Source organism: Notolepis coatsorum (genome assembly GCF_963971535.1).
Source record: "Notolepis coatsorum genome assembly, chromosome: 12".
Lineage (NCBI taxonomy): Eukaryota > Metazoa > Chordata > Actinopteri > Aulopiformes > Paralepididae > Notolepis > Notolepis coatsorum.
Genome location: NC_140176.1, coordinates 8,800,023 through 8,869,755, shown reverse-complemented (window position 1 = coordinate 8,869,755; position 69,733 = coordinate 8,800,023). Strand labels below are relative to the sequence as shown.

The window sequence follows — 69,733 nt, the reverse complement described above, 5'->3', positions numbered from 1 at the left end:
CTGTAACACGCGCTAGGAGAGAGGACGCGGAAGATAGGTGGAAATGTGGTTCATTTGTGTTGAGCGCTGCCCCCCCCACCCACCCGAGCAGAGTGGTGAAGTTGCAGCCACATTCGCCGGCATGATCACCGCCACCTGGCTGCTTATGTGCCGGCAAAGTTAGCTGTAGAGTAAGTGCGCCACCGTGTGTTCGACATCGTGAACAGCACATTTTAAAATTTGTCCTGGGATTGCATTAGACATTAGACATAGCATTTGGTAATTCTATCTAGAATTGAACGAATGAGAGCAGATTAAAAATGCCTTTTAACATGGGAGCGGTGCAGATGAAAACTGATGCCAGGCCCATGGTGGGTACCCTATGCTAATAACTTTTGTTTTAGAGCGTTTCAAATCATAAGCTTTTGACATAATAAAAATATATGTAAAATTAAGATATTTTCCCAATTTCATGAAATAATAATAAATACAGACACCGCTGTGATCACACACACACAAAAATTCTAAAAAGTAGAAAACGGTACCAAGAAGTGACAAGGATTTGATGACGTCACATCAGGTGCAGGGCAGCAGGGGGCTCTGAGAGTCACAGGCAGGTAGTGGCAGGAAGCAGCTACTACTAGCCGAGGAGCTAGTCTCTGTTTCAGCTAACACTATTGCTCTGTGATCATAGCCATTCATCTCTAAAGCTAACCACTATTTGTAAAAGCCACAACCACGTTACCATATTTGTAATAATGTAAATCATTGTGTCGTTGTACATATTGTGTGTATATAATGTTAGTAGCTAAGTTAGCTAGCTTGGTACACAGCATTCTCGAAACTCTTAACATGGCCCGATTTAAAATGGTTCTCTCCTCTTTGTATACCTTTGTCCTCACAAGTATTCTGCCAGGGAACTTATGGACACGACAATAGTAGTAGTTATAATGTGTTTGAGCTTGTAACGTTAGTTAGCTAATAGCTATCGTGGTAGCCCCTTTCGTGACTGTGATGCACCGAGTGCTATCCGAGGGGGCTACTATCGTATCAACATGCCGTGACGTGTAGCTTGCTAGCCGGCATGATGCGTGTGCAGTGCTTTGCCCCACAGGTCTGAGAAGAGGACCGGCACATTTTACTCGTTCCCGAAACTCTTTTACATGCACAACAGTAGACATAATGCTAACGTTAACGGGGTAACGTTAGCCAGAGCCATATAGCCAGCTTGATACTATGACCCGGGGATAAGGCGACAGCCCACAGACCAGTAGCGCTGCTGTACTGAACAACAGGCTGCCTAGTGGTACATGTAGTTCTTTTTTTACGACATTAAAAACCTTATAACTACCTTGTTTCAACCAGTTGTAGCTGGTCCATCAAAGTCTCCGACGATTAAACCCATTTGCGTTACTGTAAACATTTTGAATTTCCTAAGGGTAGACTTGATTATTAGTCAATTAGATAGAAATGTTGAACCTTTTTTGACATTTCAGGAGTAATGTTTAAAATTGTAAATGGTAGGTAAATAATGCCATGTGATCTAAATATGTATAATAAATACTCAATCTCACCTATTTTCTCTTCCAGTAACGCTCCATTTCCTAAGGATTTGGAATAAACATTATTCAAATGTTATAGATAGATAGATAGATACTTTATTCATCCCCTAGGGGAAATTCTCATAGCTCACACAATAGACATACAGACAATGACAGTTGACAATAAAAACAGGTGTATAAAACAGGTGTATAAAAACAGGTGTATAAAAGCAGGTGTATAAAAACAGGTGTATAAAACAGGTGTATAAAAGCAGGTGTATAAAACAGGTGTATTAAAACAGGTGTATAAAAACATGTGTATAAAAACAGGTGTATAAAAGCAGGTGTATAAAAGCAGGTGTATAAAACGGGTGTATTAAAACAGGTGTATAAAAACATGTGTATAAAAACAGGTGTATAAAAGCAGGTGTATAAAAGCAGGTGTATAAAACAGGTGTATAAAAACAGGTGTATAAAAGCAGGTGTATAAAAACAGGTGTGGGGAACAGGAAACAAACCACCAACAGCCACAGGTCAAAGGTCAAGGTCCCCCGCACTAGACTGAGCTGTGGAACAGTCTGATGGCTGTGGGGACAAAGGACCGCCTGTGCCGCTCAGTCCGCGAGCGCAGGGAGATGAGCCGTCCGCTGCGACTGCTGCTCTGCCCCACCAGGGTGCGGTGGTGGAGAGGGTGGTTGGCATTGTCCATGATGGCCAGCAGCTTGCTCTGCGTGCGACTCTCCACCACGGTCCCCAGTGGGTCCAGTCTCCTCCCCACCACTGAGCCAGCCTTCTGGACCAGCTTATCCAGCCGCCTGGCATCCCGTGGCCGTGGTATTGCCATTTGCCACCCCAGCAGACAGCGGCATAGGCACACTTGCCACCACTGCCTGATGAAACATATATAACATTTCCCCACACACATTAAAATACCTGAGACTCCTATAAAGCGCTTCCGCGTTTGCAGACCAGGCCAGCTTGTCGTCCAGGTGCACACCTAAGTACTTATATGTCTGCACCGTCGCAATGGTGTTTCCCCGGATGCTGACTGGTTGCAGAGGTGGTTTCGACCTGCGGAAGTCCAGTACCATCTCCTTGGTCTTGGTTGCGTTCAGGAGAAGGCCGTTCTGTTCGCTCCAGTCGCTGAAGGCTCCCACCAGGTCCCTGTACTCTCCCTCCTGTCCCTTCCTCACACACGCCACAATCGCTGTGTCATCCGAATATTTCTGGACGTGGCAGGACTCCGTGTTGTAAGTGAAGTGTGCCGTGTAGAGGGTGAACAGGTACGGAGCAAGAACAGTCCCCTGTGGAGCCCCAGTTCTGCTGACCACCGTCTCCGAGACACAGTTGCCCATTCTGACAAACTGTGGTCAGTCTGACAGGTAGTCCGTTATCCAGGCCTTGTAGGGGTCCGCCCCCCTCCTTCCTAGCTTCTCCCTGAGTAGCAGAGGCTGTACGGTGTTAAAAGCACTAGAAAAAAAAAAGAAGTTATAGTACAATACCATAATAAGGACATTACATTTATCTGGAATCATACTTAAGGAAAGATGCATTTACAGACAATGACACAGACAATACATTAATAACTTATTATTATTATCTTAGTATACTTATTATATTATATTTGTATACTGTACAAATAAGTCATCATACTGGTTTCTGTGGTATTTCTAATTAACATGGCTGCAAGTGTAATTTTAACAAATGACATTAATGATATGCTATAACTGTATAGTACTGTACAAATAAATAACTATTTAAATTTGTATACGATTTAAACAACTATAAATAAATAAATAATGCACAGGTTCTAGAGTGTCAGAAATATTCTAATTCAAATCTAAATCCCAGTCTACATACCATGTTCTTCTATCATTTTATTTAAATAAAAAAAATTACAAGCATTTTATTATAATGTAAATTTTTTCTCAAATGTAATAATATATGATATTTTAATTTCTACTTACCCCTTCAGAAAAGCCATGCATGTTGATGAAGTATAGCAGCAGTCCTCTGCGCCTGGTCGGGAATGCTGGTCATAGCAAAAAGGAGGTGAGTCCATGTGTCCAAGAACATAATACAAGACTCAAATTACCCCTGAAACATGAGTGCAAGGCAGCTGCATACTGGCCCTTGACTGGGGTTGGTATATTGAGGCCTATAATCTAATTAGAGACACTCAAGGTTAGATAAGCCATGAGCTATGTGCTTCCGAGAGTCAAAAGAGCTCATGCTGAACTATGAATGAATGATTTTATTTCGGTCTTCTTTTACATGTACAGTAGTAGGACATTTATAAGAAAAGAAAGAAAACTACCAAAAAGGTGTAGGCTTATAATGCCTACCCTTTTTACTGTATTAATAATAAAAAACTAAAACATAATTCAGTACATAATTTAGCAAAAACAAAAACAAAAGGTTATGAAAGTTTCATATTTTGTGTACATACAGTAATATACAAAACGTATACAACATTTTAAAGTTGTCACGATTTAATAGTTATGTTATAATAAATATAATTAGGATTATAATAAGGTTTTATATTTATGTATCACCATTCACCTTATATTTGAATAATTTCTTAAATGTATGTATCGAACTACATTTTTTTATTCGTTGTCCATAGTTTTACCCCTTTAACAGATATACATCTGCTTTTTATATTTGTCCTTGCCTTTGTGATATTGAAGACACAAGTTCCCCTGAGTTTATACTGTGGCTCTAGCTGATCCACCTTAGAAGAAAGCCTGGCAGTCTTATTGGAGGGGGCGCCTGCCGTCACTTCAGCTTGACGCTTGGAACAGCGAGGTTGAGCTGGAGTCAGCTGACCCGATGATGGGAGACCAATATTATACAGCAGGAGCTCCACCTTGGCCAAACTAGTAGCTCTCAATGCCAGAAGCATATAGCTGCAATTCATGCGTGGGTCCTCTGGGAGGCTCTCCCTCAGGTGCTCTAGACTGAGACAAGAGCTACTTCACTTACCTGCTGAATCCTCCCCACTGACTGACCTTTCAATCACTGTGGAGAACATAGCTGTGGCTCCATACGCGACTGCAAATAACCTAGGTGTAGTCCTTGATGACCGGCTGGACTTCTCTGCTCACATAGCCTCAACAACCAGAACCTGCAGATTCTTCCTGAGCAACGTGAGAAGGAGCCGCCCCTTCCTAACAAAACAAGCCACCCAACTCCTCCTGCAATCAACAGTCATGTCTTGCCTCGACTATTGCAATGCATTGCTTGCGCCATCAAGGCACTTCAACTAAAAAATACAGAACGCAGCCCACCTGATCTCCAACCTACCAAAGTCAGCCCACGTCACCCCACTGGTTTCCTGCATCATGGTTGTTTACCTGGCATTCTATCTCCGGTCTCTAAAGTTCTACACACTCAAGATCACTAAGCTTTGATTGATTGAAAACTTTATTAACAGATTGCAAAATGGGTACAATACAGTACAGCTCAATACACACAATTGTTAAGGGGATGCAGACCAGAGAAAGACTTTCGTCTAGTTTACATCAGGGTCCCCCATTTTCAATTCATCAGGACATATATGACATACATGACATACAGATAGACAGTACTGCTACATCTATACATTTATGACATACCAGATTTGCAAATACAGTACTGTTTGTGATACAAAAAGAGTCCAGAAAAGGGAGTATATACATTTGACGTAAAAAACTGTACATTGGAGGGGGTTGGGTGGGGGGGGGGGGGGTTGGGTAGGAGGGGTTGGGGGGGGGGAAACACTGTACAAGCAAAACTGTACATTGGAATATTGACGACCATACTAGGTAATTTACTGTACATTGGAGGGGGTTGGGGGGGGAACACTGTACAAACAAGCAAAACTGTACATTGGAATATTGACAACCATACTAGGTAATTTACTGTACATTGGAGGGGGTTGGGTTAGGACATTTACAGGGGCCAGTTTTGAATTGCAGTCTCCCGTAGGTGTTCTTTGAGAGTGGTTTTGAAAGTGGGTAGTGATTCACATTCCTTTACAGCTTTAGGTAGGGCGTTCCACATTGATGTGGCATAATTGCGAAACGTGTTTAGTCCCTTGTTTGAGCCGAATCTGGGTTTAACATGATTTGTGGAGCTCCCTCTGGTGTTGTGATCGTGGTATTCACTGACCTTTGGGAAGTATTTTGACATGTACATGGGTACCTTGGTCGTGTAGTGTATCTTGTAGACCAGGCCCATTGCAAGTTGCTGTACTCTGTCGTCTACTCTAAGCCATCCTAGTTTGTCAAAGTGGGCAGGGGTGAGGTGGGTTCTAGGAGTAAGGTCAAGCAGTAGTCTGACCAGTTTGTTTTGAGATGTTTGTAATTTTGTTTTTAGCGCCGTCGGTCTTGCTGAGTTTGTTATTTGAACCGAAGAGAATGGACTCTGTTTTGCCCATGTGTAATGACAGTTTGTTATCAGCGAGCCATATGCAGATTTTGCCTAGTTCCGAGCTGAGGGTTTTTTCAACCTGTAACTTGTTCTTGTCAGAGACAAGCAGGGCTGAGTCGTCCACAAACAGGAACAAGTTGCAGTCACAAGCTGACGACATGTCATTTGCATAAATTAGGAACAGTAGCGGTCCTAGTATGCTTCCTTGTGGAACACCACTGCATCTTCCTGCCACCTGAGACAAATCAGGCTATTCTCTGTCCTGGCTCCACAATGTTGGAACAATGCACCATTCAGGACAGCTGAAACCTGCCCAGTTTCCTGCCGTCAACTAAAAGCCCACTTTTTCAATCAATATCTGAATAAATTTATAAATAAAAAAATTATTATGTACTACTGTATGCTACTATGTCAATACTACTATCTACTATGCCTATACTACTACCTACTATACTACTATGCACTTGGAGTGCTGCACTCAAGTCTGACACTGCTACCACTAGTTTACTCGTAGCTGCCAGAGGTGTATTCCTCCTGTTGACTTGTTGTACACAATTTGTAATAGTGTCTACACACTATACAACTTTTAAATTGGCTGAGAAAGCAAGGTTTCTCTTTTTCTCTGAGCTGGCATTCTTCCCTTGTCTGGGTCTCATTTTTCCCATGGGCTGTATAGTAGGCTACTTCCCAGATCTTCGCCCATCCCCTTTTTAAAACCTCTTAACCTGCATCCCCAAAAGTGGCCATTTTATTTTTATTTTTTTTGAGGACTGCATACTTTTTTTGAAAACCAAAATACTATACTTTATACTTATAGCATGTATGCATGAGCCTTGTCTCTTTTGAACGATGACATTCTGAAGTTTATGATACAATAAAGATAATTAAGTAACATAGGTCTGAACTTGAGTTGTAGAAAAACTTGTTACTCATGTATTTCTGTAGTAGTTGCAATATCAGAAGTAGTGTATCCAAAAAAATTGGTATGGCTGAGAAAAACACCCTGGGTCCATAGCCTGAAGTCTTTTATTTTTTTTATTTTTATTTTTTATCCTCTTTTTCTCCGCCTGATTTTCTATGCTTTTCTCCCCATCCCAATTTAGTCGTTATGCCAATTCCCCCCCGCCCATACCTGGTCGTTGTGCACATGCTCCCCCTACTGGTCGGTACAAGGGAACCCTGAAGTCTACCACATACTTCCTCCGACACATGCAGAGACAGCCAGCGGCTCTCTTTTCACCTGACAGCGCGGACTCTCATTGGTGAAGTGTAACGCGTGGGAGGACACGCTGCCTTCACCACTTCCTGCCTTTCGCTGAGCAGGTGCCCAGACCTGACCTGTAGCCGTCGCTGTCCACAACGCCAGATTACCACCCACGACTTCCCTCCCGCTAACTCAGCCAAACGAGTTAGTATGACGATCGGCCCAAGCCGCAGGCAATGCTGACTCCGGGAGTCAAGACCGCAGCCTCTTGCATTGGTGACGAGCGCAATCTCCGCTACGCCACCCGACCGCCCCTAGCCTGAAGTCTTTTGTAGTATTTGTCCATATTTCATAAAAAATCTTGGTAAAAAGTGAGAGAGCTCAGAAAATTATTTTCTCATAGACTTCAATGCATTCGACAGAGAATTCTCTTCCTGGTTTGGCTCGTGACTTTTCACCTAGATCCCTGATTAGCTAATTCCCACGTGGGGTACTAATTCGTTACAACCCTCTCCAATCATTTTCGAGATCGCCAAATGATTGACAGAGGTAGAGGCTCGGACGTCAGTAGGGGTGTTTGAAAAAATAGAAAGTCGGCTGTGTGCTTCCGCGCACGCCGAACATATCGGCATGTAACTCGAGAACCGCTGAACGGATTTTTTATTTTATTTGTATCCACGTTTTCTCCTTATTTTTCCATTTTTCTCCCATCCCAATTTCGTATCGCCAATTCTCCCCTTCAATTCTCCCCTCCCCTGTCTTGAACGTTGCTAGACTATGCCTCCCACTGGTCGGCTGTAGTGAGGATAGAAGCCTTGCATCACGTGTCCCCTCCGGTACACGAGGAGGCAGCCTGTCGCATCTTTTCACCGCAGCAGCTCGAACTCTCAGTGGCGAGGAGTAACGCGTGGGAGGCTCACGCTGCCCCCGATACTTCCTGTCTCTGCTGTACAGGCGTCACCCAACCGACCTGTAGGAGTCGCTGTCCACAACGTCCAATCCCCCACCCATCGACTTTCCACCCGCTACCTCTGCCAATTGAGATAGTATGACGACTGGACCAAACCGCAGGCAACGCTGACTCGGGGAGTCGAGACTGGAGTCTCTTGCATTGGTGACGAGCGCAATCTCCGCTACGCCACCCAGTCGCCCATCGCTCAGGCACGTTGGAACTTTAAATCGGCAAGGGGTGCTGCCTTTGAGATTTTCATTTTTTTCAGAACGCCGTGAGGGGAAATTTTTTTGTGCATACATTCCCTAAATAAAATATAGGCTTCAGAAAACGAATTTCCCGCAAACCAACACACATTTCAAAACATGAGTGCGCATAAGAGATAAGACAGTCTCTCTCTCTCTCTTTCTCTCTCTCACGTCACAAACATACTCGCGTCTCGCGCACACACACACAAATTAAACAGTATGAAATAGCCAGAGGCTGGGCTTAAATTCATTAACAAGTGAAAGTATTATTAATAATAACAAGGGCCAAGGGGCTTAAATTAAACAGTATGAAATAGCCCGAGGCTGGGCTTAAATTCATTAACAAGTGAAAGTATTATTAATAATAACAACAAGGGCCAAGGGGCTTGAATTAAACAGTATGAAATAGCCAGAGGCTGGGATTAAATTCATTAACAAGTGAAAGTATTACTAATAATAACAAGGGCCAAGGGGCTTAAATTAAACAGTATATGACTTACCCATTAGAAGAGTTGGAGGCGGCAAGTCGTGGCACTGAATCTCCTCAGGACGGTGTCCTTCCACTCCGTGAGGTCTTTCTCAAACGCCAGCTGAACCAATTGGGCCTTTCGTCTGTGGAGCATTGTCCGTCTGTGGTCCGGAAAAACTTTCCGTAGCGTTGAGAACGAGTTCTCGCACATTGCGGTGGACGCGCCGAAGGTTAATGCATGCTTGCCTTGAACGCAATCAATACACTGGGCATTCCCACAACGAGATTTGTGGTAGTGTGACAAAATTTACTTTGTGGTCCAGATCCCCTCCTCGATTGGCTGCGATTCCTTTTCCGTCTTGAAAAACTCTTTTGCTACTTCAAACTCTGCCTCAATTATAGGTGATCGTGACGGGTCCATGATATGCTTCACAGCTGTAGCATCTACCACGTTAGCTTCTGCTGTAACAGATGCACCTGCAGCTGCAGCACCGGGCGCTTCTTGGCAGACTTCAACGTTAGATGTTGGAGGACCGTCACCAGGAGGAGGCATTGGAGGAGGCCATGAAGAAGCCTTAGGTGCCCCTGCCCCCACCATGCAACCATTTTCGTATATCCATTTTATGTCCGTTTCCAAGTGTTATATTTTACTGACTCTATTGTACTTTTCGTGCTCACTCAAGTCACGCCCTACCCATCAACTCAACGTGACCAATAACAAATTCAAACACACACCAATCAGCGTGCGATCAAACATACACTTCTTTTAAGACTTTTTTTTGTTTAATTTCGTTTAATAGGCTAAATAGCCTATTTATAAAGGAAAACATCTGTCTTTTACTATAATAAAAAAAATGAAATGTTTTAAATTATTAATTTTTTTTATAATAATTGCCCATGACGTTTGGATGGGCACAGTGCGCCATCTGGGGGGGCATGGACCGCGAATGCCCCCCCCATTGCGCCGACACTGGTGTACAGTAGTGTAATGAATGAATGAAAACTTTATTTAACAGATTGGAGAATGGCTACAATACAGTACAGCTCAATACACACAATATTAAAATGGTGAAGTGCTTTGAGCAGGATAAACTTATATACAGTATTACAGTTACAGTTATACAGTTACAGTATATAATATATATATAATATACAAATATATAAATACTGTCATAAAATAATATACATGAAATATATTATTATTTATATTATTATTATTATTATAATAACAATATACATGAAATAATAATTTCATGTATGCACGAGGAGATGATAATCTAGCGTTGATTTCAGGATGATTAGATAATCAGCCGAAAAATTACAACGTGATGAGTGGATTACACTAAAAGGCCTTTTTCTCGTCTTTCCCTGGAATTACTCAGAATCACCCAAACCATACCCACATTCAAAACGGTATAAAACGGAAATGTACGGATGAAAAAACAATCTGTTTTTTGCATGTTGACCAGAAGCAACTCACTGACAGCGTCGTCGGTGTTATTAGATCCATAGCTATAATATAAAATATAGTTTTAGGACTCGCAAGTTTGACATTCTGAAACTATATCCATTGAATAAAGACCTGGCGCTGAAGGGGGATCAGCGCCCCCTGCTGCTGGCGCTCAATGTTTTAATATAATGTTAATTTGTTAATTTGATTATGTCTGTTCCCATCTTGTATTGTAAAATAATTGTTGCAAAAAAAGACTTCCGGTAATGGCCAGATACAGAGAACAGATGTTGAACAGATATAGATATAGACGTCTCTGCACACCCCTAAATAAAAGGCAGCAGTGGATGAAACTTTCCACATAGGCTGACAGCAGCTCAGGGGTGTGACTCCTGGAATATTATTCACCTGGTCATATTATTGAACTGCTGCGGTCAGGCAAGCGATACCGGAGTCTCATGGCAAGCACAGAAAGACTCAGAAGAAGCTTCTATCCCCAGGCCATCAGGATGCTCAACGAACAATAACACTATGCAACAACCATCAAATGCACTCACAGCACACACATCCACACGCACACACTCACTTTAAACAATCAACCCACTGCAGCACCCACTCTACACACTTTAGAACACCTAGACACACTTTATATTTATTGGCAAAGAATTTGCACTACAACCCATACCTCAGGACACCTTACTGTAAATTGTACCTAAATTGTACCTCATCCCATTTCTGCTCTGCACTATATAGTATATTGTATATTAGTATATTGCATAGTATATTGTATGGTAACTCAGTTACTGCTATCCTGCATTGAACATTGTACATATGTACATACTGAACACTTGTGTCTACGTACGTGACTTCTATTTTTTACTTTTACTTGCTATACTTATTTTATTTCATACTTATCTTTTGTCTAGCACAGTCTCTGGAGCGTAACAGAAAGAAGCATTTTGTATAAAAGTATTCTGTACTTCTGTATGACAACTATTAAAGAAACTTGAAACTTATTCACCTGGTCATATTATTTACCTGGTCATATTATTCACCTGGTCATATACTTATGGGAAGTGTCAATGAACGTCCAAGTTTTAAAGGTTTATTCCACCCAAATAGTTTTAAAGGTGTATTCCACCCAAATAGTTTTAAAGGTTTATTCCACCCAAATAGCTTTAAAGGTTTATTCCACCCAAATAGCTTTAAAGGTTTATTCCACCCAAATAGTTTTAAAGGTTCATACCACCCAACAGTGTGTTAGTGTGTAATAGTGTAATATGGTGTAATAGTCCAATAGTGCCATAGTGTACTAGTGTGCTAGCTAGTGTAATAGTGCAATAGTGAAATATTGTGTAATAGTGTGTAAAGTGTAATAGTGTACGAGTGTGTAATAGTGCAATAGTGTAAGTGTACTGATGTGTAATAGTGTACTATGCTAGTATAAGTGTAGTGTAGCTATGATAACAACTTCAAAGGTTTCCTAAATGAAAATAATATATATGTGAGAGGCCTTAGTATCTCCATATTCACCTTCAGAGATGACCAGAGGTGCTGTTTATATCACCTGGCACAGTCAGTCTGTCAAGAGACAAAAGGGTAAAGAGGAGAAAGGGTTGTGAATTTATGTCTGCAATAAAAGTGCAAGACAGCTGAGAATGGAACTCCTAACATAGAGTGGTATGTTGTTCCACCCTGGAAGCTTAACAATCAACCTCAAGGTTGGAGCCGTATTCTGAACATGAGGTGAGGAGTTGTGAAAGTTGAGAGGGTAAGATTATTGACAAGGGTGTCTCAAAGGCCAGCAAGGGGGTCGCTCTTTCTCAAGTGTATAGGGCCATAATATCACTCTGCAGACACTTAACACTTCGGTAGCACCATTATGCACTAACATGACTATTGACAGCTATCTTGACCTTTGGTTGTTGGAAGTCTTCCCTCTTCCCTTTCTTCCCATCTTCATTTCCTTACTCTAAGAAAGCTAAGGGTGTCCTGTTCACATGTTTAGTATGGGCTGATAAGAACATTTCTATTAATCCCTGCACAACAACAGCTACACAGTGACAGGGATATAATAATACATTTGATTTAAAAGTGCCTTTCTCAAACTTTCTTTTTACACCGTACGCACAGTGTATTTATTTTTTATTTTTAAGTAGAGCAAGAAATAAAAACAACAACAGCAGGATATAGGTACATACTGCAGTAATTAACAAAATACAAATAATAATAATAATAATAATAATAATAATAATAATAATAATAATAAAGAAACAAAAAATAAACAGTCAAGATATCACATGAAAGAGGCGAGCAATTAACGGCAATACAGAGATATACATATTCAAGAATAAAATTTACTCAAATGTATATATATATATATCGTTTAATGTGTATTCACTATAGACATAATGTGAAACCTCTTTTTTAACAATATAATAATAGATTTACTGTATGGTGAGATAGAATAATTAAAATACATATATTTTGAATGCACTTTAAGCGCTACGGTCTTACTTATAGAGTTATATTGAGGGGATCATGTGTTCCAATGCTATCCAGTTCTATTAACTTATGTATGCAGAGACCAGCAGCTGCAACAGTTCTTTGGCAAATCAGTGCAATTCTAAATTGTGTCAGTGGGGAGACTACAATAGCTACCGTTATTAAATTGAGATATTTGAGACAAGAAGGATGTGAAGGATTATAATACTGAAAGTCACCGGTCTTATCACATTAGAGCTCTAAGTATCAAGAAGACCACACGAGTGCCGGATGAGCCACCTATTCATGTTCAGCCCCCAATAAACCCTTCTTTGACCAAACTGTAAATCTGAAGATGCCATAATGACCCCAAAACTACTCACTGTATGTGTTTCTTCTCAGTTGTACTGGCTTTTGGTCCTTAAGTTTAACTTTGGACATTTGACAGTACATATGCCATATGAGACTAGAGGCTGCTGAGGAAAGGTAAGGGAGCAATACAAATGTTGCTGCCCTGAGCACGATGTACTGTATCTCTCATGAGCTCCAAATAAGGAGATGCAATGCTGGATGATGCCCACAATTTTGCCAGCGTCCGACCCCTCCTCTGTCCTATTCTTACAACAGATCCCATAAGTCTAAGTGTCCACACCTCTTGCCCATCATGCTATGCAGATCAGGCTTTCAAATAAAAAGAATAATCTCATGTCATGAGTCCATGTATGGCTCAGCAGAACACTATATAATAAAGAGGGGTGTAGAGGGAGAAGACAACATCAGACGAGGAGACACCAGACGAGCGGACGCCAGGCAGCCTGAAGGTAAGAGCATCCGGCAAGCAGACGAGAAGGCACGAGCACAGAGAAACAGTCAGTAGAGTATATTTTGCATTAGTAGTAGCGGATATAATAGAATAATATAGTTACAAGCAGCGACTCACACAGGATCCAACCACATTTTTGCAAAATTGAGAATAATTGATCTAGGTGGAAATGGTCATGGGCTAAGTCAGGAGATGCAACTGGATTCAGAGAACGCATGGGAATCAGGATTTTGAATGTGTGATGCATAGTTGGGAAGTTATAGACCAAAATGTAAAATGGGGCGCAGCAGTGGCACCACCTGTCCGATCGGTGTAGTTTTGATTGACAGCTATCTTGACCTTTGGTTGTTTAAAACGTTTAAACCTTATTAAGTCTTCCCTCCCTCCCTTTATTAAATAATGGCTTGGAAAACATACTGTAGGTTAGAATTTTGATGGCATAATGCAGCCCGTAGTACATAGAAAGTGACTGGATAAAAAAAAAAAAACTATTAACAATCAGCAAGCATGTAGAGATTTAGGGACCAACTTTGTCCCACTCGGTATGGGAACAGAATTGGGGTCCTGCCTAGAGAGTTTGGTTGGTCTACATGCTTAACACAGACCATTAAGGTTTCAAAATAATTGCACACATAATTATGGTTCAACAGTGTTACGAAACATATCCTGTGAGTTTTGTAATGACTGGACAAACTGTCATTGATTTATGACCAAATTTGTGCCAGGCCCATGCACATGTTTGTAACTGGTGCAACTTGGACAACTTCAAAAAAAAATTACACACGTGCAACAGTATTATGAAACAATCATCCTGTGAGTTTTGTAATCATTAGAACATTTATTTCTAGTCCGATATGTAATGCAATGGCCATTTATTTACATCTGTAATGCCCCCTAGTGGTCATTGGCAAGGCAAATCTGGAGAATATAGTGGATGTGGTTAACAAGTTTGCTGAGATTCCGACAATGAATTTATGAGAAAGAGAGTTTTTTTTTTTTTTTTAAAGGATGGCGTAGAAAACATATAGGTCGGAGAACTTTGCCGCCTGTAGTACGTAGAAAGTGATGGCTTGTTTCTAATAATTATTGACAATCAAAATCTAGAGAATCTTGAGTGACCAAATTTGTCCCACTTGGGCAAAAAACTAAGGACTAATTTCCACCAAAATGTATTTAGAATTATTTTGCGAAATTGCTAAATATCTATCTAGGCGGAAATGGACGTGACATGTCATCAGATCTGGCTGGCGTAAGGATGTAAGGTTTTTGACTGTCTGACTTACAGTTGGGGAGTTATGGACCAAAATGTTTGCTGAGATTCCGACAATGAATTTATGAGAGAGAGTTTTTTTTTTTTGTGAAAGGATGGCGTAGAAAACATATAGGTCGGAGAACTTTGCCGCCTGTAGTACGTAGAAAGTGATGGCTTGTTTCTAATAATTATTGACAATCAAAATCTAGAGAATCTTGAGTGACCAAATTTGTCCCACTTGGGCAAAAAAACGAAGGACTAATTTCCAAAATGTATTTAGAATTATTTTAGCTAAATTGCTAAATATCTATCTAGGCGGAAATGGACGTGACATGTCATCAGATCTGGCTGGCATAAGGATGTAAGGTTTTTGACTGTCTGACTTACAGTTGGGGAGTTATGGACCAAAATGTAACCCCCCCCCCTATTGCTAGGTTGTAGTGAGTCGTTCCTCATCTTCATTGGGGAAAGTCTGGGAGTCTGGGGGTGTTGCATATGTGGACTTTATGGTGGTTTTTGTTCTGGATCTATTGTGATGTTTGTTCTTGACTTGTAAAGCCCACTCGCTCATAATTAATGACTTGCTATTATTGTACTCTCAGTGAGCTATTCACCACCCCTATAAAAGTGTGAAAGAGTGTCAGTTAAGATCTGAATATATATATTTTTTTACTTTCACTTAAAGAGACTTACACTTTTACACACACGCACACACACACAAATATGGTGTGTCAATCACCTCAGTACAGACTTCTACATTAATTGGTCTAGGTATACTAAGCCCCTACTCTGAACCCACACCACCCCTATGCATAAACCATGTCCTTATATCTCATGAACCGTTTGTCATCAGACTTATGTGAGATGTCACTGAATTCAGTAGACTTCTACATTCGTTGGTCTTGTTTAACTACACGCCCCTATTCTGAAGCCACCCCCCCACCCTGAAGCCACGCCCACACCCACTTTCATATCTCATGAACCGTTTGTTGCAGAGACTCGCGGGTGGGGTCTTTGGGCTCAGCTGGGATATGCGCTTTCATTGATCTGTTTGCCCGGCCCCCTATACTTAAGCCATGCCCTTTTGTTTATTTTGAACCATTTTGAAATGTCATTCTACTTGCACATATTTGATAATATCAATCATCTCTCAATCATTTTGGATTACGTGAGAAAGCATACACAGTTGTTCACTACTGTTTTTGATTGCATAGGAGTCCTACATGTTAGACTCCTACACTTGTATCCCGTATCTTAGTCCTTTGAAATGTGCTTTGAAATCAAATTGATTATTATTATTATTATTATTATCACTATTGTTATGTTTACAGTATATTGTGGAATTTCTATAGCTTGGAGACACTGTATGAAAATGTGGGCTTGTCTGGAAACTTCTGAAAAGTATCTATACATTTTTACTTATTGGGACAAACGATTTTTTTTTGTTTATATCTTTGTGAATTGTTCTCAGGTAAACCTCTACAACCGCAGCCATGGGAGACGCCTTGATGGCGGAGTTCGGGGCCGCAGCTTCCTATCTGCGGAAGTCAGACATGGAGCGTCTGGAGGCCCAGACTCGCCCCTTTGACATGAAAAAGGAGTGCTTTATACCTTTCCCAGAAGTGGAGTACGTCAAGGCCAGAGTCCAAAACAGAGACGGGGACAAAGTCACCGTTATGACATACGACGACAAGGTATGTTTAGAATACTGTTTAAAGACCAGTGGTCTGCACTGCTGTGTTTTACTTCTCCACACTGTTTACAAGGTTTATGCTGACCCTTTTGTAGCAAAACCTTTTATTATTATTACTATTTCTATTTGTACCTTTATTCATCTGGGCCTGACAGAGACCATAAAAAAGAAGCTTCAGGTTTCTCAAAATAAGTTGGTAAGGGTGGTAATGGGTCTTGGCCCCCGCACTCACATAGTCACTTTCAGGAGCTAAACTCACCTCATAGATTACCAATACCACTAACTCACTCTGTCACTCATTCATTCATCAGTCATATTTAGCCACTCTGCCCCTAGTGGTACTTTGTTTTAGATCAGTTCAATCCGTTTCATTGTAAATGGTGTGGGGTTAAAGGTGCTGGAGTATAGTGTGTGTAAGGTACATTCTTAATCCGAAACAATGTGCTGGCAAATATTTCAAGTATGGATAAAGACACCAAAAACAGGTAACTTCAAGGCAGATGACACTGGATCATCACGCAACACTTGAAATCACAAGTCTTCAAGTCAGAAGAGTAAAAAAAACCTAAGCATACTAACAATAAGAACAGCCTTAGTATTTGAGAACAGAATAAACAGGCAAGGAAGGATTTGGGAGAATGTACTTATATTTATATAACTGAATAATATTATAATATTAAATAATATTACAGCAGTAATACACTCAGCAACCACATATCTGTGCTGTAACTAATTCATATAATCCATTAAACAAGGTTGAATCTTGATGAGACAAACATTTCTGTCCCTTCAATCATCAGGAAGTTACTGTCAAGGAAATTGACTGCCACCCCCAGAACCCGCCAAAGTATGATAAAATTGAAGACATGGCGATGTTCACCTTCCTCCATGAGCCTGCTGTGCTGTTTAACCTCAAAGAGCGTTACGCAGCCTGGATGATCTATGTGAGTTAAGATCTGAAACAACCTCAACTTAACCAAGCAGTCATTAAAATGAATAAAACTAGTCAGCAAGTTCTCCATTTTCCTCCCCAGACATACTCAGGGCTGTTCTGTGTGACTGTCAACCCCTACAAGTGGCTACCAGTGTACGATCAGTCAGTGGTCAATGCCTACAGAGGCAAGAAGAGGACTGAAGCTCCTCCTCACATCTTCTCCATCTCTGACAATGCCTACCAGTACATGTTGTCAGGTAAGCTTTCTTTTTTTTTCTTTTTTACATTACATTAACAATACTGTGTACGGTATCTAAAATTACTTTTACTGATTCCTTTCAACAGACAGAGAAAATCAGTCTGTCCTGATCACGTAAGTCTAATTACCCCGAATGAATGAATGAATGAATGAATGAATCCACAAACTGCCATTTAATTTCAAAACATACTTTTTCTGAGATGTAAATATTATTATATGTAATATTTCTAATTAGTGGAGAATCTGGTGCTGGAAAGACTGTAAACACCAAGAGAGTCATCCAGTACCTTGCCAGCATTGCAGCTGCTGGCAAGAAGGGCGCTGTCGAAAAGGTAGGGGCAATAGCCATGCAAAGAAAGATACAGTGTATTATTTACCCTTTTGATCAGAAATAAAGTTAATATGTACAACACACCATGTATGTTTATTTCTAGGTTTCACTGGAGGATCAAATCATCCAGGCCAACCCTGCTCTGGAGGCTTTTGGTAATGCCAAGACCATCAGGAATGACAACTCCTCCAGATTTGTAAGTACATTGATGTAGTGGTCATAATTCTGAGCGGTAGTGGGTGTACAGTCTCAACAACCATTAGGCCCATAAATGTTTATACTATACAGAAAAAGAGGTGGATGTACAGTACTACCTGTTTCTCTACAATTCTTGGGGAATCATTCATATAAATGTTTTGTTAACATATTCCAGTGATACATTAATTATACATCTTACAAGCATCAAGTCTGTGATCTTCATATATACATAATATCAACAATCTATATAAATAATCATGTTTGCAATTGTCTACAGGGTAAATTTATCCGAATCCATTTTGGAGTCAGCGGAAAGCTGGCATCTGCTGACGTTGAAACTTGTACGTTAAGAATGCATTTAACTGACTATCAAATATACCCTAAATTTTAGACTAGAAGGAGTTGTGACTGTAATATGCACTTATTTTCTTCTGGTTAGATCTTCTGGAGAAGTCCCGTGTCACTTTTCAGCTGAAGGCTGAGAGAGACTACCACATCTTCTACCAGATCCTGTCTCAAAAGAAACCAGAACTGTTGGGTTAGTATTAAGGCACTAGATTGTGCAATGATAAATTAACATAGTAAGTAGCACCACAATGCCATAGCCAGCAATCATTTTACAAACTATACAGTAGTCTATGTCTTAAAGCAATTTTGAAGCAATTCACTATTTCTAAGCCATCTAAACTCTTACAGCTCAATTAACTAAAAACTAAAACTAACAAAAAAAACGTACGTTAATGAATTCTCAAAATATATCATAATTATCATAATCATAGTATTTGAGAAAGGTCACAAACTAACTCTGTTGCTTACTTGCAACCATGTGTTTATATACAGCCCTTTACTGTATCTAGTAGTCAGATGGTTTGGCCTATAAACTATGTACGTATATAATATATATAACGATGTTGGTTCTTGGGTGCTACACACCAAGTTTTATGAGAATCAGGTGAATAGCCCAGGAGAAGTAGGGGGAAATATATTTTCAAAATTATCTATAAAAGGTAAAAGATCCAATAGGATTTCCAATTGGAAAAGGTAAATGTGTTATCCATGGGGAACTGCATTTATAGGTATTGTGACTATGTAACAGGTCAGGGGATACACTCATTTTAAAATCGAAAGTGTCCTGATGATGACACTACAAGACAATCAATAGGTGTCTTCCTCTCAGGTTCATGAATCTTCACAGCAAATTTGATGGCAATCTGGCCATTGCTCTGATTTTAAAGTTAATGTCACAGCCTTTACAACGTCTGAATTGGGAGTTTACAAATGCATTGATACATAACGCTGATGCTACATGTTACATAATATTAAGGATATGGTGGTGCTTGCAAATTGTTTGTGTCTGTGTTTTGTCCTGTATGTTGTAACTTGGTTTATTATTTTTATTGCTGCCATTTTTGGTCAGGTCTTGCTCGTAAAAGAGATCCTTGATCTCAAGCATTTTACCTGGTTAAAAAAAGGTTAAATTTTTTTTCCCAATATTGAAGATAAAATGAAAATGTTTAAGAATGAAACAAACATCTAATGTGTTTACAGATATGCTGCTTATTACCAACAACCCATACGACTACCACTTCATCTCTCAAGGACAGACAACTGTTGCTTCCATTGATGATTCTGATGAGCTAATTCTCACTGATGTAAGTTAAATAATAAGTAATAAGTAAATAAATAAAAAGAATGTGCCTTAGTTTGATCATGTCTTAACTATTCCTCTCATCACGTTACCTTGTGTTTCAGGAAGCCTTTGATGTACTGGGCTTCACCCAAGAGGAGAAGAACGGCATCTACAAGCTGACTGGTTCCATCATGCACTATGGCAACATGAAGTTCAAACAGAAGCAAAGGGAGGAGCAGGCAGAAGCTGATGGAACTGAAGGTATGTGTTGAGAGAAAAGTTAACCTCATCTTAACTTCAAATGATGGGCTTGGAGAGGGCTGTAGGCGGGTTTTGGTCAAAATACTTTTAATACAATATTTGTGAAAAATGTTTGCTTAGAATATCACTTGCATCATTCTGCTCCATCCACTCCAGGCAGGTCCTTGCTACACTCTCTATAAATACAGTAGACCTCTTAACTCATTCACGGCCAATCACGACTATAGTCGGGTTATCTCGCCATGCATAGATTTTCTATTTATTTTTTGATAAAAAAAATTCTCCTTTTTAAAAAAATTTCCACTGCCTTTTCAGATCTTGACAAAGCTGCATACCTCATGGGCCTCAACTCTGCTGACTTTATCAAGGCTATTTGCCACCCAAGGGTCAAAGTAGGAAATGAGTGGGTGACCAAAGGTCAGAGTGTTGATCAGGTAAGATAGTGACAATCAATATATAATATACAGTATACACACAGTATTAGCTAATATCCCGGTTAAAGAATTATGTTTTTTAAATGGGTTCCATGTCATTCTCACCTCGATATGAGTTCATATCAAACTGTTACTTTTCCATAGAAATAGCTGGAAGCCATTCTGTGTCGAATGGCTAATCACATCGTCATACTATCAGTGTATCTGAAAATGTACCTTAAACACCTTGAAACTAAACATTGTCCAATAAAAGAATATAGCAGTAAACATAAACACTCAGACAGCCCATGGATCACAAGGGGATTACAGAATGCATGTAAAAAGAAAAATACACTACATAAAGAATTTATAAAACATAGAACTAAAGAGGCAGAAAATAAATATAAGAAATATAAAAATAAGCTAACTAATATTATGAGAATATGTAAGAAGGATTATTAGTGTTTGGAATATATTAAATGGTATTATTAGGAATGGCTCGAGACAAGTAAGCTATCCTCAGTATTGTATTGAAAATGATCAAACTATTAGCAATATGGATGATGTGGTTAACAACTTTAATACATTTTTCGTAAATATTGGACCAGAATTAGCGGGGAAAATCCCAGATTCAGTGACTCCTGAAGACATAAATGACAATTATATTGAAAGAAATCCTAGTTCAATGTTTCTGGAAGCGGTAGAAGAAAATGAAATTATATCAATTACTAATAAATCGAAAAACAAAACATCTACTGACAGTAATGAAATAGATATGAAAATAGTAAAAAGAAAAAAATCATTAATGGGATTTCAAAACCTGCTGGAAACCTCACATAAAACATATCCAAATCACATGCTAACCTGTGGTTCTACACTGATGACCTTTAAAGTGTCTTCATCACTCAATAAAACATTCTCAAAGGCAGCCACTCCAGATACTTTAAATTACTGCGCTGAAGTCTGGGGAAACACTTATAATTCTACACTACAACCACTTTTTATACTCCAAAAAAGGGCCATAAGGATAGTTCACATTGCAGGTTATCGTGATCACACAAACATATTATTTTTAAAGTAAAAAACATTCAAGTTAAATCTTGTGGAATTTAAAACGGTACAATTAATGTATGAAGCAAAATATGTACTTCCAGGAAACATTCAGAACTGTTCTTTGATAGAGAGGGGGGAACTCAATTTAAAAGTTCTTAGTGTACGCACTACCATGAGAAGACACTGCATCTCAATATGTGGAGTGAAACTGTGGAACAGTCTGAATGTGGTGCTAAAACAATGTCCAAATATGAGACAATTCAAACTGATTTATAAGGAAATGATGTTCACGAGGTACAGGGACTTGATATTCACGGTGTTTACATTTAAATATTTATTTCTTTCATGTTTTACATATATATATATATATTATTTTTTCTTCTTTGCATATATATAATTGTTTTGGAATGTTTTAAATTAGTACACTCATTTGACTAGTGGAAAAGGGGTAGGATTAAATAAGTGTATACTTCTTCCTACTCCTTTTCGAACATGTAAATTGAGTTATATTTTGCTTTTGTTTAGTTATTTATTTAGTTTGTATTTATTTACATGTTCGAAATAAAGATTTCAAATCAAATCAAATATATGAACTCATATCAATGGTATATCAATGGCATAAACAAGTGGTGGAGTTATCCTTTAAGTTTAAGGTATTAGTCATCATAATGTGTTTATTGTATATGCATCTTCATTTCTGGATTATATACCAATATCCCTGTATTCACAGTATTCACATGATGCGTCATGCCAACCATAGTTCACTGGCCACAGTTGTCATTTAATGATGACATTAGGAGAATAGGATAGGTCACAGCCCCAAAGTTGTTACGTAGTTCTACTTTTCACAATGTGATTTGCTTCCCAGTGGTAATGGGGAAGCCATTTTTGAAATTATTTCTATGAAAACACTGACCCATGCTCTTGTATTGCTGTGTGTATATATATAAATATATCATTCTTACTCTATTCTTTTAGGTAAACTATGCTATTGGTGCACTGTCCAAGTCAGTGTACGAGAAGATGTTCAATTGGATGGTCGTCAGAATCAACCAATCTCTGGAGACCAAGCAACCTCGCCAGTTCTACATTGGTGTACTGGACATTGCTGGTTTTGAGATCTTTGATGTGAGTACCTAATGTACAAGTACAGCTTCACGTAAAGAACCAGGACAATGAAAATCAGAAGGCATGTCATTGTAAAGTGTATTGTTGAAATATGACTAAATCCCCTTGAGAAACTATCCTCCTGGTTGTCATCATAATCAAACCATTTCAGATAGCCAATCTGCTTCATCTACTGCTACCCTGATTCAACAATTAGTCAGTTGTAAGTAGTTATTAGGATATCAGCCAGGTAATCCACAAAAGGTAATGAAACATATTTTCTACACTTTAGTTAATTTGAGTGGTTCAATCGTGACAATGAATTTATCACCGGCTAGTACAGGTTAGCCAATATTAATCTCCCGCAACAACAGATGAACAGAGTCCCATGAATTTGTTTACATTTGAAAGCTTCCTGTATTATGATAATAACATTTCCTTTAAATGAACAGAAGGCCACTCCCCCTCAATAAACAGAGAGTTGGCTGTGCTCAGAGAGAGTGCACTAAAACAGTTATAACAAATCAAATGATACATCTGAAGATATTGATCTGAAACATTACACAACAAGCTTTTTCTGAGTGAATTAACATTATTGTGCTGATTATATCATATTATGAATGAATCATACCAGTGAATATCATAAAATAACAATTTAGTGAATTAGTAAAAGACAAAGCTAGACATCCACGAAGGAACACCATACAGTAGAATTGTGCCACAATACAAATGTGTCTGCAGAAAGGAGTAAAATATGAATGGGTCTCTTTTACAGTTCAACACCTTTGAGCAACTGTGCATCAACTTCACTAATGAGAAGCTGCAGCAGTTCTTCAACCACCACATGTTTGTGCTGGAACAAGAGGAGTACAAGAAAGAAGGAATTGTGTGGGAGTTCATTGACTTCGGCATGGACTTGGCAGCCTGTATTGAACTCATTGAGAAGGTTGGTATCTAAGTCGTTTAACAACTAATGTTTTATACACAGCAATACTTGTCATCTTAACTCTTTGAGTGCCACCGACTTTCCCCATCTCTACTGCTTAGCGCCAGCTTTTCTTGACCATTTTCACGATATTTCACGATCTTTGCGGGGCTATTGTATATTCTATATTATAGCTATGGAGACAATAGTATGGCTCATTTGACAGACACTATTTCTAGTCCAACATGTAAAAAAGAGTTTGTTTCTACATACCTTCGTTCGTTCACAATACCAAGCTAAACATTGCCTCATTTCACTCAAATCCAGGCTGGTTTTCTAGATCGTGAGATAAAGTGTGTTTTGTGCAGCATATGCGCAAATCTCGTGACTGCTCGCTTGAAACCTATATTATTGCCAGGTCAAAGGTAAACACATGACCTTGTTTCTTCACAAAGCCGGGGGGGGGGGGTCGTATATCCGACGCTGCCAGATCATATAAACGCATGTTTTATGATGAGTTTCGGTAAAGTACACGTAAAATAGACGTTACCTTTGGTTTAGAAGTACTCACTTCGAGTCCAAAAGTGTCTTGAATCAGGATCAATACATATAACGTCAGGTAGCCCTCATCCGTCTTCTTCATCTGCTCGGGCCAAACTATAGACGGAGCCGAATAGGTTTCCTCATCGGTCGGTTTGATTATAGTTGTTTTATGTTTTACCAGTAGTGCTTAGTCCAACAAACGCACCTTATCGTCCATAATCATCATCCATATAATCCATTTAGTCTTTTTCATAATATCCAATAGTTCGCTCGCCATTGCATTGCAACCAGGTTACTATTGTGTGCTCGGGCCAGACTATACCACGGAGCCGAATAGGTTTCCTCATCGGTCGGTTTGATTATAGTTGTTTTACGTTTTACAAGTAGTGCTTAGTCCAACAAACGCCCCTTATCATCCATAATCATCATCCATATAATCCATTTAGTCTTTTTCATAATATCCAATAGTTCGCTCTAGGCGATCGCGATTGTCGAACGTGTCCTGCTCACTGCTGCTCACAACGACTATCTAGTTGTTTGGGGGCTGTGGGGGGCTGGTACTAACACCCTAATACAGTGTTTCTCAAAGTGGGGGGCGCAGAGGCATGACAGGGGGGGCCTTGAGATTTATAAAAAAAAAAAAAAAAAAATGTATTACAGAAAATGATCACTAAAGTGCTATCTGTTGCAGCTGCACAGTTCTCCATGAAAATACCATTTCTCAAAATCTGAAAATCATTATTTAATAAAACACAGAAAAGGATCACCAAGTTACTCTGGATAAAAAAAAACTTTACAGACAACATTGAGACAAAGCTTCCTGACACATCTCCATCCAAACTCTTGGAAGAACTCTTTGAAATCTCATCTGATACCACCTAGAGAGCTAGTTTCAGAGTGTGGTGCTGAGTACCAAGTATCTCATCTCATGGCCCACCAAGTATCTCATGATGCAGCAGTTAAGGTGTTGATACCATTCAGCACCACATACAGTATCTGTGTGAAGCTGGCTTTTCATCCATGACAGCTCTGAAAACAAAATATAGGGCCAATTTGAAAGGTCACGATATAAATTTCAATACATTTAAACATGGCCCATTTCATGACTATTTTGTTGGGGCGAGGGGGGGGGGCCCAAAATATTTTGGTCCGCCAAAGGGGGGCCTGACAGAAAAAGTTTGAGAAGCACTGCCCTAATAGTTGGCCCATGATGTTCATAAGGTAGGCGATACTGCCACCTGGCGGATTTCGATCGTCATTGCAATTTGAACGTTGTGCCAGGGAGCTCCGGCTGGATGTTCAGAATGGGGATCAAAGGGAAAAGACCAAAGGATAAAAAAATATATATACTCGTTATTGGCACTCAACGCTTGGCGGGCAATAACAAGTTTACTCGTTATTGGCACCCATTGAGTTAAAGGAGGGAATGCATTTGGTTTGTTTAGAAAACTAACAATTAAAAGCACAGACTAAAGCCATAATCAATTTACTTTGATTCAAGCCAAGACATATGCTTTGTGTCCACAACACTATCTCCAATACTATTGTAATTATACTCTGATAAAATGCTACTTATTGGGTGTTGTTTAAGTTATATATTTTATTGATTAGCTATTTGTTTTTAATCATTCCCTCCCACCAGCCCATGGGTATCATGTCCATCCTTGAAGAGGAGTGCATGTTCCCCAAAGCCAGTGATGAGACATTCAAGGCCAAGCTGTATGACCATCATCTGGGTAAAAACCCCAACTTCCAGAAGCCCAGGATCATCAAGGGAAGACCAGAGGCTCATTTCTCCCTGGTTCACTATGCTGGCACTGTTGACTACAACATCGGCAACTGGCTTGTGAAGAACAAGGACCCTCTCAATGAGACAGTGGTTGGACTCTACCAGAAGTCAAACCTGAAGTTACTGGGTGTGCTCTATGCTGGTTTTGCTGGTGGTGGAGAGGGAGGTAAAATACTGTATACATAAACAGATCAAATCCACTGCAGATATTCAAGTTGTTATTTGTAACAAGGGTGGGAAATACATTACCCTTAACACTTGGCAAACAAACAGATTCTTAACTAAAATTCAATATGGCTGGTGGATAAACATTTAGTTTCTTTCCTGCTGCTAACCTGTGCTGTTTTATCTATCAGATGCTCCACCAGCTCAGGAAAAGGGTAAAAAGAAGAAGGGGGGTTCCTTCCAGACTGTGTCTGCTTTGCACAGGGTAAGTTGAGTTAACATTTTTGGATCAGACACCAGTGTTTGAGGACATAAAGCTGCAAAGATTGTCAGATGGTATAATTCCTGAATACTGTTGCTTCCACAGGAGAACTTGAACAAACTCATGACCAACCTGAGGTCAACTCATCCCCACTTTGTGCGTTGCCTGATCCCCAATGAGACCAAGACTCCTGGGGCCATGGAGCACCCTCTTGTTATGCACCAGCTGCGTTGTAACGGTGTGCTGGAGGGCATCAGGATCTGCAGAAAAGGATTCCCAAACAGGATCCAGTACGCTGACATGAAACAAAGGTAAAGTATGAAAAACTCAAAAGAAATGCAGAATTTCCTCTGCTCAACATCAATTACAGTTTGATAGATATAGTATGATCTGTACAGATACCGCATCCTGAATCCCAATATTATCCCTGAGGGACAGTTCATGGACAACAGAAAGGCAGCAGAGAAACTGCTGGGCTCACTGGACATTGATCATGAGGAATATAGGTTTGGACACACAAAGGTAATTTCTGCAATACAAAGGCAACACACCCTTTCACCAAAATACGATACAAGTGTACAATACAAATGTATGTCTTCATTTTGTACCACATTTCTATATTTCTTTATTAGGTGTTCTTCAAGGCTGGTCTCTTGGGTGTACTTGAAGAGATGAGAGATGACCGACTCACTTCCATCATGACTGGAATTCAGGCCAGAACACGTGGAATGCTTGCCAGAACTGAGTTTAACAAAATTATAGAGCGCAGGTTGGTACTGTACATGATTGTTCAAACTGAGAAAAAGATTAATCTTTTACGATATCATGATATATTGATATCATTCACAGGAATTCCTTACTGATAATCCAGTGGAACGTGCGTGCCTTCATGGGGGTCAAGAATTGGCCCTGGATGAATATGTTCTTCAAGATCAAGCCTCTGCTTAAATCAGCTGAGAGTGAGAAAGAGATGCAGAACATGAAGGAAGAATTCATAAAGCTGAAAGAGGCTTTTGCCAAAACTGATGCCCGAAGGAAGGAACTGGAGGAAAAAATGGTTTCACTTCTCCAAGAGAAGAATGACCTGACACTTCTAGTCCAAACTGTGAGTTACATCAAAGTCTAATTGTGTTTAAGGTGTTTTAAGTTGTTTAACTTACATGTCTAATAATAATATCAAATTGTTTTTAAACAGGAACAAGACGGTCTCTCAGATGCTGAAGAGCGATGTGAGGGTCTGATCAAAAGCAAGATTCAGCTTGAAGCCAAATCTAAGGAGCTGACAGAGAGACTGGAGGATGAAGAGGAGATGAATTCAGAACTGACATCTAAGAAGAGGAAGCTGGAGGATGAGTGCTCAGAACTCAAGAAAGACATTGATGATCTGGAGCTCACTCTGGCTAAAGTGGAGAAGGAGAAGCATGCCACTGAGAACAAGGTAAAGTTAATATATTAATTTGTCTTGAGCAGTTTTCAAAATGACAACAACAATGATTACACAACGTACTAAGCTTGCTAACAAATTCCCTCTACTATGTTTCTTTAGGTTAAAAACCTGACTGAGGAGATGGCAGCTTTGGATGAAATCATTGCCAAGCTGACCAAGGAGAAGAAAGCTCTTCAGGAGGCTCATCAGCAAACACTGGATGACCTGCAGAGTGAGGAGGACAAAGTCAACACTCTGACCAAGGCCAAATCCAAGCTGGAACAGCAGGTTGATGATGTGAGTATCCAATTAACAGAGCACAACTCGAATTTGGGTGGGAACCAAATACCGTAATTCCTCTAATAGTAACCCCGGCTTGTATTTGTTTCAACTGTAGCGGGTACCAGGCTTGTATTAGGAGGAGGCATGTATAAGAGAGAGTCCTATATTTCTAATTTTCAAACAGATCATAATGAATAAATCAACATTTTGTGTCAGTTTGAACCCAGTAAAATGTACTGGGTTCATTTATTGAAACCAAGTACTGTATGAAATAGTAAACAGTGCAATTACAGGTGGTCACTGGTCATTTCAACGTTTTCAAAGTGAAATCAAGTAACTAGCTCAGTATGCAGCTCAGTATATTAGTAACCCGGCTTGTATTAGGAGGCCGGCTTATAATTGCTTAGCTCAAGAGCGCACCCGGCCATTAATAGAGACCCGGCTTGTATTTGAATACCGGTTACTATTAGAGGAATTACGGTAACCGTACCTTGGTCCACTTGCTTGAGGCGTTCTCTTTCCATTTCCAAATTAACCCTGGAGTGATTAGTTTGTGTTGAGAATGCAGTTGGTCTAAAAGAGTAAAATATCCAAAAGATAGGCTGGTTGAGACGTTTTTGTTGACATTTCCAAATTTAATTTGGAATTAGCAATTTTAAAATAATCTTCCCTTTCAGTAAATTCAAATTTTTTGACAAATTTCATGATTCTAAACAAGTCATACTAATAACCTTCAGCGATCTTAACAAAGTAAACAGTATTTATTTTTTGTACAAGCCAAAGTTGACATGACACAATTATTTTTGTTCACATAATGTTCATTTGGATAAAAATATTATTTCCAATAAATGGTTGATCTGCATGATCACATGGCTTTGTTTGTTTTTATTATTATTCTTCCTACTAGCTTGAAGGATCTCTGGAACAAGAGAAGAAGATAAGGATGGACCTTGAAAGAACCAAGCGGAAGTTGGAAGGAGACTTGAAGTTGACCCAGGAGAGCCTAATGGACCTGGAGAATGACAAGCAGCAAATGGATGAAAGGCTGAAGAAGTAAGCACCACCCCTAAACTACATTACGGTATCTGATAGTATGTCCTGAGATGAAGACCTAAACATTGTATTTTCAACAGGAAAGATTTTGAGATCGGCCAACTCAACAGCAGGATAGAGGATGAACAGGCTATGAGTGCTCAGCTCCAGAAGAAACTGAAGGAGCTTCAGGTAATTTCAGATACTGTATACAATGACTGTTGTTTGGTGTAAAAACAAATCAAATGGAAACTGGACAATCATATTTTCAGGCCCGCATTGAGGAGCTTGAGGAAGAGCTTGAGGCTGAGAGAGCTGCCAGAGCCAAGGTTGAGAAACAGAGGGCAGACTTGGCCAGAGAGCTGGAGGAGATCAGTGAGAGGCTGGAGGAGGCTGGTGGAGCCACTGCTGCCCAGATTGAGATGAACAAGAAAAGAGAGGCTGAGTTCCAGAAAGTGCGCAGAGACCTTGAAGAGGCCACTCTGCAGCATGAGGCCACTGCTGCTACTCTGAGGAAGAAGAATGCAGACAGTGTGTCTGACCTGGGAGAGCAGATTGACAACCTGCAGAGAGTCAAGCAGAAGTTGGAGAAAGAGAAGAGTGAGCTCAGACTGGAGCTTGATGATGTGGTCGCCAACATGGAGCAGATCGTCAAGGCCAAGGTGAGTGGAAGCAAATAGGCCTAAGAACGATTTATCTATTTTGTCCTGTATGGCTAAACAATATTGTCAGTTTCAAGACAAGGAGTAAATGTATCAATCAAGGGAGAAAAAAGTTAAATGGCTTTTCAAATGAATTTTCAGACAAACCTGGAAAAAATGTGCCGTAGCTTTGAAGACCAGATGACTGAATACAGGACAAAATCTGAGGAGGGCCAGCGTTTCATCAATGACTTCACCATGCAGAAAGCTAAGCTTCTGACTGAGAATGGTATGACAACACAATCACAATGAATCTTATTCTCAAATGTCTTGTTCGTTTTGATAGGTGATTCCTTCTTTTATTTTGCTTGAGAGAAAAACTAAAATACATAAAACATACCGTAGAGTACATTTCGGTGGTAAAGATTTTTTGGGGGGTAAAATATAAATATTTTAAGTGCTCCATCACAGCCTGGGGCTTGTGAGCACGTCTCCATGCCACTTTGGACTCAATGACATTTTAGCTGCAAATAAAGTGAGCTATATCACAAACAAACATTACTAAATAATTTTCTCCTAAAGTGGTAAATGGTAAATGGCTGCTTTTTTCTATAGCGCTTTTTTCCAAAGTGCTTTACAATTTGTTACTCACATTTTTACCCATTCATTCACTCACCCATTCACACACCGACGGCGGAGGCAACCATACAAGGTGCCAACCTGCTCATCGGGAGCAATTAGGGGTTAAGTGTCTTGCTCAAGGACACATCGACACGCTGCCCGGGAGGAGCGGGAATCGAACCGGGAACCTCCGGATTGCCAGACGACTGCTCTACCTCCTGAGCCACTGTCGCCCCCGACCCACTCCTGACAGTTAGAACTGTTTAATAGGGTTTTGTTCCGCAAATAATAAAAGTAAGAGGATAGTTATGCCAAAACTGACGCAACCAATCCCAGGCCATAGACAAGGAAGGAAGGAGGGGTGTGAGGAGCCACTTTTGAGAATTATGGCCAATCCCAATTCCATTCCCTTGGCCCTACCCCTAGTTTTGGATTGCCCTCGACTGTGTAATGGATATTCAGAATGGAGCTACAAAAGCAAGATGTTGACATCATTATGTAGGAAATGGGACACCTCTCTTTATGTCACCTGTAGTCAAATAGTGTAAAGAGTTTCCATATTTCTGTAGTGATACGTATTCGTATCAGTTTATTAGAAACATAATCTACAGTGTAATTTAACATATAATAAAGATAGGCCTATGTATTTATTGTATCTATCAAACACAATAAGTTAATTGTGTGCCTACAATTTATTTCATTTATTTGAACTGAAATGTTGTGGAACTGACATTTTTCCTTAACTCATTGAGCGCCACGCTGTTTTTCCATCTGTACTGCCTGGCGCCAGCGTTATTGACAATTTTCACAATGTTTGCGGACCCATCGTATTCTATATTATAGCTATGGAGACAATAGTATGGCTCATTTGACGGGCACTATTTATAGTCCCACATTGACAAACCAGTTCATTTCTACATACTTTCGTTTGTGCGCTATTCCACGCTAAACATTGCCCTGTTTCAAAATAATCCAGTCTCGTTTTCTATATGACGTGTTATATGCATATGCGCAAATCGTTCGGGTTGCTCGCCTGAAACCTATACTATTTCCAAATCAAAGGTATATATATAAAATCATCAAGGGGGGGGGGGGGGGGGGGGGGGTCGTTTTACGAAAATGCGATCGTTGCCAAAAGCATGTTTTAGGTTCGGTAAAATACGATGCTGTGATCAATACAAAATCATGTTTTAAATTCTGTAAAATAGACCTAAAATAGACCTTACCTTAGTCAGAAGGTATTCCAAAATGAATAATCCATGTAATTCCATCGCGATAGCCATTACTCGTGTGCATTGGGTCTGGCTATAATACGGGAAACAATAGGTTTCAGGCGAGCCAATCTCCGACAGATGGCTGTGTGCTGATTTACTTTGAGGGGGAAGGGATTCCTGCAGCCTGAGGTACCTCAGTACTGAAAGACACCTTAGAGACCCAGTTAGGTAGGCGATACTGCCACCTGTCAGGATTCGATCATCATTGCAATTATAACGTAGGCAGCAGTGCGAGGGAGACACAGGCAGGTCCGCGCGAGTGTTTAGAATGGGAAAATTGAAAAAAACAAAAAAGGATCTAAAAACGAGAACTAGTTTTTGGCGCTTAGCGGTTGGATTTGAAGCACGAGAATTCTCGTTTTTGGCGCAGAAAGAGTTAATATCTCCACAATACCTGAAAGTTACAAAATGCCACCAGTTCTCCATAACCGGACAGGTCTCTCCTACTATTTGACACAGGGACCGGCGTCCTATGACCCAGCAGAGTTTCACTGTGGAGAAAAATACAGAATGAGAAGCGGTACTGTCCGGTTCAGCAGTTTCGCCATATTTGATTGTTAAACTGACATAACCACAGTGTCTGCCATCAAAAGATATCTATAACTTAAGATTTATTTTTATTTCTTCTTGATTTGGAGCGGTGGAAATAGTTGTAATCATCTTTGGAACGGTGTGTGTCTGGAGAAAAGTGAGATAGAAAAAAAGCCACATGATTCTCTTTTCCTCAAAAGTGAAAGGTGTTCAACCAAACCAAATGATACATACAAAATATACATATTATGTACAAAATATACGTATCACTACAGAAACGTAGACCCCTCCGCTGTGAGTCAGTATCTATAAACATTCCCTTTGGAGGGCCAGTTGGAGGGGTAGATGTCAGGGGTTGGGCCAAGTGGTAAGGCCTAGGGGGGATATTGGGGTTGGCCTTTAATGTTGCTAACAGTAAATTACATCATGGTAAATTGATGCTGGGTTTTCATATTAAATGTGAGCAGCATTTCTGCTGTGAATCGGCTGATGTATGTACGTCTTAACGAGGCTTGATACAACTTTGCTGAAACTAAATTATTTTTAATCCGACAGGTGAGCTGACCAGACAGATGGAAGAGAAGGACTCTCTTGTTTCTCAGTTAACAAGAGGCAAACAGTCCTACACTCAGCAGGTTGAGGACCTCAAGAGACAACTGGAGGAGGAAATCAAGGTGAACAATGACATGATGCCCATCACCCACAATTTATCTACATCAGTGATCAAGGATGACTGAATATTGTGTTTTTCCTCTTAATAGGCCAAGAATGCACTTGCCCATGGAGTGCAGTCTGCCCGCCATGACTGTGACCTGCTGAGGGAGCAGTATGAGGAGGAGCAGGAGGCCAAGGCTGAGCTGCAACGCTGTATGTCCAAGGCCAACGCTGAGGTGGCTCAGTGGAGAACCAAGTACGAAACTGATGCAGTCCAGAGGACAGAGGAGCTGGAGGAGGCAAAGTAAGAACATTTCTCAACACTTTAGTAACACCTCATCATTTGACAAAGAGTTAGATGCCTTATAATCAATCAAAGCCTAAATGTTTGTCTTTATCCAAGTAAATGAATAAGACACAAATCATACTGACCAATTACTATAATCATTTTGCATGATATGACAATACTACCTTAACCCAAAGTTATGTTTCTGATCTTTGTCTAACAGGAAGAAGCTGGCTCAGCGTCTGCAAGATGCAGAGGAAGCTGTGGAAGCTGTAAATGCTAAATGCTCCTCTCTGGAGAAGACCAAACACAGACTCCAGAATGAGATTGAAGATCTCATGGTGGATGTGGAGAGATCGAATGCTGCTGCTGCAGCTCTGGACAAGAAGCAAAGAAACTTTGACAAGGTATAACTTCTGTTTTATGTTGATCTACTGAAGACCATGAAATGCAATGAGTCCATTTCTAACACTGTTATTTAACCAGTTCCTGGCTGAGTGGAAGCAGAAGTTTGAGGAATCCCAGACAGAGCTGGAGAGCTGCCAGAAAGAGACCAGGTCTCTCAGCACTGAGCTCTTCAAACTGAAGAACTCTTATGAGGAGTGTTTGGATCAACTGGAGACCATGAAGAGAGAGAACAAGAACCTCCAAGGTTTGAACATAAAATGTTCTTTAATTTTCAGTTTGAAATGTTGAACCTGTCAATTTCTCGTGAATTATTTTAGCTGACAGATCATTTTGTTCACAGAGGAAATTTCTGATCTGACTGAGCAACTTGGTGAGGGAGGAAAGAGCATCCATGAGCTGGAGAAAGTCCGTAAACTGCTGGAGCAGGAGAAGGCAGAGACACAGACTGCTCTAGAGGAAGCCGAGGTGAGACTGCATATACATGTATACATTCATAATAGTACAACAACTTGCAATGGGCCTGGTCTACAAGATACACTACACCACTAAGATACCCATGTACATGTCGAAATACTTCCCAAAGGTCAGTGAAGTCCACGACCACAACACCAGAGGGAGTTCCACAAATCATGTTCAACCCAGATTCGGCTCAAACAAGGGACTAAACACGTTTAGCAATTATGCCACAATAATGTGGAACGCCCGTAAAGGAATGTGAATCCCTACCCTCCTTCAAAACCGCTATAAGAGCACCTACGGGTGGCTGCAATTACCCCCTCCTAGGGCTGGGCGATTAATCGATTTAACCGATTAATGATTTGGAAGATTTCTTTTAAATGAAAATCGATTAAATTTTTTTTAAAGATTTTTGTCACCCTTTATTTTACAAAAAGTGATGTTTGGTGAAAGTTAGATTTGCACTCAATTAATCCCAATAGAGAAATTCATTCTTGTTTGATGATCAAGAGGCACCTTTTATTTGTTATTTGAAAAATGGGCTTACATTTTATGACAACACATTTTTCAACAGGGCACCCTGGAACATGAGGAGGGCAAGATCCTAAGAACCCAGCTTGAGTACAACCAGGTCAAGGCTGACATTGAGCGCAAACTGGTTGAAAAGGATGAGGAGATGGAGCAATCCAAGCGTAATGTACAGAGAACGGTGGACACCTTGCAAAGCTCTCTGGAGGCTGAGACTCGCAGCAGGAATGAAGCTCTCAGAGTGAAGAAGAAGATGGAGGGAGATCTCAATGAGATGGAGATCCAGCTCAGCTCGGCTAACAGGCAGGCAGCCGAGGCCCAGAAGCAGCTCAAGGGTCTCCAATCTCATCTCAAGGTGAATTTGAATACACATAATCACTGCTATATGACTGCTTCCTCATAGGTGATTCATTGTTGGTTTGGTCTTAGTTTCTGTCACTTCTTCTTAAAATACTTTGTTAGTTGATTAGTTAGTCAATGTCCTTGGTGTTAGTGGGAACCCCCTATCACAGATGCAAATAATACTATAAGGGCTTGTCTCCATAGCGGACGTTTTATGAGTTGTCAGCTCCTTTCTGTCATTCATTTCTATGCTGGAGAAGCGACAGGCGCGCTCCTCTTCCCAGAGCCGCGCCTCGCCTTTTATGAGCTCTCGGCGGCAGCGTTTTTGGTCGGAGCGCTCCCAGCTCATAAAGTTGAAACTAGTTCAACTTTTTGGAAAGGAGCGCGCTCATCAATGTAACTCATCGAGGAAGGGGCGGAGCCGCGGCTGGCGCAAGCCTCAGAAAAACGCTTGGAGCTTTTTTTTTTTTTTTTTTCAAAGCGGTCCGCCTTGAAAAAAACGTCCCTGGTGGACACATAGCCTAAAACAGCACTTATGAGATGTGATACTTCCATATCTACAGGACTCCCAGTTGCAGCTGGATGATGCTCTTCGTGGCAGTGATGATATGAAGGAGAACATTGCCATTGTGGAGAGACGCAACAACCTGCTGCAGGCTGAACTAGATGAGCTGAGATCTCTGATAGAGCAGACTGAGAGAGGTCGTAAACTGGCTGAGCAGGAACTGCTGGATGTCAGTGAGAGAGTTCAGCTCCTCCACTCTCAGGTAACATTGATATGAGGTAGTAACTTTTATTAAAATATGTATTAATCTGAAATGCATTTGACACAATATTCATTGCACAGCACTGATATAAATATGTGTGATTCATTTATAGAACACCAGTCTTCTGAACCAGAAGAAGAAACTTGAGACTGACTCAACCCAGCTTCAGAATGAAGTGGAGGAGTCTGTGCAGGAGTGCAGAAATGCTGAGGATAAAGCCAAGAAGGCCATTACTGATGCTGCCATGATGGCAGAGGAGCTGAAGAAGGAGCAGGACACCAGTTCTCACCTGGAGCGCATGAAGAAGAACATGGAGCAGACCATTAAAGACCTGCAGCACCGTCTGGATGAAGCTGAGCAAATCGCCATGAAAGGTGGCAAGAAGCAGATCCAGAAACTGGAGTCCAGGGTGAGTGGCAAAGGATCACTTTTTTCAGACTGACATTTTAAATTACATGTGACATTGTGAGAAAGTGAGACAACACTCAATCGTTATTTTTATTTATAGGTGAAGGAGTTGGAAGTGGAGGTGGAATTGGAGCAGAGGAAGTCCGGTGACACAGTGAAAGGAGTCCGTAAATATGAGAGACGCATCAAGGAGCTTACCTTTCAGGTAATTAGTTGCATTGCTGTCGATTTCTTAATACTTATTCTGGTTGAATTATGGCATTAATACATGACTCATTCAAATTTTGTTAAGACTGAGGAGGATCGCAAGAATTTGGCCCGTTTGCAGGACCTGGTGGACAAACTGCAGCTGAAGGTGAAATCCTTCAAGAGAACTTCAGAGGAGGCTGTAAGTAGATACGTTTGGAGGCCATACACATTATTTAAGCCATATTCCTCACACCTGAGTACTCACAATAAACAACTTTCAGGAGGAACAAGTCAATTCCAGTCTGACCAAGTTCCGCAAGATTCAGCATGAGCTGGATGAAGCAGAGGAGAGGGCTGACATTGCTGAATCTCAGGTCAACAAGATGAGAACCAAGAGCCGTGATTCTGGAGCAAAGGTAAACTTTGATTTAATGATCATTTTTTTTAAACAGCCTAACAGCCTAAAGGACCATGCCGGTATGGTGATAAACCCATGTTAATCTCCTGGTCGTCACAGATCAGTCACCTGAGAGAAACTTGTTATGTCAGGAGCTTCCAATTTGTTAGCACAACCAGGAAATCATTTAGGTTAGATTTCTTCTATATAATTATATGGTTTATCACCATAATGTTTACATTAAAAGAAAACGTTTAAAAAGAAAATTGTATCTAAAAAAGTAAGCTATGCTCAGGAAAATGGTCAGGGGTAATGTAAAAGAAGAGTGCAGATTTGTCAACAGGCTAAAACTCATATTTGGACTAGTATGGCCCGTCAATCAATGTTTGGGGTCAAATACAGCACAATAATTATAATTGAGTACCGCAGATGAAGAGCCATATAACTTCATTTTATGTTGTCAGAGAATCAATCTTTTTCCAACTTTATTGTGTTGTGTTCACTCATAGAAGAGGTTGAGTATTTTCTTGTGATATACACTACAGTATCACATTCACTACCAAGTGATTTGGATTGGCAACTGCACATACATGGGATGTCCAAAACATTTCAATGCAAGGGTTAAATTATAAAACAAATGTCTCATGATGTGTATCTTATCTTTTTCTTTTTTCAGAAAGGACAAACTGAAGAGTGAAGCTCTCAAGATGGACTTTCTCATCATCTCATATGAAATGTAGTGATGTAGTTCTCCCTGTATTCTTTTATCCGAGACAGAATAAAGAGTGGTGTGCTTCAAATTACATCTGTGAGTTGTGTTTTGTCTCTCAGTAGGCAAATGTTACTGTCTGTGCATATATTAGAATCTAGCGAATATACTGATAGAGGTCTTGCATGGAATGTTTGTGTAGTTCTCTTTCTTCCCACATGGCTGCCTGTAACCATTGGTAACCACTTTTGAAAGAAAATTCCTACAGTACTTTCTGTGCAGTGGCAGAGAAGGAAACACATAGGAAAAGCACATTACTTTTCTAATGTGACTTGTTCACAAGATCCAGTAATAAGATACCAAATGATTACATTTTTGTTTATAAATTCCTCATACATAGCAAAACATGCAGATTTCTAAACAGTGATTCACTTATTTTCATAATGGTTTCTTTAATACTTCCATTCCACAATATTCCACCATATTTTTTATATAGAGTACTCACTTAACTAAGAGATGGATCTATTAAAAGGACATAACAGAGAGAATAGTCCGTAATAGGTCTGACACTTCTTCTATATGTGTGGTAATGTACTGTAATATGTAAATACCAATTTTGATCCAATATTACTATTTTAATCTCATCATATCGTCAAATTTACTTCACTAACTACAAATCAGGAGACACTTAATGCATGTAAATGCAAGACTGCATTTTCTTTTGTTTATGATCAAGTACATATGTATACATTTTTAGTTCATACCTATCCTTGTTCCTGATTGAGTTTCCATAGCATACATTCCTCTAACCGGTAGATTTAGAATTAAAAACACCATCAGATAGGGACTGATTCGTATTAAAAATAAAGTGTGAAATATGGATTACAGATCACCAGAATATTGAGAAATAAAGTAAAACCAAATTAAAACATATCCTGGTGTTAATCTTGATGGACGGACCATTCAAACAGAGCCAACTACACTCAAATACAGATTAGATAGGCTGTAATGTTAACACTAGAGGAGCTGGGCCGGTCATATAGATTTTATAATTCCAATCATTTGGAACTAAAAAAGATAAACCCTCCCTCTTTGACTTTTCCTAAAAATATGGTATTTAGACATCTGCATTTCTGCAGTGTTAGAATTCTGAAAAAACATGCAGAAAAAAAGCAGTTTAGCCATTGACTGCTTCGGTTTCAGTCAAATGAGCACCACCACCCCTCCACCCTCTCCTCCGCCTCATTCACTGAGAGCTCTGATTTCAAATCAACTGAGCGAGTGTTTCTTGAATGCCCACTCTGTGGCTTGTGTCCCTTGAACAAAAGGTTTGCAAATGTTTTGTGTATAAAACAATATAGTTACTGTGATACAGGAATGTGTAAATGTATAGTAGCCTATACAGCTGTTTGCTCAGCACTTCTCCCATCTCTCGTCTCCCCGTCTCTCCTCCCGTTCCTTCACTGAGAGCATGTGACCTTTACAGACGTGTCAATCCCAGAAATATGATTTATAGATATCATGTATCTGCATGCAGCAATCTGCTGTCTCTCAAGATGCATCAGGTGATGCTATGATAACCTAATCTGACATGGTGAGGGGACCATCAAGGTGATGCTATGATAACCTAATCTGATATGGTGAGGGGACCATCATGATGATGCTATGATAACCTAATCTGACATGTTGAGGGGACCATCATGATGATGCTATGATAACAGTGGTATCATTGACTTGATAAGACGGTTCATTTCAGCAAGGAGGACTGTGTAACCTTGGGTTACTGCTGAAATGCCAGATAACAGGTTGAAAACAACATACAACAGGAAACTGTGAGCCAAAATAAGACTGCAGATCGCTTACTGGACGTCGTAAAACCCCCACCACCAGCAGCAATGGCTCATCTGTGTAAACAGTACCACATTCTGGGGTCTGAGTGTGGCCCTGAGTGTCAGAATATCCTTGTCAATTTAAGAAAAGGGTATATTGGAAGGTCATTTTAGTTTGGGAGGAGTAGATCACCATAGGTGATTCTCTCTTCAATATATATTACATATCTGGTGTAGACAATTGAACATGGTGTTAAACAGGTATTCTCTAGTTATAAGCTCAGTACTTTACAGGGTTTAAAGCATACTGTGAATACTGGACAAAGGCTATTCTTAAAACATAATTGAATATAGGTGTGATCTTTCTGTCTATCTCTCGGAGAATATACATGTAGAATATACATATCTATAAGTGTTAGATTCTGGGGTATTAACTGTAATAACTGTTTATCATGTATTTCACATTATACATATAAGAACATGTCATTCATATTTCATTACTATACATATATCAGATCAAGGTAAAGGGTCAAACTATCTGTTAGCACATCAGTGCTTGGTATCAAACTGAAGGAAATTACATACACATTGAATATTACATTAGAAATGATGAAGTAGAAAGTGTTTTCATTGGGGTCATTTGCCACAACAAGTACTGACTTGCTTCTGAGTAACCGGGGGAGGTCAAACTGCCATGAAGACAGAAGGAGACAAGGTCACCTGGGCTGCAGGACAACACATGCCCATATATAGACATGGAGGTATTTGGGGAGGCAGAGAGGAAAAACCCAGGGACAGCAACCTCTTGGTCTATTATGGAGACATTTGATTGGTAGAGACAATATTTTGGATGTAACTCTGATTGGCTGAAAGTAGTCTAACTTGTGATGTTATGTTTAGTATAAAAGAGAGAAACAGTGTTAAATCAGGAGGCCAGACACCCAGTCTGGTCTCCCACCGCCCCATCTGAGAGTGTATTGTGAAATACGTGAGTAAACCATGATTAACCACTGTTTTGTATTGTCTAGTTTAATGTGAGGTCATTACACTTGGACCAGGTTGACCATGTATTGCACAGTATATTCCTTTCATTGACAACCATGTGAATATGTGTGTGTAGACTTGTTTGGTAAAGCCAATTTGATGGGCTATAGGAATAAGAGAGTATCTATAACCATGTATTCATTATTTGTTAAATGATTTAATCCCTGTATGCCTAACCTGCTTTTCCACCTTGGGCCTCAGACAATAAAATATGAGTTGAATTCAAGCTCGGTTGTTTTGACTACAAACTTTATTCTCCCTCTGGCTAGTGGAGTCAAAAGGGGGGAAACCATTCTATCCTTCTTCTCTCCAATTCAGCAAACTGTGTACACTGTAAACTAACCTAGGATGTTTACATAATATACGACAAATTGGTGCGCATGTACACGTTCTGCGCTGCCCCGAGGTCTTATTGGGAGCAAGCAGGATAAAACCGGGGTTGATATGTTCATTAGAGGGGTTGCGGTTGCTGAGTTTGCTGTTTAAGTAGAGAAATCGGATGGATGAAGTTGGTTGTGTAGTCGGGTGAGGCCCGGGGGAGGAGATGGTTCGGCATACGGGGATTGTGGAGCGGTGTAGATAGGTTGTCCAAGATGAAGGGGCGCGCTGGTTCCCGCAGCGGTGCGGCTGTATGCTTTAACGGTTGTGTGGTTGTGCAGAGGCAGGAGGCCGCTTTCGGCCCCCTCACTTGGGGTAAAAGGCGGTCAATACGGGCAGTGTCTTGCCGGCCTGCCTAGATGAGGGGGGGGGACGGCAGTGTGTAGACTGAATTATAGCGCTCGACCATGCGATTGCATTCTAGTAGTAGCTTGAGGGTCAGTGATTAGGGATTAGGGGCAGATGGCAGTACCAGTTGTAGGGAAAGAAGTACGAATTTGGAATATAATATTTTGCTACCTTGGCCGTGATCGTGTGAGGAGTGATTATTATCCCTATGCCTTCCGGCTCGCGCTAAGATCGAGAAGGAGGGCAAAGGGAAGCAAATATTAGGATACGGATTTGAATGAAGATTATCTATTTGCCAACTTGGCCGTGATCGTGTGGGGGACAAATAGAGACGCTTTTACTGGAGAACTTTGCATCCGGGAGTGTCTGCGTGAGGATACCTCTCTCTCTCTCTCTCTCTGAAGAGGGGCGGTATTTCCAGGTAGGCTTGAGATACGTTTTTGCAGACTTCCGAATAGCAGGGGCAGAAAAAAGGGAGCAAATATTGGTGTCTATTGTGTTTTAAATACTGGAGGTCGAGCGCATCAAGCGAAGACAACGGAGTTTAACGCCGAGTTGGTGTGGGACGGGGTATAATATTTTCACACACGTTTTGGTGATACGTGAGCAAGGGTGTATATTATCTTTCTGCCTTCCAGCTCGCGGTGGATCGAGAAGGGGGGCAGAGGGGAACGTTCAATACCACGGTTTTAAAGCGTTAGTTTATAGAAACTTGAGTGTTAAGAAATCGCCCAATGTTATGGCTAGCTTGTTATGATATTAGGTATGGATGAAACGGTACACGGGTCTGAAGCGAATCGAATTGAAATGCCCGTTAGCTACAGAGCTAGCCGATTAGCTGTGAAAGTAGGCGTGTTAATAGTGGGCGATACGACTGTTATACTAAAATACGGGCGATAGGTGGTGTGAGATATGTAAATTGGTGAATGAGTCGTGCCATACGTTTATGAAATTAAGGCCATATTAATGTCGATATTTAATACGGTAATAATTGAGTTGATGATATGGTTGTGGAGCGAGTGTCGCCGGCTGATGACGTAGTTGGGTTAAAAGGAGCGTTTGATATCCAGGCACTATGGGACCAGGCGGGCGGTGAGCGTGTAGATGGGTTTTAATTCATTGTTTTAATTCACTGATGACGTGGGTTAGGCTGGAGGGAGCGTTCGTTGTTATTGCAGAGTGGAGCTGGACGGGCGGAGCGTATATATGGTTTTTAATTCGTTTTAGACTGTGGATCGGCACTTATTAAAATTAGGAGGTTCGAAAATGAGGTGAAACCGTGATGGCACTAAGTACTGTGGTGCTCGGAAAACGGGAAGAAATATAGCATTTAAGTGAGCGTTGCTAGGCGGAGCTAACCTGGGTAACCAGGCTGGTGAGTTAAATATTTCGTTGTGAGCGGATGTTTTTGGTATCGGGAGACGCGCGTTATGTTGCTATGTACTGCGTGAAACGTAAGAGTATGTTGTAAAGAAAAAAAGTGGGTTGTAACGGGCGATTTGTGATAATGTGGGGCTCGCGCTGTTTAGCCGGCGAGCTAGCGTGAGCTAGCGGGTGGCTGACCAGTATGAGCTGAGTGATGAATCGACGTGGGGGTTAGTTAATGTTTCGCGTGTCCTCCGTTGGGTGTATGAGTGAATCAGTGTATGAATGAAGGACGCTGTTGACTGTGTGGTGTATGATTATGGATGTGTGTGCGACAGATTGTGATTCGTTTGGCTGTGTGTGGATGTGCGAGTGTGTATGTCGACTGGTGTTCATATACTTAGCTGTGGTGGTTGCAGTAGATGGCAGTTTTGATGCAATGTAACGTGGGTACTATATTTCGGTAGTATGAAGAACGGGTATATGGTAGGATATCTAGGTTCGTCAGTGACATATGCCCATCTTCTGAGAAGCCCACTGTGTTTAATTAAATGACAGTGCATCTCTTGTTTATTAACCCCGGTGGTGTAGTTTTATAGAAGGGGTAGGTTCAGTTATGAGAAATAGTGCATGTATTTCTACACCTCACCTCATCTCCCTCCCTCCCTCTCTCACAATATTCTTATTTTACTCTGGGGAGTCCATGTCAAGATGTGCAGCTTTGAGGAATCAAGTGTCACGGAGACGGTCGGTGCCCAAATACAACTGCTTGCTATTTAAGCAGTTTTGCCGGGGTCTCATGACTATTGATTCATTTGTGTTCTCTGTTAAAAAAGGGCCGCTCAAAGTGTAATATGTGACGTGAGTTTGGCTGCTGTGAGTGAATGCATCATTTCTAGGAGGAACAACAATTACATTAAATTTGTTAGAAGGAGAATGCAATATTGGAAAGTTTAATGGAGTGTGCGGGGAGCCTGTGGTTAAGGTGGGCTTTAGTACATTCCTTAGGATTCTTTGGTTAAGCATTATGTCAATTAGTACAACTGCAGCATGCACAGTCTTAAGTGCACATCTGAAACGTATCACTTCTAGAAGCTTGTGTTAAAGATGGAGCTATTTTTGAACAATGGCCTTTGATGGGATGCTTGTGTTTATAAATAAATGTATTAATTAATGTTGTATTAGATTGTAATTTTTAAATCTGTTTGTGTTTAGAATAATGATGCTGTCTGTGCTACAAGTCTTTATATCATAGGGTGACGGCTTGTTGGGAGTTGATGGTTAGAGAATTGAACATTGTAATACAATGACATTGTTAATAATGATTATGTGGATCTGTTTATAATGGTGTGATATTTTGTTGCTTTAATTACATAGTAGGGTTTCAGTAGTGAGTAGAGGCACTATAATCTGTTTGTAATATGTATTTAGAGTAATGCTATTTGGTTGGAAGCATTGACAACAGATGAATGTGTGTTAATTTGACTCTGGGGGAAGCCTGGTGTTTAACCCTTTTGTGATTTTCAGGAGGGCCGAGGGACAGTAGGGGGTTTTATGGCCACCAGGTTACCATGCCAGAGGGCTGAGGATTAACTGTTGTTTTATGGGTTGCCTAGGAATGCAGAGGCAGATGAGATAGAGAGATACGGTGGCCTGGGGTAAGCAGTTGAGGTGTTCAATATGATAGTTTATGGGGGGAGTGAGCAGTTTGTGAAGGCTAAATGGGGGAAATAGAGGTCAGTGGTGAGATTGGAGAGAGCAGTTGGTGGGAAGATAGCAGACGAGCTGTTTTTACGACAAACACCGAGCGGGGGTTAGTTATACAGTGGTAATGCATGATCGAAGGACACATGGTGGTGATAGGAGCAGCAGGAGATGAGATATTTGGAGCTAATTCAGGGAACAGTTGAGGTGTGAGTGAGAAATCAATAGGGGAATCATTCAATTGGGTTATGACTTTGAATGATAACTGTTTGGTAAGGGAATATTTGGGTCTGTCTGTGCACTGGAATGCATGGATAGTTCTGAATTAAAAGAGGGATTCCAGTCCATCGTTGAGTGAGGGGAGTGGAGCAGGAATTGGTGTGAACTGAATTAGCTTGAGTTGAGAACAGGCAGGGGAATAACTAACATTGTTTGTAAGGTGATGTTGACTAATATGTTGTGTAAGAAAGTATCTGTTTGTTCTGTTGTGTTTGAGTGATATATGTTGGATGACATGGTTTTTTGCATGGATGTATGTTAGGTTTGCATGAGTATATGTTGAGTGATACAGGGAGTGTTTCACTAATATCTGTGGTGTTAGATGTCATCTGTTTTTGTCTACATGTCTTTCTAATATTAGTAGGTGATTGAAGTAGGTGTGTTAGATTTGAGTTGAGTTTTACTTTTATTTCATTTCTTTGGGACTCAATTTACAAATTTGGTGTAGGGTGTTTGGATTTTGTTAATTTTTTGTTTCTCTCTTTTCTATTTTTGATCTTTATATCTGAATGTGTTTGAGTGTATGAAGGTTAGGGAGGGGGTAGGCTCCCCGAACCTCTAGCCTCCAACAGGCGGCAGTGGGGTCACAAGATTCCGGGGGCACGTTAAACACACACTATAGTGCTGAGGAGATAATGAAGGGCCTCCGTGCTTAACGAGATATGAATCAACATACCACTGTGGAACCGTCTAGTCGGCACAGATGTCGCATGTAAGGAAATGTGGGCACTGTGTGGTACGTGGATGACAATCCACACCTAGCAGAGGGGGTGATGTGCCAGAGGGGCAATCCACCTTTGTGAACAGGCAAGGCTGGGGAAAACAGTCAATATTTCCATGCCCAAAGCAAGCGGGATGGGGACAAGACCGTCTGTTAGTAAACTGAGTGGCTGATAGGTACTACGGACAGTCAGCCGCTTGGGGTCCTGACTTGATGACGGACTATGAGGTCGCTATCGACTGGGTCGCCAGCCGGTCAGATAAGCATTATGGCAAGGAGACCATAAATGCATCTGGCTCAATGTACAGTCAGGCCACGATAACCTTACTAACCGATACAGGGTTAGTAGGCGAGTTGTGCTTCTGTGATCAGTGTTTTTGAAAAGAAAATGCTGGGAAGCAGAGGGGTAAGGTGTGTTGATTCAGAGGAATCTGGATTATCACACCTAGGAATTGGAAAGGGACCCAGCCTAATACTGCACCCGAAGGTAAAAGAAGGGGACTTTTTCCGTTCACAGGAGGAGACCTTGCCACCGGAAGTGGAGACCTGCATCTCTGTTGGGGGGAAAGGGGTCCGGCGTCGGTTATACAATGCGGCCCTAAGAAGCCGGTTGGCCCGGCGTTGCATTACCTGAACTCATTTGGGGAGAGGTGTATCCAAGTAGGGGAAGTAGTGCATCCGAACGGGAGAAGGGTACTCTTTGGAGGGAGATTGAAGGGTCAAAGCGGCCTGTATGGAAGGCTGTGTTAACTCAAATGTGTCAAGTTTGCAAGTACATGTTTGTTTTGTTCAGTTTGAGTGATAGATGTTGTTTGTCATAGTTTGTTGGTGATGGTGTGAGTGTGTGTCTGATGGTGGAAGAGTGTGTAGAGTGTTAGTACATGTGTGTCGCCACAGGTGTGATAAAGCGGTGTGTGTGTAGAGGTATTTGACTTTAATTTTGTTCTTTTTACTTTCATGTTTTTTCGGTATGCGTGAAGGTTTCACAAGTGGAGATGCCACATGTGTGATTGAAGTATGTGTTTACTGGAATATTTGGTTTTGATTATTATTTTTTTTTTTTCGCAATTATTTTTTCATTGTCTGAGGGAGATGGGACGTGTAGCGTCAAAGCGGAAGCTGGAGGAACGTCGGGACAGGATGTCTGGAAAGCTAAGTGGCTCATTACACATCTGTATATATTTGTCAATGGGGTTTTCTCTTGAAAGTGTTGATTGGTATGTAATCAAGACTTGTTGCGTTTTATCTTTTCACAGGCTCGGTCGGGGAGAGAGTGCGGAACAAACACATGAGCAGGAGTCATAGTTGATGAGCAAAGTAGATGAGTATGAATACATTACATTAGTTGCGACACGGTAGGGTGGATGTTCAGTCATTTCCTGTTATTTTCGATCCAAGGGTGAGTAATTACCAAATTGTGGGGAGGGGACTCTTGTGGACGAATACCCCCGCCTCCTACATGACCCCTGAGGGGAGGGGCCAGGTTGGGCTTATAGGAACAGATGTGGTACGCGAGTTTGGGAAACATATCCAGACTAAGAGAGCCGTTGACCTGTAAGTCCGTGGACGGACAGCCATAGGACAAAATATGACGGGATCACAGTCATGTGACCTGGCCTGGAACATGGCTACAGCCATTGGCTGGTAAGCACGGAGGGGGGGGGGGGGGGCAGGGCCAGTCTGAGACTGAGCAGCATATGTAAACGAGGTCCTCTAGGTCTAGGAGATGTGGAATTTGATTGGGGTGTGGGGAACAGGGAAGGAACTGAACAGAGGAACACTGATGGACTCTGTTTGTGTACATTTTGAGATTGGTAGAATGCACAAACAGAGGGCTGATAGGATTCGACACAACGGAGGGCTGAAGGTGAGTAGCATGTACACATAGGTTAGGGCAGGGGTTCCCAAACTTTTCAGGCCGGGGCCCAGAAAATAAGGCGTCAGAGAGCCGCGGCCCAATGCACATTGTCTGGCCTTTTTTTTTTTTTTTTTTGCCAGGCGACCGATTTTTTAAGCCAAATATCACTTCAATCCTATTAAGTTAGTTCAAGTTAGTTATTCATTTATATGTGCTATTTATGAGAGGGCGAACTTGTTGCAAAATAATAATGATAATAATAATAGCCTCATTAAAATACTATTGTTGCTTCGGTTGTTTTCAGCGTTTTATGTGCATAATCTGTTATTTGACAGCCTGACGACAGCCTTCACGAGGCCTTCCCTGTAAGTAGCAAGAGATGGTGCAAGACCAACTTGTGAAACGAATGTCGCCAACTAAACGTCGAGCAGGCAGGCCAAGGTACGGTGGAGCGTCCTACTCAGGACGGGCGGTCATACCGGCCGTTGAAAACCGCGGCCTACCAGTGCTCCAACTCAATGTCGAGGGCCTCACCAGCGCCAAACTCGAGATCGTACGTCACCTGGCTGATTCCAATGGGGCAGCGGTGGTGCTCCTGCAGGAGACACACTATACAAACCACCCTCGGAAGCCAGCCTCTTTGATGTGGGACCAGAGTTAAGGGCATGGCTACAAGATACGGAGTTGGACCTCTGACGTTACACGAAAGAAGAGTTTGAAATGTTCGTTGAAATAAGTAGATTTTTCGTTTTTGTTTATTTATTAAGTTAATATAAAACCATATAGTCACATTTTAGAATACAATAGAATAGAATTTTTGAATACAACTAGAAACACTGTCCTGGCCTGCTTCTAAGTTCAGTGGCCTGACAAAAAAAAAATTCAATAAAAAAATTAAAAATTATAAATTTTTTTTATTTTTTTATTTTTTTTTATTTATTTTAAATTTTTTTTAAATCATCTCGCGGCCCATCCGTGGCTGCTCGCGGCCCACCTTTGGGTCGCGACCCCGACTTTGGGAACCACTGGGTTAGGGAACTAGACGATAGAGCAGATTGTAATATTTTTTTTCCCTTTCTATGAATATACGACAGTGATCGGTGTAGTGAGGTGGAGATGTTTTTGAATGGTGTTGTTCTGCTATTCTCTGCCCGGGTGAGCTGTGATGGTCACAGGGGGGAAGGGTAGAATGAGAAACCAATTGATTAATTGTGCAAATGTGACTAAGCTGGCTTAAGTAAAATCTAGTTGGAATGAATATTAATTCAGAGTACAAATGAATGTATTATGTGAAACTAATGTATGTCTTTCTCTCACACCAGGAGATCGTCTAAGAGTGTTGAACATCTGTTCAATAGACTAAGAATACTGGTGTTAAGTTGTGTTTTTTAGATTCAATTTATTTTTTATTATTCTTGTTTCTCTTTCCATTAAGTGAATGGCAAAAAATAACTGGTTGTTTTGAGTATATTCAAAGTTTCTGTTTGATAAAATGGCCTCTGGCTGTGAGCCCTGAGGATCAAAGCCCAGTGATAACATGTGGGAAACACAGGATCACAAGGGTAGTGTAGGTTAATTGGGGGTCTAATGAGCGGGTTATTAGACTCCTGGGCGGGGCCATATTCAAGGGGAATGTTGGGAAATAAGAAGAAAGAAGATTTGATGATATGTACAAAATAATAATAAGAATTAATTGAGAAAAATAAAAAAGAAAAATTTATGATTTTTGTTTTATTTTTAATTTGTGTGAGTATTATTCGTAAGACTCAAGTCAATGTATTTTTTATTGCGTTGTTTAAACGCCAAAGGGTGAAATTGTGGTATTGTCCCCCCCCCCCACACCCCACCCCACCCACCTCCTCCAATGTACAATTTCTTCATCAAATGTATATACTCTCTTTTTTTTTAACTCTTTTTGTATCACAAACAGTACTGTATTTGTAAATCTGGTATGTCATAAATGTATAGATGTAGCAGTACTGTCTATCTGTATGTCATGTATGTCATATATGTTATGATGAATTGAAAATGGGGGACCCTGATGTATACAAGACGAAAGTCTTTCTCTGGTCTGCATCCCCTTAACAATTGTGTGTATTGAGCTGTGCTGTATTGTACCCATTCTGCAATCTGTTAATACAATTTCCAATCAATCAATCAATCAAGACCCGCGTCGCAGGCACTGCATTCCGTTCTCAGAATGGATTTGAGAGAGATGTGTCAGTCATCAGGCTATATATGCGGAGATATTCAGACTCTAGATCTATTTGCAGAGCCAGATGAGATGAGGCAACCTGTGCGATTGGCACTTGACAACGCACAGTCGTTCAGTATTGACAAAGCCTACAGTACTTTGCTGGAACGATTAATTTTGCACGTACTGTATACAGTACGTGTGTATGCGCGCACTGCGGGAGGTGGCCAGAAGCGGGCAACTAGCCAACTACTATTATATTACTATTTACTACTATATTAATACAGTCTATTCCACTATATAGCTATAGGTGCTGTATGATGACAATACATTTGATTCCTATCTAATTTTGATCCATCGCAAAGCGCTCCAGCGCTTGATACGGCCGGGGGATCCGCTCATATACAATGCAGACCCACGGCTCTCGTATTATAATGAGGCAGCGAGGCGTGTCTCTGTATGCAAATGACTTGCGCGAGAACGCGCATCCAGTTTAGAATGAGTGGGATTCACCATTCAAAAAACCTGTGTAAGAACAGATTTGGACTTTAAGAACGGCTTGATGAATGTGGCGGTGGCTTTTCTTATTGTTCTCTTAACAGACAGGTAAGCAAGAATATAAGAAAAATAATAAGAGAGTATTGTTGAATGAGGCCCAATGAGAGCACAATGTAGTTTGAAGAGGACACAAAGCTCAGGCCATAACTCTCTCTCCAGCAATCTGAGAAACTGACTGATTCATCTCCAAGTAAGGCTGGGCGATTAATCGATTTTATCCATTAATTCGAATGAATGATTTAGGACGATTTTCAAAAATGAAAATCGATTTTAGAGTCACCTTTTATTTTACAAAAAGTGATGTTTGGTGAAAGTTAGATTTGCACTTTTTAAATCTCAATAGGGAAATTCATTCTTGTTTGATGATCAAGAGGCACCTTTTATTTGTTTTAAGTGAAGTTTGGTGAAAAAGCAAGTTATTGCACTATTAATCTCAATAGAGACATTCATCTTTGTTTGATCAAGAGTAACCTTTGATCAAGAGCACCTGAGGAAGCAGATAGCGAAACGCGTTGTGCAACAATAAAAAAGCTAAAATCAGTCCTGAGGAGTGTGCGGCCCCTTCTTTTTCTTGAAGGTATTCTCCTTTTAGTTTTTATATATATATATATATTATTTAAAAAAATTAAGTGAAGATTGGTGAAAGTTAGGTTTGCACTTCAATCCCAATAGGGAAATTCATCTTGGTTTGATCATTTTTGTGTCAAATAAAAACAAAGCTTATTTGAATGATTTCCTTGGCGTTTCTAGTTTTTAAGAGAGAAAAAAACGATTAAAATCGTAAATCGGATGTGGTGTGAAAAATTCTGAGATTTTACTTTTAGGCCATATCGCCCAGCCCTATCTCCAAGTGCATCTCTCTCATTATCCTGTTGGTACCCATCCTTGAATACAAGTGCATCATGACCAAAGCCAGCAATGCAGCTTTCAAACCAAATATCTCCTAACCCCTCCACTGCCAAGATCTGGGCCCTGTTTCTTGTACGTGGTTCAACTAAGTCGATCAAGATGTCATTATCCAGCTTCAGTTAACCCGATGTTTGAAGCCGGGATTTTCCTGTTTCAAGAAGGTGGATTCAGTCTCGTTAACTCAAGCCAGACTTGATTCTCAGGATCAGTGCGCGCGCCCGCCTCAGCTGAGAAGACAGCAGGTGTCGATCGCAGAAATCCTGATTCTCTAGCGGCATTGATTGATTAATTGATTTAAAACTTTATTAACATATTGCAGTACGGCTCAATCGCCTCGCCGACAAGTTAAATGCGTTATCTATAGGCTAATTTTAAGTCCCTCATTACCTCAATCAATCAGATTATATTTCTTTAAACTTGCCTGCTGGATTGAATAATCAAATGAGATCTTGCTAGCGAAAATAATTAGTTAACTGTTATACAGAATTACGATACGGCTCTCTTACCCATTGATTGATGTATAGTCAATCTTTAACTTATCTCCAATGTGGTCTAACGGGTTGTTCTTTTGACTTTCACACAGACGACCGGGGTTCAAGACCCTAGTCGTCTCCTTCTTTTTGCAATATAGGAATAATTCAATTTGGTGCACGTTGAGAGCTATATAAAGAATGACATCCTCAATGCATGTAGATTTATAATATTTTAACTTAAAACCAGGCTACTTTGGCGTATAATCATTAATATTATATTCAAAAAAATCATATTGGAAAGACCGGGTTTTGAACCCCGGTCGCTGGGTTGGCAGGCTTGAGCACTACCGCTGGACCACTGTGCCAGATGGGATAAATTCATTGTTTATACATTAATGAACGAGAGACCCGTGTTTAGAATATCCTTTGTTATGAATGAAGTTTATCTCTTTATCCTCATTCATTAATGTGACGTCAACGGCTCATTCAATTTCTCAAATCCGTCAAACAGCGCATCTCATCAGACATCTTAATCCCAGTTACAATTAAAATAACCACATAATGTGTACATCGCACGAGCGAGCGCCACCGTCGCCACGGTATATATAACGTGCATTATTTAGGACAAAGTGAATTTAGTATCAGCATTTTGGGTCTATTTTACATTTCAAAAGCCCCCTCTGGAAGAATGGAGCACAAGAACGTAATTCAGAATGGTATAATGCAGATCGTAGACTGTGGGAATAGTTTCAGGAAACGGGCCGTCACTTCTTTGCGGGGGCGTGGCGATGGTTCAGGCTAAGTTGAACTTGAACTCTGCTTTCGACCAGGCTCAAACTTTTGGATATGTTGTCATGGTGATTTGGAAAATCCACGTACATGAAACCGGAAAGTCCGGCTAACCCAGTTATCCAGTTAAAGTTATCCGGCTAACTCAGTTATCCAGGTACAAGAAACAGGGCCCTGGTCTCAATTTAGCAGAAACAAAAAACACCAGCAACAGCATGTTAAAGGTGCTATAGATAACATTCAGCCACTAGATGTCCCACTAGAGCACCAGCATGTCATTTATTTAATCAGGTGCATTCCATGTGGGGAAATGGGAAGTAGGGAGAGGATAGATGCATGCTATGTAAACAACAACATACATTTTGGACCCGCAAAATTTTAACAATTATGAATTCATTAATCAATACTTTTTTTGGGGGGGGGGGAGCAATATATATTTGTATGCACCTTTCTAAAAGCTCTGTGGATGTATTGTTTGTTTTAAATGATTAGTCACGAAATGTTATCTACAGCACCTTTAACTTTTTTTAATTTCCTAAGGGTAGACTTGATCAATTGGATAGGCTTCTAAAACATATGAAACCTTTTTTGACATTTCAGGAGTAATGTTCAAAATTCTAAATGATATCACTGCATCAGTGATATTTTAATTTCTACTTACCCCTTCAGAAAAGCCATGCATGTTGATGAAGTATAGCAGCAGTCCTCTGCGCCTGGTCGGGAATGCTGGTCATAGCATGCTAACACAGGCAGCCTGCAGTTAACAGAAACAAAGAAGGAGCAAAGGATGACAGGGAGAAAGGAGGTGAGTCCATGTGTTGAAGAACATAACACAAGAACAGAACACAGCGTCTTTGGGTTATTGAAAAGCGCTATATAAATAAAATGAATTATTATTATTATTATTAGTGCTGTCAATCGATTAAAATATTGAATCTGATTAATCGCATGATTGTCCATAGTTAACTCGCTATTAATCGCAAATTAATCACATTTTTATTTCTTTCTATACCTTAAACAGATATTTTTCAAGTTCCAAGTTTTAATACTCTTATCAAGTCAACAAATGCTTGCTTTATGCAGCCATTTAACACAAAAGGATGACTCTCATGCATTGCAAATTTGCATCAAATTCAAAACAGAGTGATGCACAAAATAACTTAAAAGAAAAGAATAATTTAAAACAATGAATAAAGTGTGCATGAAATAATAGGGGAAAGAAAACGTTAGGAACTTGTTACATTCACCCACACAAGGGCTGAGTAATCACACACCCCCCCTCTCTCTCTCTCACACACACTCTCCCAGCTCTCTTACTCTCTTGCCCCTTCCTCGTCTCTCTCACCCCACCGCCTCTCTCTCTCTCTCTATCTCTCTCTCACACACACACACACACGCACGCACACGCACACACACACACACACTTTGAGTCAGAAACAAACATAGTATCAATGAGAGTATCAATAATACACCGGAGTGAAGTCTAGTAAAAAAATAATAATAATAATTAAAAATATTTTTTTTTCTAAAAAGTTAATCGTGAGTTAAAAAGAATAGTGCCGTTAATAGAATTGTGCGTTAACGTGTTAATACCACGTTAACTTTGACAGCCTTAATTATTATTATTATTACAAGACTCAAATTACCCCTGAAATATGAGTGCAAGACAGCTGCATACTGTATGGGCCCCTTGACTGCAGCATGTTGGTATGTTGAGCCCTATAGAATCTAATTAGAGACACTCAAGGTTAGATAAGACATGAGCTATGGACATCAGAGAGTCGAAAGAGCTTATGCTGAACTATGCAACTGTTCAACACTTTCTCCAACAATGTCTAGCCTAAGTTATCATTTTGTAGAAAGCCTCGTACTTTACTTGATGTTTAAATACTATTGACAGCTATCTTGATCCCTTTGTTTAAACTACTATCAATCTGAGATGTGGTGGTACTTCACTTTACATGTTGTCATTGTACATGATCTTGGTTGTCAACAAGGTTGCTGGGGTCATCCTCATTTCACATTTCTACAGGTTTTTAATTAACATAGATAAGATGGAACAATTAAGTTCTCGCTTTAGATTATGGTTGCCAATAAAGGCAGGTAGTTGTCGATGCTATAAAGGAAAATTCTAATTCTCCTCAATAAAAATGTTTGGGGGGTGTGGTCATAATGTTATCAATTTAAATAACTGATAACCATTTTAAATACCTTGACAATGTAAGAAAACGTTATTCAAAAGACATTGAATCATGATTTTGGTGAATAAATAAATAATAAATGTATGACCTTGAAGGCAGTATGCTTCTGAATAGATGACATAAGGCGGAAATTAGATTAACAATAATCTTTATCTTCACAGGAAAGTTGTCAAAAATTATTTCTTGAGAGATTATTTGTGCCCAAGATTAAAAAGAAGAATCAGACACACAATACCCCAGTCAAACATTTTGCACAACATCAATTACAATCTACATTATATTAGAGTCTACAGCCAACAATGCTTTTCTTAATTCTCACAAGAAGCTTATTTATATACAGCCATTAGATATCAAAGCGGTTAGGTTTAATGTAAAACACATTCCAAGGGAATCTACATAAAGAAAATGGTACATTATCAAGAGCAAAGTGATGTGGATATTGTGTTATTGTGCTTCTTTGTGGTATCTGTCTATTGCAGTGGTTCTCAACCCTTTTAATGTCAGAGACCCCCACATGAGGACCCTCGTTTAATAATATCTTGTCTCGTTGTTGCAGATGTTGGTTGTTAGATATGATTATGTCCAGAATTCTACATGAATGAATGAATGATTTTTTTGTTTTTGTTTTTTTACAAAGCATAGTAGTAGAACTTCCAAAAAAACGAAAAATAAATAAAATTACCGAAAAGGGGTAGGCTGTAGATGGGGAGATAACAGTGGAGAGTGAAACAGTAAATCAGTAAAATAGTCATTCTTACACTGTAACAGTACATTCTCTAACTTCTAGTGAATTAAATAATCAAAAAAAGAATCAAGATCTTTCTGGGGACCCCCGGGAACTCCACATTGCAGTGGTGATCAGTCAGACCAGGGGCACGGCCCACTCTGTTGGCACATTGTCAGCCTACATACTGTACTGTAGACAAAGGAGTGCAAGACAATGGGATAAGGTGCCTTTATGTTCAAGTGCAAGTCTCAAATTACCCCCACAGCAATAGCACAAGACAGCTGATTATGGGATCCTTGACAGCGAAAGGTATGTTCACGCCTTGAGGCTAATTGAAGAACGCACAGCTAGACAAAGCAGGCGGTGTAGAATATTCTCAAAGTTGAAAGGGCTTTTGTTGGTCAATGCCAAGGTCTTGAAGGAGGTAACACTTTATCCAACAGTCTATGGCCCACATTATCATCCTTTCTCTTAGTTTCAAGTTTATTTTGTCACATTCCTATCCTTTTCACATATAAAGGAGTCAAATTCTTGGCTCCTTTGCCTATGCAGCAGTATCAAGTTCAAGTGTTCCTTTATTAATCCCCTTGGGGAAATTCAAGATGAGGTATCGACACAGTCAGGTAGTGCAAATAAGCAATAAAAACAGTGTTAAGACAAATGTATCAACATAGCAATAACAAAAAAGAATAGCATCAATTTACAGTACAAGTTAGTATTGTGTGCAAATCAGTAGCAGGGACCCCGAGGTCACAAGGTCGATAGCCAGCCGTTGGTGTAAGGCTGTCAACTGCCTGTAGACAGCCTTACACATTCTCAACTCCTTATGCACAAAATATTACAGACTGCAAGTCATTAAGACACTTTCTCAGTTCAGGACCCGACTGCCCAAAAGCTTAGCACCTTGTTGTGTTGTTTTAATTTTCAACAATAGAGATACATTTCTAAGAACGTTACATAATTCTCTAAAAAGATCAGTGTTTTCTCATTGAATTCTAATAATTACTTCTTATATATTATAAGAAGTATATTATATATTATCTATTAATTATATTAATAGAATTATTATTACTTCTATGCTAGCTGCAGTATAAATATGGTGCGTAATATAATGTTTTTTATTTGATCAGAGAAACTAACTTTGAGAATAATGATGCTACTATAATGATAGTCACCGTTGCAAGATACTTCAAATTATACAGAGAACTAAGACTGTATATTATACAAGCTCAGTTTTACATGCCGAGTGTATTGTTTTATTCCTAGTATTTAGCAACAGATATGTAGATTACAAAAGTAAAAGGGGTGCAGGTACCTACGCCTTGTTCACCTAATTACTGTATAGTGTATTAGTGAAGGTTACTATTTGTTAACATAGGAATGTTGTAGTTGTTTGACCATAAACCTTTGACTTGCAGTACTTGGATGCATGGCTGGTGGTGACCCCACTGAAAGAAACACAAATATGCTTCAAATTATGATTAATAATAATAATAATAATAATAATAATAATAATAATAATAATAATAATAATAATAATAATAATAATAATAATAATAATAAATGAAATTATATGGTTGTATAAATCAAATCAAATCACATTTATTTGTAAAGCCTGAAATCACAAGTTAATGTCCCCATGGGCCGGACACGTTTTCTTTAACACTTCCAGTGCCCCTGTAAATGCAGATATAAGTACTTTATTCTTATTTTATTATCATTATTATTATTATTATTATTATTATTATTATTATTATTATTATTATTATTATTATTATTATTATTATTATTATTATTATTATTATTATTATTATTATTATTATTATTATTATTATTATTTTCTTTCCAATGAAATGAAAATCTGAAAATAAGTGGTATATGATGGAAAATATGAAAGTCAATGCTTGAAGGAAAATGGACTTTGGAAATCAGTTTTCATTCTATTTATTTACTGTTCTGTAAAAGTCTTGTTGAATGTAATGTTTTATGTTTTGTGTGGACCCCAGGAAGACTAGTTGTTGTCATGCAACAGCTAATGGGGATCCTAATAAACTCAATAAACTCAATACAGTACTATAGTCATTTGACACTGGGTTTCTTCCAGTCAAGATGCAAAAAAATAATATTTTTTCCATCCATACGTTCCTGTGTTATACCGTGGTGAATATACGTATGGTTTTAGAGCGGTCCATCGTAATCCATGAAATGCTGAGTTATAGCCCTACACGCCGATTACATTGTAGACGCTAGCGTTCTTCGCCTGAACCGGCTATTGTTCCGGATTCAAGTCCACATTATCGGTATTACGCTCCATCATGAATGCATGAAGGGGGGGGGGGTCGTTTCTGATTATTCGGGCGTCAGTAACGGCATTCGCATTGAACACTAGAAACGGTTACCAGCCCGATCGCTATGAAAGCATTGCAGGATCAAGCTAGAATTGACGTCAAATCGCTCTTACCTTTGGCCGAAAGTAATCCAAAAAGAATATTCCAATTTCTTGATCGCCATCTGGTAGATTCAATCCCCATTTGCTCGACGTTATAAACGACCATAACATACGGATCAAGCATAGTTGATGGGCTTCGATGTAACCGGCTGACCTGTGCGCTTCGCCGAGAACAAAAAATGAAATCCAAGACATGGGGTAATTCCAAAAGAAATTATAAAAAAAAAAAAAACGACCCAGAAACGAGAATCTTCGTTTATGGCACTGAACGGTTGGGGCACAGAAACGAGAATCTTCGTTATTGGCAATTAATGTGTTAATCAAGTCAAGAAGAAACATCACAATAAATCAAGAACAAAAAACCCACCATGTAATCCAAAATAAATGTAAAATAAATAAATGCAACTCCAACGTAAGTAAGCATGTAGTGAACTGCTAGAAGTTATCAAATCAGTGACACTGCGCATCAATGACAACAAAAACATGGTGGCATGGTCCTCCATGAGAAGCATTATGCACAGATGTATGGCTGCTGAAACCTTTGAAAGCAGTCAGCAGTTGCTGTGATCTTTCACAAAATGAGTGTTGAGAATAGTCTTTCAAGTATGTCACATGGTCAATAGAAGGAATCCAATAAGAATTTCACAGGTTATCTTTGTCCTCAAGGATAATAGGAAGGAAACAATGCCATATGTGTGCACAAGGTGGCGTGTATGTAGTCTTGTCTTTGAGAACAATGAAGAACAGCTGTAGATGTCTGCACAAGAATTGAACAATTGTGATGAGTTTATACCCAACAGCTTTCCTCCATTGTTAAGGACAAAGGCCACACAAACAATTCTGACATAATTATTAGAACAGATCCCACTATTAGAGGAGAGCCTTCCATCTGGCTCCAAGTAGTAACCAACACTATGCAACAGATATTACAGATTTAGGACTGAAAGGAATCCCATTTAGTGACAAATCAGATAAAGGTTTTTATGAACGTTGTCTATATATTTTTTTTAATTCACGGTTCAAGGAAAGAAGGTTTTCATAGGGTTGGCAGTGGCATTAAAGTTGCTGCTAGCCTGACCGTATGCCATGGGAGATTCCAAAATAGGAAGTGAAACACCCTTCGTTCTGCTCCCTCCTCTCTTCTCATTGATAACCCATTGTAAACCCATTTTATTGGTCAGCGGTCTTCACACCTCCACCACTAAATACAGACCTTTTAGAAATTAAATTATAGATTGATTTAATTGGCATGTTTCCAATATAGGGCCCGACAGCGGTCTTTATAAAGAGGCATAAGCAGGGCTGGATGGAGACAAGACATCAGAACACATGAAGGTACGTCAGTGGGTATTCTGTAGGGGAAAGGCTAATTATAATAATTACAATTCATACTGTAACTGCAAAGCTGAGTCTGTGGCTTACTTAATCAAATTCATATTTGTGTTTCTTTCAGTGGGGTCACCACCAGCCATGTCATCCAAGTACTGCAAGTCAAAGGTTTATGGGTTTATGGTCAAACAACTACAACAGTCTTATGTTAACAAATAGTAACCTTCACTAATACACTATACAGTAATTAGGTGAACAAGGTGTAGGTACCTGCACCCTTTTTACTTTTGTAATCTACATATCTGTTGCTAAATACTAGGAATAGTAAAACAATACACTCGGCATGTAAAACTGAGCTTGTATAATATACAGTCTTAGTTCTCTGTATGCATAGACTGTGACAAGAATCCATCTAATGCATCGCTCCATACATTCAGGCATTTGCTCCTTGTATTGCATCATCTTTCCTCATCAAAAGACTTGGGGCGGGATCCACAAAGAATGGATTGCACGGTGCTAATTGCACCCTTACTTACAATTCATTATGAATTGAAAATGGGGGACCGTGATGTAAACAAGACGAAAGTCTTTCTCTGGTCTGCATCCCCTTAACAATTGTGTGTATTGAGCCGTACTGTATTGTACCCATTCTGCAATTGATTGATTAAACATTTTATTAACAAGGCTGGCCTTCTGGGTGTTCTTGAGGAGATGAGACGACAGGCTCATCTCATCATCACTGGAATTCAGTCTCAAGCACATGGGATGCTTGCCAGAACTGAGTTTGGGAAAATTATAGAGCGCAGGTTGGTACATGATTGTTCAAACTGAGAAAAAGATTAATCTTTTACGATATCATGATGTATCGATATCATTCACAGGAATTCCTTACTGATAATCCAGTGGAACGTGCGCACCTTCATGGGGGTCAAGAATTGGCCCTGGATGAATATGTTCTTCAAGATAAAGCCTCTGCTTAAATAAGCTGAGACTGAGAAAGAAATGCACAACATGAAGAATTCACTAAACTCAAAGAGGCTTACGCCAAATCTAAAGCCCGAAGGAAGGAACTGGAGGAAAAATGGTTTCACTTCTTTTTTGTATTAAAAAGTAAATAACCTTAATGCCTGGGTGCTTGGCCAGAGACCTGGAGGAGATCAGTGAGATGCTGAAGGAAGCTGGTGGAGTCACTGCTGACCAGATTGAGATGAACAAGAAAAGAGAGGCTGAGTTCCAGAAAGTGCGCAGAGACCTTGAAGAGGCCACTCTGCAGCATGAGGCCACTGCTGCTACTCTGAGGAAGAAGAATGCAGACAGTGGGTCTCATTCCCGAACGAAGTTACAACAAAAAATTTCGTCTTAGCCAGATTTTGGCCCATTTAAGACATATTAGGGCTGGGAGTGGGAGTCCCCAAATTTTCCTGAGATCAGATTTGATCGTGGCTGAGAGCAGATTTAAGAGTGCTGAGGAGCACTCTTAAATCTGCTCTCAGCCACGATCAAATCTCATGATTGATTGACTAATTTAAAATGTCATTATAACTTGACAGACTGTGTTCTCATAGTGATTCCTTCACGTCAACGCTACAGGCCTCCTTGGAATTAATTACTTTACTTTAATAATTAAAATAAATATGACAATATTTGTACGATAAGAAATTACGCATTTGATGTCGGAAAAATAAATAATATGGATTCATCTGATCACAGGGCAGCTGCTTAACCATATCTGAACCAGCTATTTTGGACAAATGTATAATTACTTTAATTACTCAGATATTCAAACACAATTATGCAATTATTGTGAAATGATTGAAAATAATTATTATTTAATGCCTTCTGTTGAATTTGTATTTCTTATTTGTTACACATCTGTTTTAATGATTAATTATATACATTTGAAAGAATGCAGGTCAACATGCAATGTATCCCATTGATTGGTATACAATGGGACAGACCTTTGTTTGATTGATTGATTGATTGATTGATTGACAACTTTATTAACAGATTGCAGAATGGGTACAGTACAGTACAGCTCAATTACATAAGGGGATGCAGACCAGAGAAAGAATTTCGTCTTGTTTACATCAGGGTCCCCCATTTTCAATTCATCATAACATATATGACACTGACACACACGACACAGATAGACAGTACTGCTACATCTATACATTTATGACATACCAGATTTGCAAATACAGTACTGTTTGTGATACAAAAAGAGTCCAGAAAAGAGAGTACATTTGACGTAGAAACTGTTAGAGGAGGTTGGGTAGAAGGGGTGGGTGGGGGATAGACTTACACTGTACAAGCAAAACTGTACATTGGAATATTGACAACCATACTTGGTCATTTACTGTACATTGGAGGGGGTTGATATAGCTATAAACCTGCATTCCTTCGAATATATCATTAATCAATATATATATATATATATATTATATTTCATTCATTCATTCATATACAGTACTGCATGCGCGCGCGTGTGTGTGTTTGTGTGTGCGCGCGAGCTGCGGCAGGTGTACCGCGAGCTGTATATGATGCCAATACATTAATCTAATCTAGTTTTGATGGCACGCAAGCGTGATTACGAAACCTAGCCGCATTTCTCGGAGACGCTCTCTGATTGGCACTGACTGACGCTAGGTTTAGTAATCACGCGGCTCGCAACTCTCGCAAAGCACTTCCGCCATTTCATTTGCACACAGCTGCGTCACTAGTTGCCTTATAAGGAGCTCTGGAGGCGGTGTTTTGTATGCAAATGACCTGAACGGGAACGCGCTTTCGAGTTTAAGACAGAATGCCATTCTCCAAGCAGATATCAGATCATATAATTTGTGCGACCTTTTCAGCCACTTAAGACATATTACCAGCACGTTCAGGACTCAGAGTGAACTTGTCATTGATTATGTCTCAGTAGTTCCAAGATAAGTCTTCCAGAATATATCTTTGAAAATTTTTCGGGAATGAGACCCAGTGTATCTGACCTGGGAGAGCAGATTGACAACCTGCAGAGTCAAGCAGAAGTTGGATAAAGAGAAGAGTGAGCTCAGACTGGAGCTTGATGATGTGGTCGCCAACATGGAGCAATCTTCAAGGCCAAGGTGAGCCAAACGTTATGATTAAGGAACATAAAGTGATGTTATTGTCACATGTGTTGTCTACAATAATTATATGGTAATACTGTTTTCAGACAAATTTGGAGAAAATGTGCCGTACTAGAGGACCAGATGAGTGAATACAAGACAAACGCTGAAGAGGGGCAGGGTTCCATGGGTCCTACTAATCACCACAAAGTACCAGAAAATACCCTAAAGTACCCCAAAATACCCCAAAGTATACCCCAAAGTACCCTAAAATACCCCAAAGTACCCCAAAGTACCAGAAAATACCCCAAAGTACCCAAAAGTACCCTAAAATACCCCAAAATACCCTAAAGTACCCCAAAATACCCCAAAGTATACTCCAAAGTACCAGAAAATACCCCAAAGTACCCCAAAATACCCCAGAATACCCTAAAATACCCCAAAGTACCCCAAAATACCCTAAAGTATACCCCAAAAATACCCCAAAGTACCAGAAAATACCCCAAAGTACCCCAAATTAGAAAAGAAACTGAACTGTAAAGTTTTTTAATACGTTCAGGTCAACATCAACTGTAACACCAGGTCAACAGTAACACCAGGTCAACAGTAACACCAGGTCAACATCAACAGGCGTCACCCACACTTTCACAATTTCCCCTGCACGGAATTGTCTAGGGTACTTTAGGGTATTTTGGGGTATTTTGGGGTATTTTCTGTTACTTTAGGGTATTTTGGGGTATTTTAGGGTATTTTGGGGTACTTTGGGGTATTTCCTGGTATTTTGGGGTATACTTTGGGGTATTTTAGGGTATTTTGGGGTACTTTGGGGTATTTTGGGGTATTTTAGGGTACTTTGGGGTATTTTGGGGTATACTTTGGGGTATTTTGGGGTACTTTGGGGTACTTTGGGGTATACTTTGGGGTACTTTAGGGTATTTTCTGGTACTTTGGGGTGATTAGTAGGACCCGGTTCCATCAATGACTTCACCATGCAGAAAGCAAAGCTTCAGACTGAGAATGGTACAGTATGATACATTTAAGTGGATCGCAACAAAACAATCCCCCCCAACATGTGACGATTGATGAGGCTATTCAAATGTGCATGTATGCCCGTCGTGTCTAACCAAATGCATTGAGTATGTGTGTTCTATGTTGAAATAACATGAGTGTAATTTAGAATCTTTGGTTGGCTACAGGTGAGTTTGCCAGGCAGATGGAGGAGAAAGACTCACTTGTCTCTCAGCTGACTAGAGGGAAGCAGTCCTACACTCCTATACAGTGTTAACAAAGAAGATTTCCAGATGGTCAAATCAAGTATTTCACATGATATTCTATGACAAGGTTAAGCAAAGGAGGAGACAATGCAGCTGGATACAAAGAAAATATCAGATCAAATTTTTTCTACTCTGTATTGGATATTGTATATATGTACCAGTATATTGACTGAACACTTTAATTTACAATTTGTTTACGTACTTTCTATTTTATATTTTATCTATTTTTATCTAGCACACTCTCAGGAGCATAACAGAAAAAAGCATTTCATATAAAAGTATTCTGTATTTTTGTATAACAACTAATAAGAAACTTGAACCTAAGTAGTGTTCTATAGCTTTGGTGAATAGTTTGCAAAGGATGCATCCCCAACATCTTTGTAAAGAGACTCCTGTGGTTCGAATGAGTCCAATTTCATTGGGATATCTTGAGGTGAAGGGTCAAGGGACTCTTTGCTATATCAATGTTTTCATTCAAAACATTGTTAAACGTTGGGGCCTTTTGTTGACAAGCTAGCACGACATCATCAAAGAGAAGTCGTCTATTCTCAATCCTTGCCCCACAATGGTGGAATGAACTACCCACCCCAGTTAGGACAGCCGAAACCCGTCCAATCTTTCGCCGTCGACTAAAGACGCACTTCTTCAACCATTATCTGAAATAATTAAAAAAAATTATGATTTTTTTTTTTTTAATCTAACCCTAACTAACCTTACTGTCATGCACTTGTCCTAATAAACTAACCTACACTGTAGCACTCAACACTTTGATGAACATTGTTACTCAGCTGATAGAGTTGTGCCCTCCCTGATGACTTGTTGTACAGAACTTGTAAGTCGCTTTGGATAAAAGCGTCAGCTAAATGACTAAATGTAAATGTAAATGACATGGTTGGTTTCTAGGGATTCCTTAATATTTCTAGTTTCATACTGTAGCATAATAATAATAATAAACTGTATTTGTATAGCACCTTTCATACAAGAAGTGCAGCTCAAAGTGCTTCACAACAGAAACAAATGAAAAAAGACAGGCAGAAATTAGCAAAACAGACAGTCTTGATTGTCCCACATAATATATTAGACATTTTTTTTATTATAAAAGAGTAGCAAAATAGTGCAATAGTGTAGTCTGTAGTGCAATAAAACAGTTAGTAAAATAGAATAGACAAGAGTAAAATAATGCAATAATGCAGTTCTGAGAATAGACGACACAAAGGCGTTGGAGCCCACACCAACAATACAGGATATAAAGACAGCTGTCGCTGCCTGTACGTTACTGCAAGCCTGGGCGTGGTTTAAACTTTAAGGTACCCCACAATCACTCATCCTTCTGTCCAGGGGTTCCAACCCGTTGTCGTGCTAGGACAACCCCAATAATATCAGAGTACAGTGCAATAGTGCAGTTCTGTTTTTTTATTACAAAACCTGACAGTTAATAGACAGAGTAAAATAGACAATAGACAATCAAGCAGCAGAGTGTATTAAAAGGCTACGGTGAAGAGGTAATAGCCAGGTCTAAGGAGATGAAATCTTCACCTGAGAGAAATTGTAATATTGACCACTTCTGACCTCCAGTGGTGTACTTGAGCATAAAGTTGGTCCAATGGAGACACACAAACACTGGCTTTAAATTATTTCAGTATGGAGTATGATATAGGCCTCCAAAGCAACAGAACTTCTATGAGCAGTTTGAAATAGTCTGCAATGAGATTCATTTGTCCAAAAATTCAAGTATATTTCTAGGGGATTATAATACAAATGTGCAGACATCAGGCAAAAATAATGGACTGGTAGATAAACTGTGCAAACGTACCAAGCTTTTTGGATTGAAACTATTAATAAAGGAGCAAACAGGTATCTGTGCCAACAGTAAAACAACTTTAGACTCGATTCTGGCGTCTGATCCAGAGAAGATTTCTCAGTTTGGAGTTTTAGCCTACGCCATCAGTGATCATATGGTGACGTACTGTACCGTAAGCGCACTAAAGACCCCAATGTCCAAAGCGAGTTTATTCAAACAAGAATAATAAGGACCATTTTATTGAATCTCTTAGTGAGATAAGCTGGATAGACATACTAAACAGTAAAGATGCAGACAAGGCATGGAATCTATTCAAAGGGAAATTCCTCTCAGTCCCAGACGTATTGGCCCCAACTAAACACGTACGAGTCGAGCTGAAAACAGCTAAATGGATTACTCATGAGATCCTGGAGTGTATTCGGAACAGGGATAGAGCCCTGAGTAGGTTCAAAAGAAAGTATCGGGAACAAGACTATGATGATTATGTCAAACTAAGGAACCAAGTAAATTACTAAATAAATAAAGCAAAATCAAACTATATGACCACTGTCAATGAAAATCTAGTTCAAGAAAAAAGTATAGAGGTCAATGGTGCCCTCTGTCAGGAGAAAATGAAAATTTCAAATCACTTCAACAATTTTTTCGCCACTGTTGCTTGGAACCCAGCAAGGGACGATATGGGTCTTCTTTCGTTCAAAACTTTTATCAAAGTTTGAACTCAGCAAATGAGGGATTTGAGCCAGCCGAAGTAATGGAGACCGATGTCATTGATATTCTCAACAAGATGAATACAGCTAAAGCAACAGGATTAGATGAAATGCCAGCTAGATTGATCAAAAAAAGTGCCAGTGTAACAGCAAAAATATTGATCCATATAGTAAATCTATCGATAAAGATCGGAAAGTTTCCCAAAGATCTGAAATCAGCGTTACTCAGTGGTTACTCTGTACAAAAAGGGCAACAAAAGCCAGGTTAGCAACTACAGGCCTGTGTCAAACCTGAACATCTTGTCAGAAGTCTTTGAGAGACTAGTGCACAACCAACTAGAAGAATATCTCATCTATATCTCACAGACCTTCATTGATTGATAGACCTTGGATGCGCTCTGCATGTCCGACTGGTCCACTTTCTGTGTCTGTCTACTCTGCTTTGGTCCAATCACATTTAGCGTTTTTCCCACCCACTGTGGGCTAGATCCACAAAGAATGGATTGCACGGTGCTAATTGTACCCTTACTTACAATTCATTATGAATTGAAAATGGGGAACCCTGATGTAAACAAGACGAAAGTCTTTCTCTGGTCTGCATCCCCTTAACAATTGTGTGTATTGAGCCGTTCTGTATTGTACCCATTCTGCAATCTGTTAATAACATTTGCATTCAATCAATCACCACGCACAGTCTGCGAATCAGAGGCAGAGTAGGAGAAAAGTCGACAGTGAAAATCGGCAATTCAAAGATGAATGGACTGAAAAATATGCGTTCATCCTCCCTCCAACGAGCACCAAACCAATGTGCCTAATATGCCAAGAAACGGTAGCTCTTGTGAAGAGTGGCAATTTGAAACGCCACTATGAAACAAAACAATTATTTTGATGCAACCTTTCCTCAAAATTCAGAGCCAACAACCACAAAAATAAATGGAATGAAATCGTCATATCAAGCTGCAAGCAGAATTCTTGTTACATCTATGTTACAACGAGAAAAAGCAACCGAGTCCTCACTCAGAGTGGCATGGGCGTTGGCTAAACACAAGAAGCCATTCTCTGATATAATGAGAAAATAATGTATGACTGAAGTGATGGAGACCATGTTTGAAGGCAAACAAAAAGAGGAAATGACAAGTAAAATCAAGCAAATCCCCCTCTCAGGTAGCACACTAGCACAGCAACCAGAAGAACTGAAATACTGCCTGGTGGTGATTTGATTAAACAGCTTTGTGATGGAATAGAAAATGCACAGTGCATTTCCTTAGCTGTGGATGAGTCCACTGACACCGCTGACAATGCTCAGTTGCTGGTGTTTGTGAGGTTTTATTAGATTAGATTGTACTTTATTGTCATTATATTCACATAAAACGAGATTTGCTACTCAAACTTAAGGTGCAGTAATAAAATAGAAACATAAAATACTATACAGAAAGATAAAATACTATACAAGAAACATTAAATACTATACAAGAAACATTAAATACTATACAGAAACATAAAATACTATACAATAAGACAATGTTACAATACTGTACAATATACAAAATAACAATACACAAATAACAATCACGGTGTCAGACGGTAGTGGGTGGGTATTGCACTGTGGATATTGCACTTGAGGGGTAGGATGTTGCACAGTGTGGGAGGGGGCGAGTTCAAGGTGGTGATGGCTCTGGGGAAGAAACTGTCTCTGAGCCTGTTTGTTCTGGCTCTGATGCACCTGTAACGCCTGCCCGATGGCAACAGGTCAAACAGGTGAAAGCCAGGGTGTGAGCTGTCCTGCGTAATGTTTTTTGCTCTGTTGAGGCAGCGGGAGTTGTGCAAGTCCTTCAGGCAGGGGAGGGGGCAGCCGATGATTCTCTGTGCCGAGTTTATGACCCTCTGAATCGCCTTTCTGTCCGCTTCAGTGCAGCTGGCATACCACACTGTTATGCAGTACGTCAGCAGGCTCTCAACAGCAGAGCGATAGAAGGTCACCATCAGCTGCTCCTCCAGTCTGTTCTTCCTCAACACCCTCAGGAAGTGAAGTCTCTGCTGGGCCTTCTTGATGACCGCGGTTGTAAGAGGTCAGCAGATAATACGAGGGTATAGGGATGCCCCCCGAGTATTGATAAGCTCCGACGTTATCGGTTCTGCTATCGGTAGTCTAGGAGCGGATTAGCTACAGAGCGCAACAGAGTGTACCATCCATCTGCGACGCAGCGGTGGCAGCAACACTGGAAACTCCATTAATTAAACACTTCATGGAAACGGAGTAACGTTAACGTTATGTCGAGTTCATACTACACTACACGTATGAACTCGACATAACATTAACGTTACTCCGTTTCCATGAAGTGTTTAATTAGCAGCAATCTGTTGTTGAAAATGTAACGTTAAGTTCGCTCCGTGCATTGCATTGCACCGGAAATGCGAGGACAGGAAGCCGTCATGAAATCGTTGTAGTCATATTGTAGTCTTTTAGTCTTATTAACTAAAAGATTTTAACAAAATAAAAAGCAGCAGCACTAGTGCATAACTGCGTCATGTTTGCTATGTATTTCTTTCTTTAGGGGAGTAGGACATTTGTTTCACAGTTTTAGCATGATGTTTTATAGATGGCTAGGTTAAACACAGGTTTTTGTTTTTAAGGGGGGGGTTTGATTTGATTGAAGTTTATTTCAAATATGCAACACAACAAACAAACATCAAGTACAGATATAGCCTTAAGCCATTCAAATAATAAATGTAGATTTTTTTTTTAATAATAATAATCTAAAAGAACCGATAAGAGTATTGATAAAGTACCAAACCGTTAAGCAGTATCGATAAAATCCTAACGATACCCATCCCTATGAGGGTACCGAGGAACTTGAAGGAGCTGACTCTCTCCACATCCTCCCCGTTGATGCAGAGGGGGGTGAGGTCTATGATGAGGCAAAGGGGGAGTTTGTTGAATATGTGTTGGGCCTGACAAACCTCAGTGGACACACAAGGGGGGAAGGAAGACATAAGAATATTGTTGAAAAAGTTTGACTCACCTTAATAAATGGACCTTTGTCTTATTGAACATTTTCTTTGTGGACCTTTAATATTTGTATTTGAGTACCACTGTGCTAGACCTACAGAGAGCATTTGACACTGTGGATCACACTATACTCTTGATGAAATTAAAATGTATCTGACAAAATTAAATATCAGGCAGGGCTCAAAATTAAAGGGGACATGTTTAGCATGGTTTTATAGTAATACGGGTTAGTATCAATGGGTCTGTGTCTCTAATTACCATATTGAATCATCAGTCTAGTCTTGAGTTCACGAGATCCTCCCTCACTCAACTAAGCTGTTCTGATTTGACGGTTTTGCTGACGTTAATATAGCACTGATTTGCATAACTAACGCCCCCTCTATGGTTGACAGTGACAGCAAACAGAGCGAGGCAGATAGTGTAACCCGACACTTCCTCAAACAGAGCGAGGCAGACAACGAGCGAGTGAGAGAGAGAGGGAGAGAGATCGAGAGGGAATTACAATTGAGGTCACCCTCATTTTCAATGTAGTCGAGACTTTACAGACACTTCAATGCTGTAGGGAGGGATCAGGGGTGGGCATAGCGGCTCATTGTCCATGTGTTTGTACAAGTATGTTTGTTAGAATAATTGGATGTCTACATTTATGTCTGTATGTATATTAGTCTGAATAATTGAGTGTCTAATTTGTATGTTTATTTCAATAATCACTGTCTATATTTTGATATAGTATGTATGTTTGTTCAAATAATTAAAAAATTCTACAAATAAAGGTAAAAAATTAAAAAGTGTACTGTAGCTCAGTTTCCACCTCTGCTCTGACATGGCTGTTAGCCTAGCCACAGAGGGTCTTGAGGAGAGGCTCCGGTTGAATCCAGGACACAGGCATGCAGCCAATGTGACAATGGCTCTGTTCATGGTCATGAATGGATTCCAGCTTCATTGATTTACTACCGATGACAAACGTGTTTTTATTTTTGACATACGCCACACAGAACAACTCATCGATACAGCCCAGCATCATACTGTAGCCAGTCTCTTGAAACACCGCCATCTCCAAACTACCACTCCTCTCGAAACTTTATTTTGTTAGGTGGTCCCGCTCTCGCGGTGGATTTTCTTTTTAGCGGTCGGCTTATTCCTTCCATAGTTCCACATATTTGTAACCCATTTAACGTTATTAGGCTAACGTTAGCTAATCGTTATAGCAGCTAACGACGGGCAGTCAGAGGAGTAGCGGATGTGACGTCGGTAAACAGGCCACACATTAGGCTTGTCGTAAGACCAAAACACACCACAAAATGGTCGCCCTCTCGGAATAGACTTTACCAAATCGAAAAGTTAAATCTATCTAATGACACTTTTAACCTA

General features: G+C 40.0%; 1 protein-coding gene across 1 annotated transcript; it reads left to right on the top strand.

The window, feature by feature from the left end:
- Positions 1-16,308: 16,308 nt before the first annotated feature.
- On the top strand, positions 16,309-37,317 carry LOC311237597 (myosin-7-like; the record flags this gene model as incomplete). Its single annotated transcript, XM_084325538.1, has 37 exons — positions 16,309-16,509; positions 17,309-17,452; positions 17,543-17,699; positions 17,788-17,815; positions 17,937-18,033; positions 18,136-18,228; positions 18,508-18,571; positions 18,670-18,768; positions 19,779-19,882; positions 19,983-20,121; positions 20,437-20,555; positions 22,566-22,715; positions 23,470-23,640; positions 25,805-26,117; positions 26,308-26,381; positions 26,484-26,689; positions 26,777-26,900; positions 27,011-27,147; positions 27,228-27,483; positions 27,574-27,816; positions 27,925-28,101; positions 28,994-29,139; positions 29,220-29,310; positions 29,391-29,780; positions 29,922-30,048; positions 32,741-32,859; positions 32,947-33,143; positions 33,349-33,532; positions 33,612-33,777; positions 33,874-33,998; positions 34,564-34,872; positions 35,423-35,626; positions 35,739-36,035; positions 36,135-36,239; positions 36,327-36,422; positions 36,505-36,639; positions 37,297-37,317. 37 exons carry the CDS (start codon positions 16,309-16,311, stop codon positions 37,315-37,317), a joined length of 5,808 nt encoding a protein of 1,935 aa, XP_084181664.1.
- Positions 37,318-69,733: the final 32,416 nt, after the last annotated feature.